The sequence below is a fragment of the Lytechinus pictus genome, chromosome 3, assembly GCF_037042905.1.
Source record: "Lytechinus pictus isolate F3 Inbred chromosome 3, Lp3.0, whole genome shotgun sequence".
Classification (NCBI taxonomy): Eukaryota; Metazoa; Echinodermata; class Echinoidea; order Temnopleuroida; family Toxopneustidae; genus Lytechinus; species Lytechinus pictus.
This window is the reverse complement of record NC_087247.1, coordinates 23,698,301-23,770,389: the sequence shown is the minus strand read 5'-3', so window position 1 is coordinate 23,770,389 and position 72,089 is coordinate 23,698,301. Positions and strand designations below refer to the sequence as shown.

The 72,089-nt window shown below is 35.8% G+C and overlaps 2 protein-coding genes across 4 annotated transcripts; both read left to right on the top strand.

Annotated features, from left to right (window-relative positions):
- The first annotated feature begins 9,422 nt into the window (after window positions 1-9,422).
- Window positions 9,423-18,664, top strand: LOC129255767 (contactin-associated protein-like 2). The gene is made up of 7 exons (XM_064096670.1): window positions 9,423-9,624; window positions 10,246-10,434; window positions 11,324-11,425; window positions 12,064-12,195; window positions 13,376-13,500; window positions 15,997-16,186; window positions 18,263-18,664. Exons 1-7 carry the CDS (start codon window positions 9,555-9,557, stop codon window positions 18,451-18,453), a joined length of 999 nt encoding a protein of 332 aa, XP_063952740.1. The 5' UTR covers window positions 9,423-9,554; the 3' UTR covers window positions 18,454-18,664.
- An 11,598-nt stretch (window positions 18,665-30,262) lies between these two features.
- LOC129257586 (cyclin-dependent kinase 20-like) lies at window positions 30,263-56,377 on the top strand. 3 transcript variants are annotated; one of them, XM_054895954.2, is made up of 12 exons: window positions 30,269-30,329; window positions 36,556-36,652; window positions 37,020-37,093; window positions 38,983-39,022; window positions 39,805-39,993; window positions 41,180-41,301; window positions 41,970-42,032; window positions 42,515-42,638; window positions 45,996-46,088; window positions 47,734-47,796; window positions 49,330-49,527; window positions 53,263-56,377. In XM_054895954.2, the coding sequence occupies exons 2-11, from the start codon at window positions 36,578-36,580 to the stop codon at window positions 49,501-49,503; spliced, it is 1,017 nt and encodes a 338-aa protein (XP_054751929.2). In that variant the 5' UTR covers window positions 30,269-30,329; window positions 36,556-36,577; the 3' UTR covers window positions 49,504-49,527; window positions 53,263-56,377. The 3 variants fall into 3 exon arrangements, with proteins under 3 accessions (XP_054751928.2, XP_054751929.2, XP_063952738.1); XM_054895953.2 differs by lacking the exon at window positions 53,263-56,377 and having other exon boundaries at window positions 30,263-30,329; window positions 49,330-52,661; XM_064096668.1 differs by lacking the exons at window positions 30,269-30,329; window positions 53,263-56,377 and adding an exon at window positions 34,877-34,895 and having other exon boundaries at window positions 49,330-51,825.
- The last annotated feature ends 15,712 nt before the right edge of the window (window positions 56,378-72,089 follow it).

The following is a 72,089-nucleotide window of genomic DNA, read 5'->3' as shown; positions in this document are numbered from 1 at the left end:
AATATAAAGTGTCCGGACACCCGATCCCCCATCCTACTATTGGGCACACAATCCGGATCGTGTTCCAACCCCGGCGGATTCAGTACCAATTTCTCCCGAAATTTTCCCTTCGGCAGATATCGTTCTTGTTTACGTATACGTCATGTGGCCGGTATACGTGGCCGCCGCGCGCGATACCTCAAACTACGGGCGCCCTCCCAGCCCCCTGAAGCTCCCCCATTTTATTTATCACCATGGAGCTTCTATGGAGTATCTGTACGTTATATGCAAATGTTATTCAAATGAGGCTTTTCCGCGGGTGCTACCTTTCCGTCTATATTTATACGTATTTATTTGTCTATGCGCCCCCCCCCCATATTGTCAGATCCGCGCATATGCGCTGCCGAGGGTGACGTTATAATGAATACACGTAGTCAATCTGAACCAAAACCGCCGAGGAACCAAAATCTGCAAACCAGGCGGAAATGGTTCCAAGCATGAACGATATCTGCCGGCGGATACGGTATCCGCCAGTGGAACCAAATCCGCCGCTACACCGGCATGGCAATATTTTCCCAGACGTCAAAATTGAAATCAGTAGCCATGGATCGCCCATTGCTCTGTTTTCGCGAATCTCTTTTCTTGACCGTGATTTTTTTTGGGGGGGTAGGGGCATGACCCCAAGTCCCCCCCCCCCCCCCCCCCCCATCAACGGTTGGGCATTTGCATATGGATTATAAAAAAAAATGTAGCACATTATTATGGAAGGTAGCCTTTAACTTGCCAATTATATTTTGAATGCATTGGCCTCAATGATATCGCTTGAGTTGACAAAATTCATTATCATAAACCCATAAACTTTTAATTGCAAGCTGAGGCGGGCCGGCTATTATCATCGCATCGTATTATAAATTACATCATTCGCGACGGTGTAAATTTACAGCCGTTCTAGTATGTAGAGCGAGAGGGAGAGAGTTTTTGTTAACTACCATTATGGGTTTATTTTTGTTATTTATTGGTTGGCACTAGATATGAAGCTTTGTCATTTATTTTTAGGCATGCGAAATTGAAATGCAATCAGCTTGCCCTAATAAAAATTATTGATTGTCATGTTACTACTATTGTCGGAGAACATCTCCTTGGGATAGTACGGCAAGGATAGGCCCCATAGAAAATGGACCAAACCTTGTTTTTCATAAAATATACAATATTTTTTATGGTTTCTTGTCAATTCAAGTGTGCTGATTCCGAATCTGAATGATGCCACTTTTGTAACCTTGAGCATTTTCCGCAAATTGGCAAAATCCAATATAGCCGCCAATATGCAAATTGCCCGCACATTTGATTTTAAAACAAGAGCACTATTATTGCATGTGTTTGTGATCTATGGGTGGAATACTGTCTGAAAAAATGATCATTAACAAAACATGTCATTTTTATTACTATGTAATGTGATAAATACTGTATTGTGATATTCAAAGTGGCTGTCATAGACCCCTTATATTGGGTACAATAATTATAAAGAAAGTGGACAAATGAGTTTGACAACATTTGGATTTTGCTTGACTATAAATAATTGCGAAATATTGGTGTAACAATGTCTGACAATATGATTTCTAACGAGACATAATCACATATCCTTTGCCATTTCGGTAATCAATGCTGTATTTTGAAATTCAAAGTGGCCGTGAAGAAACTGATTTTCACAAGAATAAGAACCATAAAATGCATTTAATTTTGATCTACGAGTAAAATATGGTCTGAAAACATGTGTTTTAGCGAAAAATAATTATTATATGAGTTTAATTAATACTGTATTGTGAAATTCGAAATTGCCCCTATAGGCCTTAACAATACAATATAAATGGGGACGATAATTTTGTAAGAACTTGGATTTGCATGCTTGATATGAAATCCATATAATTTTGTTTTATGAGTAAAATACCTATTTTAAATGAAATATAGCATTCCTTCTGCCATGATAAAAACTGTATTTTGACTTTCAAAATGGCCGCTATATACAAGCCTTAACTAAATTATCACATGCGTATAGAGAAACTACTTTTCACAAGAAATGAGAACCATAAAATGCGTGTAACTGTGATGTTTGAGTAAAATATTGTCTTGAACATGATTTCTTACTAAATACATCACATATTGGTCATGAAGGTGATGGTAAATGCTGTAATCTTGAAATACAAAATGGCTGCCGCCATGGCCCTAAAAGTATCATACTGGGACATAATTTTGACAGAATTTGGCTTCGTTAACTATAAATATTGCATGTACACTAATTGTGATGTAAGAGTGAAATTATTGTCTAAAACCATGGTTTCTAACGAAATATATCATACCTTGTATCTTTAAGGTGATAAATGCTGCATTTTGAAATTGAAAATGGCCGCCATTGGCCCTTATCGTATATGTAGGCCTACAATTTGAATGGGGAGAGATAATTTCCACAAAAGGGCATATTGCAGCCATTTTGAATTTTAGAATATTGTATTTGTCACCTAAAGAACACAAGAAATTATATATTTCGTAAGAAATAAGGTTGTCAGAAAGTATTTCACTCATGCAACACTATATAGTGCAAAGCCAACTTCTGTTGGTAATTTTGTTAAAATAATATGTCCCAAATCACATTGTGCATAATACCGTCATTGCCTGTAGCAGCCATTACTTTACAAATACAGTATTTATCATCTACCTGGCAGAAGAAAAGATATATTGTAAGAAATTATGTTTTCAGACAATATTTTACTCATAGATCACAATTATATGCATTATGGTGCTAACCCCTGTGAAAATTGGTTTCCCCGTTCGATTGTATATACAGTCAATGTCTATGGCGGCCATTTTGAAAGTCAAAATACAGTATTTAACACAAACATGAAATCTGAATGATATATTTCGTTAAAAATTGTATTTTAGGCAGTACACTGTTAAGGCTTTTGTCGGCCATTTTTAAGTATAAAAATACAGGATATATCTCATACATAGCATATTGAATAATAAATTTCGTTAACAATATATTTTAGTTAGTATTCCACTCGTTTATCTTAACATCTTTTTCAAGAGTATGTTCTAGCGTATAGCATGTCATCGTACTGTGTTTTATTTTCACTGAGGGAGCCACGGTCAAAGTGTTTAGATCTATAGAGATTATTAGTTTACACTGCAATATTCGAAAGAGTCATGAGCTGATCATGGAAAAAAAAAGAAGAATTGTAAACTAGAAATTGGAACTACAAATAATGTAAAAACTCATTTGTGGAAATCGATGTTTTATTGTTGGTCCGTTAATCGCAATTAATCTACCTATATGTACCGACAACAATGAGAGACGCCAGGAACTTTTGTTCACTGGAACTTAATTTATAGTTCTCGTCCAGGGTAGAAGAGGCATAACCTTGTTTTTTCATATACAATATTTTTTATCGTTTCTTGTCATTACGAGGGTGCTGATTCAAAATCTGAATGAGGCCACTCGTGTAACCTTGAGCATTTTCCGCAAATCGGCAAATTTCAATATGGCCGCCAAAATATGCAAATTACCTATGAAAACTACATTGGCTATAAAATACATGTAATTATGCTGCAGGAGTGAAATACTCTCTTCATTCAAAATGGCCACCATACCCTATTATGTACGAAATGAATGGGGAAAATTAATTTTCACAAAAGTGAGCACTCGCTAATATGCAAGTTAATGTGATCTATGCGTGAAGTAATGTCTGAGAACATGATCCCTTTCGAAATATATAATTTGTTATGTCATGAATGTGATGATGTATTTTGATATTCAAAGTGGCCTCCAAACGCCATAACACTATTATGTACAATGTGAATGGGGAAAAAATAACAAGAGCGAGCACTAAAATGTATTTTATTAATCGTCTGATCGTCAGCACATGATATAGGGCACGCATGGCAATGTTGCATTGTGTCTGGTGAAATGGCAATTACAAGAGCGATCGATTCTAGAGAGGTATATGAAAAATATATAGGGGGCTTTTTAGAGTCATGAAAGCTGTTAATTGCATTATGTGCAAGGAAGCGAGGCCATAATCATGATCATAATAGCTTTTTTCAGTTCCATACAATGCTGCAAACGAATTTGAAATCATTGGATTGTAACGTCGATATAATATGTATGAATAATTGATTACAAAATGACCACTTAATCTTAAACGTAACATCTCGATTTCGTAGATATTCAATTCACAAAATTAATAATCAATTTCATTATTTCAAAGCCTTCGGAAGTTACGTCGGTTGTAATTTATAACAAATCCAGATAAGATTTAAAAGTTCTCCAAAATTTTATTTGAGAATATAAAACTTTAAAAATTTATTATCTTAAATTAGCTAGCAAAAATTTCGACATTTTTATAACAAAAATCCAATTTTGTGATAGATTTTGACATAATATTCAGAAAATAATATATTTCACTCTTTTTTTTTTTTTTTTTTTTTTTTCTTTTCTTTTCTTTCCGTCCTTTTCTTTTATTTTCCTGTTCGTGAATTTTTTTTGGGCAAACGCCCTCAAGCCCCCATCTGTACGCCACTGATTTTGGTGGTTATTGTTTCAAAATGCAGTAGCAATTGTAGCGATAGACATTATAAGGAGGGGGTGGAAGTGGGATGGGTTAAAGTTAAATGGCAGTCAGTTAGCGTATAAGTCAAACGTGCGCTGAACGACAACAATAGCATGAGCAATTGGTGTGAAGCTTTCGAGCGCCTATTGGTGCAGAAAATAGGCAATATCTGCTGATGATTTCGAAACAAAGAAAAAAAAGGCTAATCTATCATCGAGCATTGCATTCCCTCAATTTCCCTCCGCCAACTGGCCATTTTACCCTTTCTCGCATTGGCCTTTATGATTGATTAGGAAAATTTACGAGAAAGTAATTTATTTAAAAAAAAATTAATTCACTGTAGAAAATGGGGATTAAAGCTCTCATTCCTTAAGGTGCTTTTCAAATGAATTATGTATATGTTGTATTCAAGGATCGACACGATAATTGGACGTCATTATACACAGAAACTCCGGGCAGAAACTTAACCATGGTGAGTGACAAGCCCAAAATTTATCATATAGCCATATACATGATAGAGGTAGCGATTCGGAGGGGGGGGGGGGGCGGTATGATTATTTTCTGGGGAATTTTAACCTGATACTGAAGACTAGTTGTTTTTGTTTTTCGTTTTGTTTGGCTAATGAATAATTGTGTGTATTTTGCAGCATCTACTTTATTTCACTTAATGGTAAATACTACTAATTATTTTGAAATTGCTTCCTCGCTCGTAACGCTCTTGTGTAGGAAGAATTCAAATTACTTAGGGTATTATCCTCAATATCCCCCACCACTTCCACCACCATTCTCTTATCGTTAAGAAATTGACACCGTACCTAATAACCGTTTGACTATTGTTCCATGCGAGTACCTTTAATTTATATAGTGTATGCTCATTACTATCCACTTATTGAGATAAACTGGGGATCTAACGTAGAAAAAAATCCCAACAACCGCAACTTCAAGGTCAAGTCCACCCCAGAAAAAAATTCATTTGAATCAATATAGAGAGAAATCAAACAAGCATAACGTTGAAAAATCTTCAAAATCCGATTTGAATTAAGTAAGGTCATGTTTAAGTTTCACTTATTTTTCACCAAACGGTTAAATGCACAACTCAGTGATATGCAAGTAAGAGAGTCGATGATGTCCTCTCCTCCTAGTGAATAGTGGCACTATTTATTTTGTATTTATTTAATTTTTTACAGATTTGACAATAATGATCATCTTGGCTGAACCACAAAATGTTTAAACAATGGTCATTCCGCACATTAAGGGAAGAATTAAGCTTTGTTTCACACGACAATGAGAAAATTAAAATATTTTATATTTCATGTAATGAGAAACAAAATAAATAGTGAGTGGGGATGTCATCAGTCACCTCGTTGACATACCGACCAGGATATATGACTGTTTTATGAAATTATGCGGAAAAAAATGTGTGTATTTGGCAGCATCTACTTTATTTCACTTAAGTAAATTTTAAATACTACTAAACATTTTGAAATTGCTTCCTCTCTCGTAACGCTCTTGTGTAGGAAGGATTCAAACTGTTTAGGGTAACATACTCAATTATCCCCTACCACTTTCACCACCATTATCTGATCGTAAAAAGAATTTGACACCATACCTAATTACCGTTTGACTATCGTCAAAAGTTGGGATGTCATCAGTCTCCTCATTTACATACCGACCAGGATGTATGACTATTTTATGAAATTATGCGGAAAAATGTAACAACTGTCTTATTTTACATCAGATTTGGATGAATATTTCATTGTCATGCTTGTTGGATCAACTTTTTGTTCGGGGTAGACTTGCCCTATAATTTTGAGTCATATATGGTACTAGATTAAACAAAATTAATAGATGCGGGGGGATTGTCCATACAATATCATACGACATGATATATTTTTGCCGGTTATATCTTCCAGAGTATAGTGATTTCGAAATCAGAGTGATTTAGATCTTACGAGTCAGCGCAGCGAGCAAGAAAATCATACAGGTTTTTTGTACCAAAAGTATTATTTCATAATCGAATTACGTAAAATAGTACACTTCAGTATCCAACTTACAGCACGTGTTTGTTTTAAAAAAGACATGTCTTAACCGTCATGCTAACATGATTTAGGACTGCCTTTGCCTATACAGTGCGTATTAAAAAAAAAGTTTACACTTTGAAAAAATCCTGTAAAATTATACATTTGTAATATCCTGAACACTTTTCCACATCTTAACATTGGTACAGGTCCATTTAATCATATGACGATATAACTGTCGAAAAATATTTCCGCTTGAGTGAGCACCACTTACTTTTGAAAAGTTAGTGAAAAATGATTTACGCAGAACTTTGAAATAGTTATGCGAATAAAAGTAGACCTTAATCATGAAGAACACGTAGAATTTAGCTATTAAAATTGATTTGAAGATATCTTTTACCTTTTTTGACTTGTTTCCTTGCCCAAAACACTTCGAAGAGAGCATTTCACCCCACCCCTCTCCCCCACACACCGAGGCCATCGTGACGATATTTGCTTTACACTGAGCTGTGATTTACATGGAATGGCTTAAGCTTGATTTTCATTTTGTTAATCATTGACAAGCTTGGGAAAAGTGTGGAGAAACAAGTATTAAATGAAAAATGAAATGTAAACCCACTTTCAATGATAAAAACTGAGTGAAATAATGCTGGAGATGTCTGATTTAAACTTTTGTTCAGATTCAGTTATGTCCTCAGATCCAGCTGGCACAAAAAGGGTAAAGGTTGTGCTTATTAAGTGCTGAAATTTCGATTTGGGTGGCAAAATTGTTACAAAATGCTTGAATGTATCCGTCTTATTTCAACTGACTAAAAGTGCAAAGGAAATGTATGAGAAATGTTTCGCAGGGTAAGTTTGATTTCGCCGTTTCCCCTTAACACAGCGTGAAAACGAGCATTTCTGCGCAAACAGATTTCTGCGAGCTTTACAAAAATGGACAGTGCTCACTCAAGTGTAACATTCTGACAAAACTTACTCTCATTGGATAGATGAGACCCAAACCCAAGATTATATGTGAAAAAATTACCCACATGTTGTATATTTTTTAATTCCCAGGGCTTTTTCAAAGTGTAAACTTTTTTTTTGATACGCACTGTAGAGCAGCTGCTATCAGTCTATACATTGTTCCACGTATTGGGGCTAATCTTACACACCTTTTTTCCTTTTTCTATTCTTTTTCGATGAACATAGTTACAAACAGATAAAAAAGGTGGGGGGGGGGGGCAAAAGGACAAGATGCTGTGCAAATCAAATGGGACTAGAATGTTAAAAAAAAAAAAAAAAAAAGGTGATTGTCATAGGAGCATAGAGCTATTAACAGATAGGAGCGAGATCGATGGGTTAATCAGTAAAATTAGGATGGAAATATAATACATATACGGTGCGTATAAAAAAAATGGGACAGTTTTGAAAAGTCTATTAAAAATTGTTTCAAATTATGATATCTATATTTTGATGTTAGTAAATGCTCTGAAATCTTATCTTTGAAATGCAATTTAAAAAAATAAATTTTGTTCATGCTTGAGCGAACACGGGACGTTTTTGTTGGGAGTTCAAAAAGAGGCTTGCGCCAGAATGGCAGAATATGAGTAATATGATGATCAGACTTCTTGCTAATCAGCAGACTTCCTCCCTTTTCATTATCTGTGCCATAATTTTCGAATTATGCTGTCAAATTTTATTTACAAATTTATTTATTTACTTGAATTATTTTGTTTTTTTCATTCAAACTTCTTTTACATTTGAATTTTCCTTCATATAAGAAAAGAAGACTTTTTGTCAACCCAAGCAAGAAGATTTGCATTATTGATTGGAAAATTTTGTAATTCAAATCCTTTTATTATGTGAAACAAATTATGTTATGGTACCTTTAAAATACATAAATCAATTTTCAAGGGTTATTGATTCCTTGACCAAGTTTAATTATATGCTTGACAGGACAAACAGGAAGGGATTCATGTCTTTCGATGGCAAAAAATGTAATGAGTCAATTTTGAAGGAGCTAGATATGGCAGATCGGGTAAAATGTATTCAAATGTTGTTAGCGAGCGAAGCGAGCACGCAAATATTCCAACTTTTTATTACAATATCAAATTTTGTGATATAGATTTTGACATAATATTCAGAAAATGATATATTTAACTTTCTATCTTTCCTTGTATTCCCTTTCAACTTTTTTTCTTGGTCATGATTTTTTTTAATTGAGGGGGGGGGAGCATCCCCGAGCCCCCGCCCATCTGTATGGCACTGTTCAAGTGGCACCATAACCATTGTAGCACACAATGAAAGGATTTGAAAAAAAATACACGCTCTCCCATACTTCGGTTGAAAAAAAAAATTGTTTTTGCTTGAAGGAATATTCAAAGCTAAAAGAGAACATATTAAAAAGAAACAACAACAGAACAATTCAATCGAATAGATTTTAAAATAAAATTTGACCGCATAATTTAAAAATCATGGCAAAATAATGAAAAGGTTAAGGGGAAGTCTGCTGATTAGCAAGAAGTCCGATCATCATATTTATCATTTTATGCCATTTTGGCGAAAGCCTCTTTTAACCCCAGACAAAAACATTCCGTGTTCGCTCAAGCATGAACGAAACTAATTTTTTATAATGGCATTTGAAAGATAAGACTTCAGAGCACCTACTTACACCAAAATATAGACATCATAATTTGAAACAAAAAAATTCTAGACTTTTCAAATCTGTGCCGTTTTTTGTATACGCACTGTAGAGAGAAAGAGAGAGAAGGAGGGGGTGGAGATGTTACGGCTTGTCGGTCGTGTTGCTTCATCGAATAGCTTTTATATCATATCGTATCCCAGTAACAGAGTAGATGCGCATCCATGCTCTGATGAGCGATGATCCCAAAGTCGCAGCTGACCAGAAAATTATTTTCAGGATCACAACTCAAAGATTGTCGGATCTAAAACTGTCAAGAATTATTGTCCGAGGATGCTTTCCAGCTGCTTTAGAATGTTGAAAGTGGTTTTGTTATCGTCATGGATTTGCCTACTATTGGGAGGTAAATGTATGTTTTTTTATGAATTATTTGTTAGTTTGATAATTACCTCCTTCTTGGTTTTTTGTTATTTGTTTAAACAAAATAACTTTTTAGCATTTCTCACAAGGCTCCTTTCTTTTCTTTTCTCTCCCTTTTTCCCCTGCGGTGTGCTGGGGCGTTATTCAACGATCTGTATTTAAATACTTATTTCATATCAAACCCCTAAATCCAGTTATGCACTCCTACGGAAAAAAAAATTCTTGATCAACCCTGCGAACGATATTTAACAATTTAAAATATGAAAAATATGATCAGTCATATCAATAACATAGTGAATTACATTATTACTTTAAACAATAATTTGATCGAAACTAACTTTATATTGGATAAATCTCCATCGTCAATGAGAAACAATAAGATTTGTTTAGAAAATAATAAACACATGCATGTCTTAGATCATCGTTACAGGTATATAAGCCAAACATTTTTTTAATCCTATAATTTCAAAAAAGCGCTTGGCGGGCGCTTGGTCTTCGTGTGTGAACTAAATGCCATTCATTTCATGATTTCTGTACTTTTTGTCTTGATCTATTTGTTTAAGTATTGGATGAATTTATTTTTCTTTATTTTCGTCTGATGAAGGCTTTGAACCCATCAAAGCCGAGACGAACGGCAATTGGTGCCCGATGCCAATTTCTGGAGTTCAGTGCAAGTCTATAGTAAAGAATGGAACGACTATCCAACTCGTCCATAAACTCGTCCCTCTTGAAGCCATCAAGAGGATGGCTTATCCAGGAGGTGTCAATGTGACTTGGAGGTGTACTGAACCCGGTAAGCTCTCCATCACCCAGTAGTTTCAAATTAATATACCATTAATGACAACAAAACTACTACTACTACTACTGCTACTACTACTACTACTACTACTACTACTACTACTACTACTACTACTACTACTACTACTACTACTATACTACTGCTACCACTACTACTACTACTACTACTACTACTACTACTACTACTACTACTACTACTATAATACTACTACATTAAATGAAATGTTACCAACATGAGAAGCAAGATATATAAATAAAAAAGACATTAGATGTGAAACAGAACCTAAATCAACGAAAAGATTGATTGATTGAAAGTATTCGTCAACGATATCACAAGATGCAAAATAGAATAATGGGAAAGAAAAATATTGTCAGGATAACCCATGAAAGCCGAAAGGCTTATTTCCAATGGGGTCCTATTATATACTATAAAAACATTATTGCAACAACAAAATGTATTAACAAGACAAGTACAAGAACGTCGTATAAAAAACGACATATCCATGAATTAAATTAATTTGTAGCAAACAACAATTATCTACTTTTTTTACCAAGGAAGATTATATTTCATTGTACCATTATATTATCTACAATACTGAACACTTACTGTACATAATGCATGCTTTTTACTGGTAATACTGTTCTCGAGCAGATTCCAGTTTTATGTAATTCTTTTCTGAACAGCTTTAACTTTATTAGAAAGAGAATTCCAAAACTGCATGAATACCATTGGATAGCCCTATTCCGCTAAATATGGGACAGTTTCATAAATACTAATTTTATGACTATCATGGTAACTTTGCCATTGTGACAACTACCATGGTAAAATGGCTCAGTCATTCACAGTCAAATTATCAATGTTCAATATTATGATCCTCTCTCAGCCTGCTTATCTACCCCATGCAAGTATGGAAATTGTACAGAGGTCGACGATGGCTTTGAATGTGAATGCCCGAAAGGATTTGGTGGGGCCCGATGTGAAATATGTAAGTGTGATGAAAGATGACAAGTCTGATAACATCTGACTTAAAAGGAAAATATTAATCTCTCAGATATACACTGAAAAAGGAACACATTCTCATCAGTTCTCTTACTGTAAGAACTTGTCCGATATTTTATCCGACAGATTATGTGTTTTTTTATCCGACAGTTACCTTGTCCATGTTTTATCCGACAGATTGTGTTTTCTTTATCTGACAGTTACCACGCATAGGAACTAAGTGCTTCTCAGCCAATCAAAATCAAGGAAAGTTGTCATATCTGACAACTTTTCAGAGAAAAGTCATGAAACGCTCTCCAGGTTGAAATTTTAAGGTGCGTTAAGTTGGTTATAGTGGTAAAATCGTGCACTGTGATCAGCACCGTATATAAAATACCTTATGCCATGCAAGAAAAAACCTTATATCGAAGTCGGTCAGTGTCCCGATCGATAAGAGAAGATCAATTCACATACTACATCCGTCATAGCGATTCCCCATATGCATTATCTATAGACGTCAATAGGCCTTCATCTTTTGGTTAGAGAGGGTGATTCGGGTGGGTTTTCTAATCAAATGTGTGTGTTCTAAACTTATATTTTCTTCCAGTTGAATCATCTGTTTATTCACTTTCATTTCAATGATAGATCCACCACGGAATTGTGCGGAACTAAAAGCTCGTGACGACATTACTGAAGATGGTATCTACGTCATTGACCCGGATGGAGAATTCCGTGACAGGTCGTTACCGGTTGAGATGGAGTGCCTCATGACAGAAGGTAATATATTGCAAATGCTCAGAGACACCATGTGGTGACACGACAGTTGCTCCTGCGACAATGGATCCGGTCTTAATATCTCAGAGGGCATAGGATAAGAGAGTTAGTATTGTAGTAAAGTTTTTGGTCCAGAATGATGCGAAGATATGGATTAGGCTTTATTTAGTTTCGGAGGTTAGGTTGATGTTTGGCTTAACGTGCAGATTTTCCATCGGAGCAATTGTCGCCGGAGCAAATGTCATGAAACCCATCATGCAGGTGGACATCCGAGGGATATCGGTTCAGATGTGTTTGTACCCCATGCTTGTCTGGATTGCACACCAATACGTTCAAGCTATATTTTGTGGTGATTGAGGGCTTATTTTGTAAGCAGGGGTAAGGTTTTCTCTTTCTTATAAGATTTGTTTTAGTAAACATGTAAATAAAAACCACGTTACCACTCTCATAAGAGGCTGAAAAGCTTAAAGTTTTACGTACTGTAAATGAGAGAAACCTTTACTTAGTTCAAACAGAATACACAGTAAAACGTGATTAGCAAGTTGTTTAAGCCCGTCACTCTAACAACAAGTTGTTTGAACTTTTTAAAATTGTTTAAACTTTTCTGAAAAACTTATTTAAAACTTTGACCAATAGTTGTCAGAAACTTTTAAACAGCATGTTTACAGTGTAAATAACCTTTGTCTCTTCCTTTCTTTTTCTATCAGTTTTGAATGAGTACAAAACATTTGACACGATCGCAGTTGTCAAAGAAAATAACACTTTTGACACAAGTTAAATTCGGCACAACAAAAATAATGATTATATTGCTGAATAAACCACCACTTTCGCAAAACAACACTAATGGTCACAGCAGTATATAGGTATCTTGCTGTAAACCTAGAAGTAGTGGTAAAAATGTTAGCAAATAAAAAAAAACAATAACAAAATATCATAATTATAACAATAATAATGATAAAGTCAAAAAATAATAAAGCATGATAATAAAAAAGGAAATAATGATAATTACATTAATCACAATTTTATAAAATAACAACAATGAAAATGATCTTAATTAAATTAACCTAGAGCTACCAATCATGCAAATACAACAAATTAGGTCTTGAACTTTATATTTTAATATGGAAACAATGAGACCTTTGAGGCGCAAAATGAATGTCTAAATTTATCTAATTCTGTGCAGGTGTGACATCAGTACCACATGACATCACTGCCCAAGAGTCCACGCCATACGAGATGGGAGTCGGGGAGTTTGTGCGCAATGTTACATACCCGTTCGACTCGGACACTATTCTTGCACTCATTCAGGTATCAATCTTCCTCATATTCTTGTCGATCTCATTCATGTCATAATGACCGCTATGGAAAGACGTCCTTCACCAGTGATGTGTCCAAGTGGGAGTGTGTGTGAGTTTCTTTGGGGGAGGGGTGTGCGTGTGTGTGTAGGGGTGGATATGTGTCAGGGTGCTGGTGAGTGTGATGGCGTGATATTATCGAAGGTGTGGGTGTGTGGGAGTGTGTATGGGTGTGTGTATGTCAAGTGGGTGTGAGGGTGTGTGTATGTCAAGTGTGTGTGGGTGTGTGTGTCCGTATATACGAGGATGTGCGTGTGTTATCGTTCATTTGTAATTAAAACACTATAAGGGTAACCCTCAAACACAATAATAAGCACATTCAATACCCCACATTCACTTATGCTAGTAATGCTCAGAAAGGCTAAACTGTCAGTCTTGACCATTACTAAAATCCCTTCCCCATAAATCTTGGCCATCGTGATGATAATCTGCTTTACACGGAGCTGTGATTCACATGAAATGGCTTATCAGGCTTGATTTTCGTTTTGTTAAGCCCCTTTCACAATTGACGTACGACCTGTTTACGACCGCCTGCAACAGTTTTTTCTTGTTGTTGCACGATCGATCTCTTGGTGTCTTGCGAGCACTCGCAGTGGTTGTAGACGAACGCACGAATTTGAGGTGGTCGGAGGTGGTCGTGACTGGTCGCATCTGAATTTGAACATGTTCAAAATCCAAACGCGATCAAATACGATTGATTTACTCGCATCAGGTCGTACCATCGGTCGGGCGATCATCGTGTGAGTGTTGTTCAACGTTGTACGACTTGGTGCGAGAGGTGACACAACTACGTATAGTCGCATTTAGTCGACTGGAGGTCGTACAACACTTGCACATGCGCTAGATACCTACAGAGACCAGTCTTGCGACTGGTTGCGATAATATAAGACTGTTGCAAGACCGATCGAAATTACGGCTTACAACATTCCACTACCGTTGCATTCGCATGTATGCGACCGTACAGCCCCTTTCACAATTGACATCCGACCAGTTTACGACCGCCTGCAACAGTTTTTTCCTGCTGTTGCACGAGCAATCTCTTGGTGACTTGCGAGCACTCGCAGTCGTTGTAGACGGTCGCACGAACTCAAGGTGGTCGTGACTGGTCACATCTGAACTTTGAACATGTTCAAAATCCGAACGCGATCAAATACGACCGATTCACTCGCATCAGCTCGTATCCGGGGTCGTACCACCGGTCGGGCGATCATCGTGGGAGCGTTGTTCAACGTTGCACGACTTGGTGCGACAGGTGGCACAACTAAGTAGTCGCATTTACTCAACTGGAGGTCGTACAACACTTGCACATGTGCTAGCGACCTACATGTACAGAGACCTGTCTTGCGACTGGGTGCGATAATACGATGGGCCATAAGACTGTTGCAAGACCGATCGCAACGGCTTACAACATTGCACTACCGTTGTGTGCGACCGTTCCCCTCGCAATCCCTCGTGCAACACTCGCATGTGATCGCACGAGCACAATAGGATCATAAGCGACTTACTCGTGCAACGGGTTTTACTGGTTGTTTTTGTTGTACGACAGCTGTTGCAACTGTGAAAGCCTCTGTGCGATATTATGAGATGACTGGCGATTGATGCCTGTTGCAGCCTGTCGCACGACCAAAAGGTCGCAAGTGGTCGTACGTCAATTGTGAAAGGGGCTTAAATCAATGTAAAGCTTGGGGAAAGTGTGGAGAAACAAGTATTAAATGAAATGTGACATGTAAACCCACTTTAAATGATAAAAACTTTGCTGCAGATGTCTGATTGTTAAACATTCAGTTGTGTCCTCAGATCCAGCTGGCACAAGAAAGGTAAAGATTGCATGTGCCTATACCTAGGGTTGAAATGTTAATTTGGGTGGCAAAGTTGTTACAAAATGTTTAAATGTATCTTTTTTATTTCAATTGCCTAAACATGGAAGAGAAATGTATGAGAAATGTTCCGCACATGTCAGTTTGTTTTTGCCTTTTTTTCCTTGACACAGCGTGAAAATGGGTATATAAAGCGTAGTAGAATTTGATGCTAATATTGAGACTTGGAATATCTTACTGTGTAATGTTCGAAATCATCTTACAAATACCTATGTTCAAATCTGTGACTATGCTATCATCCTTCTTAGAATAAAAGCAAATTTAACATCTAGTCGTAATGACGTCATAACACTCGTACGATTGTCTACGATTTGAAACTAATTTGGCCTTTACTCCAAAATAAAGGCTCGCAATATTTCAAAATGGTTATATTAGTATTCTTTCAATTAATTTTAACCTCAAATAAAATGATATGTTCCATTCACATTTTCAGAAAATGAGTAAAATGCGATTTGTTCCAAAATCGGATCGCGAAAAGTCGTAAGGTGTGCGATGGCCTTTACACTGCGACATTACAGTGCTCATAACTCCTTTCTAGATCAGATTTTAAGTTTGGTTTATTCATTTCATAGAGTTCAAAGAGCTGCAAGCAGATGATCTACGCCAGGGGATATAGATCCTACATCTACGCTCCAGATCGGATCACACAGAATGTTTGGTGGGTGTCGAGACATGGAAGAAAAATGCCAAACTGGGCCGATACACCAAGCGATCACCAAGGATGTAGCTGCAGTTACGAAACCCCATCCAGACCCTATAACGGTAAGATGGCATGAATCTCTTTGAATTATTTTCATAGTTGCAGTTTTGGGAGTCTTCTCTGCACCGATAAACTATAAGTTGGCATCGCACGTTCTAAAGACTACATATATTTTTGTTCAATCGAATATACGGGTATAATAGTTCCACGTGGGCCTATAAGCCTCTCCTTTTTATATTCCCTTCTTCCTCCTTTCTCCCCTTTACCATAGGCGGCGGAAGCGGGGGGGGGGACGTGTCCCCCCTAAATTTGAGGTGGGGGCGGTCCCCCTAATTTTTTTGTTGAGAACCTTTTTTTTTTTGCTTGTCAAATTTGTTTCCTGTGTCCCCCTAAAATCAGGTGGACCCCCCTAAAATTTAGGTTGATAACCTTTTTTTTCCTTTTTTTTTGCTTGTCAAAACATTTTTGTGGTCCCTCCCAAAATTTTGCTTGACCCCTTTTTTTTTTGCATGTCAAATTTTGTACCTGTGTCCATCCCAAAATTTTAGGTGGACCCCCCCTAAATTGATTGCCTTCCGCCGCCAATGCCCTTTACACCCTACTTCCTTTTGTTTCCTCTTATCCCACTCATTTTACTAAACCCTCGGGGGCCGGAGGATCTCCCCTTTCCCGATCACTCATGTTTCATTACAATGAGATCTGTGATGTTATCTTTAATAAATTCCTGTCATCCCATTCCCAGCGCATTCTCTTTTTGAAGTGCATTGAACTCTGGTTTTTTATCCATTATAAAAGGATAAGTCCACCCCAATATGAATAATAAGATAAAAATCCAACAAGCATAACATTGAATTTCATCAAAATCGGATCTAAAATAAGAGAGTTATGACATTCTTAAGTCTCGCTTAATTTCACAAAGCAATTATTCGGTCTCGTAACACAAAGGTTAGCGATTAATCGTACCCTTGCTCACGGGCATAGGTGCCGCGGCCGGGGATAGAACCCCGGACTTTACATGTATAGCCAGGCGCCTTAGACCACTCGGACACGGCACCTCCACTTGATTTTCACGATCGATTGTACAGCCAATGCAAACACTTGTATAGTCAATGCAATCAATAATGTAGAAAATGCTCTATGATCATTGCTATAAGCTTTGTGTTACGGGCCTAAGGTCGGAATGCAAATGAGGAGACTGATGACATCACTCACTCACTATTTCCTTTGTATTTTATTGTATGAAATATTCTAATTTTCTCCCTGTTGTCCTGTGAAACAAAGTTTTATTCCTCCCTGAACATGTGGTATTACCATTGTTTTAACATTTTATGGTTCGGTCAAGTTAGTCCTTATTGTCAGATCTGTAAAAATTGAAATATTGTATAATTCAAACAATAAAAATCAAAAGAAATAGTAAGTGAGGGGCATCATCGACTCTCTCATTTGCATGTCACTGAGTTGTGCATATAACTGTTTTGTGGAAAAATAAGCGAAACTTTAAATTGTAACTTTTTTATTTTACATCCGATTTTGATGAAATTTTCAGCGTTATGCATGTTTGATTTTTCTATATTGATTAAATAACATTTTTCTGGGGTGGACTTGACCTCTAAGGGGGTTTGGCACTATGACGCAGGGGCCGCGGAACGGTTTTCAGAGTTGGGGGCTGAGCCAAAAGTGGGGGGGGGGGGGCTGACCATGCAAACAATCACAATCCTATGGTCATTTTTACGTTTTTGTACACGGTTTTGGAAAAGAAAAGTGGGGGGGGGGGACTAAAGCCCCCCCCCCCCCGCTTCCGCGGCCCCTGTGACGACGGTTCCACTTTGAAATTGCATTTTCGGAAATGGAGTCAGTGGGAGTCATTTTATCAATTGGTATTGTGCTTTTCGAGACCCCATGGTATCCACTCGTCAACGGAAGTCGCCCCCCCCCCCCCCGGGGTCAACTGCCAACTAGTCCAGTCAACTTAAGTCAGTTCAAGTCGATTCTCAGATGGCGCCGATCCGCAATGCCTGATATCCATGCAAAACCAATGACTTGGTAATTATGATTCGCAGCTGACATCATTCCGAGTCAAAATGAAAATGCAAAAAAATAAAATTGACCAATGTTAATTTCCTGTTATTCTTACTCAGCTTGCCCTGCAGGAGGACGGTGTAATACGGACTACTCGTATTACGGTTTATGGCAGGAAGATTCTGGCTACCTGACTGATGTGAGAAGACTACCAGTTATAAGGTTACATACGGGATTCCCATTTCAATCTGGAACCAGATATCTCTTCTATAATCTTGGTCCTCTCCTCTGCGAAGGACACTGGTCTTAGGGATACCAAGAGAAATCTGGCTGAACTTCACCCACCACCGGGAGAAAAAAAAATTATTAATTTTAACAATAACTTATTAGGGTGCCCTCCTTTCAGTAATATGCTGGACAGGTATCGATAGGGGGCCCTGTACAAAGAAAAATAAAAAAACAAAAATGGTATATACACATGCATGATACAATTATACAAAAATGAATGCATATACATTTCGAAATACAAAAAGCAAGGAAAAAATCGGTTGAAATAGGCTGAAAGGGAGGCCAGGGCGGCAGAATTCGGTCGAACCCGAAATTTGGAAATCGTTTATGAATAGAAACTAGGGGCCTGTTTCATAAAGTTTTACAACTATGGTAACTTTGCCATTATTGGAACCTCCATTGCAAGCTTGATTGTGATTGGCTGCTGAGCCCTGTTAACATAGGAGTAAGCCATAACAAAGTTACAACAGTTAGTCCTTTATGGAAATGGCCACAGGGGTAGATTCAGGATTTCATAATGGATTAGGGGGTCAAAAAAAACTATTAAATTTTATTGTTTGAGAACAATTTTCTGAAGCAAAAAAAAAGTAAAGGACCGAATTTGCCCCCTCACAAAATCTATATTTTCATTCTCATTAAAAAAACGTAGGGGCACTACTCATAGCAGAGAATAGCATAGACATGCAATAGTCTGTGCAATTTTGGGGCAACATAAAAGAGAGACCATGCCCCTGTACTCCCTTACCACACCTCTTTCTGCTTGTAACTCTTTAGAGCACAAAACGACCCAGACAAAATTAATGATCATGTTGTCCATGCTTACTGAGATGTAAAACACAAATATTGTTCATGTCCTGTTTACCGCGAACAAATTTGAGACCTTTTTGTTTTTTTACTTCACAAGTTTCTAGTTTCTACGGTTTTCTGTACACACTAAAAAATCCCGGTGCAAATGGGGTGTACGATACGTGCGTAAACCCCTTGATACCATCGAGGTGAAAGTCAGCTCTTACGCGAGAGTACGTGTCTGGTGTACACCCCTGTACTCTTTGCGCGCACCCCACCAGTCTCGCTGATAGACGTATTAGTCCAGGATAGGAGAGGCATAACCTTGTTTTTTTATACATACAATATTTTTTGATCGTTTCTTGTCAATTCGAGGGTGCTGATTACGAATCTGGATGATGCCACTCGTGTAACCTTGAGCATTTTCCGCAAATTGGCAAAATCCAATATGGCCGCCAAAATATGCAAATTACCCATGAAAATCCTAAAATTGTCCGCACATTGGCTATGAAATCGTGTGGTAGGAGTGAAATACTCTCTGAAAAAATAATTTTTGACAAAATATTTATTTTCCTGATATTCAAAATGGCCGCCAAAGGCCATTGTATACTCTATTGTGTACAATATGAATAGGGAAAACTAATTTTCACAAAAATGAGCACTTAAATGAGCACTAAAATGCAAAAAATCGCGATGTATGAACGAAGTGATATATGCAAATCATCATAACTAACGAGATATATCATTTATGATGTCATATATGGGAACATTGCTGTATTTTGATATCTGAAATAGCCGCCACTGGCCCAAACAAACATTGCGTACAATGGCAATGGGGGCCAAAAAATTCACACAAGAGTCATCACTAAAATGCATATTATTAAGATTAAACGAGTGGAATACTGACTAAAAACATAATTGTTAACGAAATATATTATTAATATGCCATGTATATGATGAATGTTGTATTTTGATATTCAAAATGGCTGCCAAAGGCCATAAAAGTATTAGGCACAATGAAAAAGAGGAGCAAAGAGATCACAAGAGTGAGCACTAAAATGCATATATATGTGATACATTAATGGGATACTGTCTATAAACGTATTTTCTAACGAAATATATCATTCAGGTTTCAAGTTTGTATTGAATACTGTATTTTTACTTTCAAAATGGCCGCCATAGACATTAACAGTATTACTGTACAATGCAAAGTGGGAAACCAATATTCACAGGAGTGACCACCATAAATGCACGTAATAGTGATCTATGAGTAAAATATTGTCTGAAAGCATAATTTCTATGGAGATATATCATTTATTCTGTCAGTTAGGTGATAAATACTGTTATTGGAAAGTCAAAATGGCCACTACAGGCCCTTACAGTATCATGCACAATGTGAATGGAAACAAATTATTTCAACAGAATTTGGCTTTGCTTGGCCAAATGGTGATGTGTGAGTGAAATATTGTCTGAAAACATCATTTATAACAAAATATATCATATCTTATGTAATTTAGGTGATAAATACTGTATTTCAACATTCAAAATGGCTGTCATATGCCCTTATTGTGAACATTATTTGTCCCCACTCAAATTGTATATTATACGATAACGGCCTATGGTGGCCATGTTCAATTTAAAAATGCAGAATTTATCACGAGTAAAACTATTGTTTTAAACATGATTTCTAACTAAACACATCACATATTGGTCGTGGAGGTAATAAATGCTGTACTTTGAAATCCAAAATGGTTGCCATAAGTCCTAAAAGTATTGTGTACATTGTAACATGGGACATATAATTTTGACAGAATTTGGCTTTGCTTGACTCTAAATATTGCATATAATTGTGAATTGTGATGTAAGGGTGAAATATTGTCTAAAACCATGGTTTCTAACGAGATATATCATAATGTTGTGTAATTAAGGTGATAAATTCTGCATTTTTAAATTGAACATGGCCACCATAGGCCGTTTTCGTATAATATACAATTTGAGTGGGGACAAATAATGTTCACAATAAGGGCATATGACAGCCATTTTGAATGTTGAAATACAGTATTTATCACCTTAATTACACAACATTATATATCTCGTTAGAAACCATGGTTTTAGACAATATTTCACCCTTACATCACAATTCACAATTATATGCAATATTTAGAGTTAAGCAAAGCCAAATTCTGTCAAAATTATATGTCCAATGTTACAATGTACACAATACTTTTAGGACTTACGGCAACCATTTTGGATTTCAAAGTACAGCATTTATTACCTCCACGACCAATATGTGATGTGTTTAGTTAGAAATCATGTTTAAAACAATAGTTTTACTCGTACATCACAGTTATTTGCATTTTATGATTCTCAAATTAGTTTCCCTATTCGCATGTTACATAATTTAGTTAGGGCTTGTAGAGTTTATTTTGAATGTCAAAATACAGTATTTAACACCTATATGGCAGAAGAAATGCTATAATTAAAAAAAAATGTTTTCAAATAACATTTTACTCATACAACAGGATTATATGGATGTCATAGTCAAGCAAATCCAAATTCTTACAAAAGTATGTGTCCCCATTCACATTGTAGATAATACTGTTAGGACCTATAGGGACCATTTTGAATTTCATAATACAGCATTTATCTCATGCATGACAAAAAAATGATATGTCTTGCTATAAATCATGTTGTCAGAAAATATTTTACTCGTAGATTACAATTACATGCATTTTATGATTCTTACTCGTGTGAAAATTAGTTTCTCCATTTGCATTGTACATGATAAATATAGGGTCTATGGCGGCCATTTTGAATTTCGGCATTTATCACATAAATGGCATATTAACAATAATGTTTTAGTCAGTATTCCACTTGTTTATGTGAATAACATGCATTTTAGTGCTCACTCTTGTCATTTTTTGGCCCCGGCCATTGCCATTGTACATAATACTCTTTGGGCCAGTGGCGGCTATTTAGATATCAAAATACAGCAATGTTCCCATACATGACATCATAAATGATATATCTCGTTAGTAATGATGATTTGCATATATTACTTCGTTTATACATCGCGATTTTTTGCGGTTTAGTGCTCATTTTTGTGAAAATTAGTTTTCCCTATTCATATTGTACATAATAGAGTATACAATGGCCTATGGCGGCCAATTTGAATATCAGGAAAGTAAATATTTTGTCAAAAAATATTTTTTCAGAGAGTATTTCTCTCCTGCCACACGATTTCATGCATTTCATAGCCAATGTGCGGACAATTTTAGGATTTTCATGGGTAATTTGCATATTTTGGCGGCCATATTGGATTTTGCCAATTTGCGGAAAATGCTCAAGGTTACACGAGTGGCATCATCCAGATTCGTAATCAGCACCCTCGAATTGACAAGAAACCATAAAAAAATATTGTATATATAAAAAAACAAGGTTTGGTCAAGTTTCTATGGGGCCTATCCTGGACTATATGGTAGAGATAAAGTTGATTTGTGATCGAAGATTACCCGAAATAACAATGCACTAACGCCACACTTTACCGAAGTGAAATAATTTGTTAAATATTTAATATTTATGTGATAATAAATTGTTTCAAAAAACACTTTTGATTACGTATTCATTTGGAGAAACAGTAAATAGATCTACTTGAATCACAACTATCAGCACAAGTAAAAAAAGAATCAGATCATATCGCTAGGGACCTCATCCAATCCCAGCGCTTCTCGCTGGCATAGCGGGAAGAATCTTGACTACAGATAGAACGAGGTAACTAGCTCAAGTCCCAAATAAAGTAACTAAAAATCGATACAGAAATTGAATGGACCGGAAGTCTCGACAATCTTTTTGTTATTTTATGTGGGGTACATTGTGCACCCTAAGGGGGTAGACGTGTACACCCTCTAAGGATAGACATCCAAAATAGGGGTGCACACTGTATACAGTCCTATTTAGAGTGTATGTGTGCACCCCTAGGGGTACTCGTATAGGGACAAGCCTGTGCACCCCTAGGGGTGTAAAATTGAACCCGAATTTCTTAGTGTGTATCCGGGCACAATGCCGCTATTATATACATACTGTAGGGAAGGCAGGGTAAGTTGTGACACGTTTTGCATGTTGCATGTTAGAATTGATATGACTAATAATATTATAGCCTAGCCTTTAGATTTGATTCTTGGGAAATATTTTTCACCTATATACAGTGCGTCCCAGAAAAAACGAAACCGAGATTTAGCGATGATTTATCATAACTTAATCATAAATAAAATAGACAAATGACCTACCAATGTAAAGCTTAGAATCTCCTCTTTCATCTATATTCCTTAGATTATTCCTCATTCACGCATGATTGAGCAAAAACAATTCGAAGAAAGGATGCCAAAAACTAATTTGGCGGGGGGTATCTGAATTTCAAAAAGGAAATCACATGACTAAAAAGTTCAATATCTTCTCTTTTATTTGATACCTTAATCACAAAAAATGGTTGAGAAGTAAAAAGTTATGTTCCCTCGAAACAAACTGGTTTCCCACAGAAGCTATCGCACAGTTAACAAAAGACTTAATGCATGGCTGATCGTCAACAAAACGGAGTGTCGAGTGAGTTTGAACGCTAGCCTGTAAAACCTCTTCATTTTATGAAATTATTGAAATTCAAGCTTTATTTCAAATAACCAGAACTTTGTTATTTCTTGACCATTTTTTGTAATTGAGGTATCAAATTAAAGAGCAGATATTGAACTTTTAAAAATGTGGTTTTCTTTTTAAAACCCAGATACGGCCCGCCAAGTGACGTTTTGGTATCCCCTTTTCAAATTGTTTTTGCTCACTCATGCGTGAATGAGAAATAATCTAAGTAATTTCGGATGAAAGAAGAGATTCTAAGCTTTAAAATGGTAGGTCATTTGTCTATTGTATTTGCGATTAAGTTATGATAAATCATCGATAAATCTCGGTTTCGTTTTTTGTGGGACGCACTGTATAACTTTCTACCCCGGCCCACACTGAAAGTCATTGTGACCTTTGAAAAAAACGATGTCAAATGGCTCAATTTGCCCCATCTTTGGGGTAAATTGTGCCACCTTTTGGGGTAAGTTGAGCTACAAAAACTATGTACAAAATGTATGCGGGAAGAACCAGCATTTTTTATTTAAATTTTTTCACTTGCTAATTCTCTATGAATACTAACATCCTCTAAAAGTAAAAGAACTGTCATGTGAATTTGCTGCTATCTGCCTGCGTAGCAATGGCTTTTTAAGGTTTGTTTGTTTTTTATTATATACCGTAATAATGAATATGGCTCAACTTGCCCCATGTTGGCTGGCTCAAATTACCCCAGTCCGAACTTAATGCGATATTTTCACATCCACACATGTCTTATGCATATGTCATGTAAAAGACTATGACAAGAATGAGAATCCATACCTGGACTAACAATATTGTTCTTATTTCTTACTCAAATTTAAAGACATGTGCGGGTAAAAAGCACTTATCTATTTCACACCCTTTTTTACTTTTTTGGCTTAAATTTGTATTTTCCCTCTAAAAATGTATTTTTGTCTAAATTTTTATTTAAAATCACATTTTCTTTCATGAAGACATAGACTAATAATTATATGCTACATGTTTCATATTTTGAGGACTGTTTCAAGGGAATTAACATAATGATAACACAGCGCATATAGTGAGATATTTTTGTATTATGCGCTTTATAATAAATTAATCTTTATTTAATTTCATTTCGTTTATTCCCCTTCCAACACTTATAATCTATTTCAGACATTTGATATACAAATTAAAGCAGGAAACATAATAGCGGATTTCTATGTACAATAATTTTAATCAAAATTATAAACAGGTTGGGTTGACGTGGCTGAGAAAGTAGAGCTTGTAGGGTGCAGCCTCCTAATAAAAAATATTCTTGTAGATAGTATAGAAAAACAAAATAAAATGACATCTTGAGCATAACGCCATTTAAAAAAAAAAAAAGGGAAATGAAATGAAAATAGCGAGATCCGTTATCATTATTATAACTATGAGAAAATCACGTGCAGCCTAAGTTGTCCCTCTCACTTGTTTTATAATTCATTTACCAAATTGCCAATTTGAAATTTACATAGTCTTAGTGACCTCATTTTGAATCTTTTAATCTACCTTTAACTTTTTTTTACATTTCTCACTATTACCTTTCAGGATTGAAAGTTAGGCCTACAGGAGTGAAGATTAAAAAAGATCACGAACTATTCCTTGACAAAATATAAAATTTATGGGCCGTAAATGCAAACACCTTCAGTTCAATAGTTTAATACCTCGGTCACATTTACTCTATGGCGGCCCTAACGGCGAGTCGAAAACAGCAGTTTTGACATTTTTAGTACCAGCTATATAGTGGTTTCCATAAAAATTAATAAAACGGCTGTTTTCGACTCGCCGTATGGCCGCCGTAGAGCAAATGTCAGGGGCCGCTGAACGGTTTTCAAAGTGGGGGGGCTGAGCCAAAAGTGGGGGGCTGACCATGTACAAAATCACAATCGTATGGTCATTTTTGTGTTTTTGTACACGATTTTGGAAAAAAGTGGGGGGGCTGAAGCCCCCCCCCCCCCCCCCCCCGCTTCCGCGGCCCCTGAATGTGACCGAGGTATAACATGCAGAGTTCAGAATAATGGTCATTATTTTCAAACTTATGTATATCGAATTGAATTCCAAATTTTTGGAAACAATCAATTTCATTTTCTGGCTCTAAACTTTATAAAATTATCTATCATGTGATATGAAAACATCCCCACTCGCAAAATATTTAGCACTTTATCAACAAATAATGTAAGAATATAGTTCATTAGATATATATAGATAGGCCTACTGCCAAAACAAACAATTTCTGCATAAAGATTTTGTAAATAATGAAGATGCATTTTCTGTAAATAGGGTGAATACGTTCGTTGAAGATGACTGCAATTGTCTGTATCAGAAATAAGTAGAATGTGATGTACAAATATTGTGATTCACTTTAAATTATTGTTTATGCTATGATAAGGAATTTGCTGTTCCTTAGCATATAACTTACCAATCTGATTATAATAACGCATATTTAAATCTGTCATTGAACCCAACATACCATCATGTTCGTATACAAGTTACGGTAGTATTGTTCCATTTTCTACCTCCCCTCACTTCTACCATGTCTACCCAAACTCAGTCTCTCTCTCTCTCTCTCTCTCTCTCTATATATATGTATATATCTTCTATCTCTCTTTCTACCCTACTGCTCGATATTGCTCGTTTTGACTATTCCATATAGCATATTATTGTATAATGTATTTTTCCAATTCTCTCTTCCTCGATCCTATCTATCTAATTCTTTTTCGTTTATTTTACTCTTCCCCTCTCTCACTTCTTCTTTCCCTCTATCTCTCATTATCTCTCTCTATCTTACTGTGTACCATGTGAATGCATCCATCGTAATTGTTTGAATTTATTTGTAATATATTTTAGATATTTAAGGTTATAATCATTATATTACTGTATCGAATAGTAATATAATAATGTATTATGATTATAATGTATAATGTACTCTGATTTATGTATCATGTAATAATGTAAATTTAACATGCCGACCAACCTAATAGGTTGCCGGGCCTGGTTCTTGTTATTCTTGATCTTTAATAAGGACATGATGTACTACTATATTGGGCTACCCTCCATTAGCATTTTACATTTATTTTAGATACAATTACCAAATGTTTATAGTTCATAATAATGTTTTATATAAGTGTACGTGAGAGTAAGCATTGGTATTATATTCAATTCAGTATAATCATGAACGGAATATACACTCAAAATTTTTGTTCGACGTAGTGTTTGATGAAAGGACAAATCCCATTTCATCCGACAGTTGCCATAGCAACAGTGCTTCTCAATTTCTCAGCCAATCAAAATCAAGAAATTTGTCAGATCTGAAAACTTATGAAACATCAAAATGCCGATGAAAATGCTTTCTTGGAATCAACAGGAGTTAATATACTAAATATTCAGATTTGTTTGAATGAGAAATCCATGATCGATTTTTATTTGTTTGAGGTTTAAAATGTAATAGAAATAAATGAACGAATGAATAGATTATTGAATAAATAACTGAATAGACAGATAAATAAATAAATACATGAATAATTAAATGAAAAACAAACATACAAACATAAAAGATGAATAAAGCAGTAATAATGTTTGTATGTGAAGCTTTTCATTAATAAGATAAATCAATAAAAAATACGTCGATGATGTGGTAACCATTGTTCTGTGTTTAATTCTAACTTAATTCTTTACCAAAAAAAATTATGTTGCATCATGTGCAATAGAGTACTTGTGAAGAGAACGTGCAACTTGGCGATATGTTGGTTTTATAAGAGCAGGAAAATTAAAGAAAAACAAGTATATCTTCGAAAAACATCCATTAGGAATAAGAGAGGAATGAATTTTTTTGAATTTTTATTTCGTGACGTCATATGTGAGCAGCTCATCCGTATATCATGTTATGTAAATTATTTTTTAATGGAAAATGATGGGTTAAAAATATTTTTTCCAATAGAAGGGGGTATAAACTAATGTTTGATTTGATTTATTTATACACGGTAAAAAGCCCTCGATCATCCAATGGCTGGTTTTCAGAGAGGCCGTGCAATATACAAACAATACAAAGAATAAGAAATCATAACAAAGTAAACTAAGTAAAACAAAAATCTATATACAAAACCAAAGAGGGGGATGAAACGAACAAAAACAAAATCAAAACAGAAAAACAGAAACCCAAAAACACAATTGTAACAAATTAAAAAAAAGTTTGGTAAAAAAAAAGGATAATCAAGATTTCAGGACTTTTTCAATTTCAGAAATAATGAAGCGAGAGGACATTTTCCTTGAATTTTTTGTTCAAGTTAAAAATGTCACGCTTTATTCAAACTATTTAAGCATAATGTTTCGGATGATGTATCCACCCCCTTAATTAATTTTTTTTCTCTCTTTTTTTTTAAATGGCATTTTTGGAATTTGGATCACACGAAAGGTGCTCAGTCTATGACGTCATAAACTCAGAACTTTAAATATTCATTCTTTTTTCTTTATTTTTTTTCTGCTTTATTAAAGGGATGCTCCAGGCTGAAAATAATATGATTTAAACAGATAAAGAAAAATCAGACAAACAAAACACAAAAAAATTGATTGAAATCGGTCAAGGAATAACAAAGTTCTGGCATTTTAAAGGGATGGTCCAGGCTGGAGATATTTATATCTCAATCAATATAGTAAAATTCACATAGCAAAATGCTGAAAATTTGATCAAAATCGGATTACAGATAACAAAGTTATTGAAATTTAAAGACTTTGCATTATTCCGGTGAGACAGTTCTCAGCACATCTTTATGAATATTCATTAGGTGGGATGATGATGTCATATCCCCACTTGTTCTTTTGTATTTTATTATATGAAAATAGGTTTATTGACAACTGATTATGTGCATTATTTATTTATTGCCGCAACTTATTTTCTCATACTGGAAACACATCATTTACACGATTTTGATACAATTTTCAGCATTTTGCTTTGTGAATTTTACTTTTTTTTTATCTAGATATAAACATTTCAGCCTGGACCATCCCTTTAAAGATTGGCATTATTCCGGTGAAACAATTCTAGACATGTCTTCATGAATATTCAATGAGCAAATTGATGATGTCATGTCCCCCACTTGTTCTTTTGTATCTTATTATATGAAATTTAGTTTATTCAATTTTTTTCTATAATACCAAGAACTGATAAATATGGATTGACAACTGATTTAGTGCATTAAATTCATTGCTGCAACTTATTATTCAATTATAGAGGAGACACATTATTTACACATGTTTGACAAAATTAAACAATTATGATTTCATGTAATAAAATAAGAAAAGGGAAAGTGGGGATGTGACATCATCAGTCCACCTAATGAATATTCATGATGACGTGCATCCAACTATTTTCACAAAATAATGCTTAATTTTAAAATTAAATAACTTCGTTATCTGTTATCCGACTTATTGATGAAATTTTCAACATTTTGCTTTGTGAATTTTACTCTATTTTTTATATAAATATTTTCAGCCCTGAGTACCCCTTTAAAAGCAACTTTTACTAAGGGGGGGGGGGGCACTTGGAAGGTGAGACCGCATGCCCGTTTACAAATACACATAAAGGCCATGGAAAGAGTTGTTTTCCACTGTTTTGGCGATGCATCGTGTGTACAGTGAAAATAGTATCATAATCAGCCGAAAAGGTGCATCATTTTATAGTTAGGATATAGGCCGGGATATTCTATCAATAAAAAGATTTACGGTAAAGATATTCTGAGATCCCGTGCTCGGCTAGGAGTAGGAGAAGGCCAAGAGTGTGTGTGAGAGAGGGAGAGAGAGCGTTAGAATGAGTGGGAAATCATCGTAAAAAGAATGAATGTATAAGACTAAAAATAAACCCAATTGGTAGGAAATCGGTCCCTTATTCGACTGGTTTTTTTTTCTTTGACATACATTGACAGGGATCGGAAGTCGGAGACCCCCCCCCCCCCCCGGCCCGTGATTTTCTCCGTCAGTACGGTATGTGCACCTGACATGAAAAAGGGCATGCAGTGTGAATGGAATGTAGATATGAGGCTTTTAATCTGATTACATCTTGGACTTGTATTTTTTTTCAGAGTCTTTCCTCAATTTTCAATTTGAAGAAAATTTATATGAAAAATCGTTCGCGAACCTGCGTCCGTGAATTCAACTACAAATAATAAATTGAATCGAACTGATCAATGGGTCGGAAATTACGATAATCCTAACGGTTCGTATTCATGAATATTCACGAGGAGTAGTCTGAGTAAAAAAAAAACCCACGTAGTTATCGTTATTCCATGGACTGCCCTCTCGCAAAGGGTGCACAAGTACTGACAAAAAAAGAAAGAAAGAAAGAAAAAAGAAGAAAAAAAAATCCCCCGGCCACATCAGTGATCCCACCCCGAGAAATTGATGATGCCATAAGCCCTCTACGTTCGCTGAATTAGAGAACTGATGCTTGGCGTCGCGTAATTCGTAAACAAAAATGTAAGTCAGATGTTTTGTCGTCGTTTCTTCACTTATAGTTTAATTTGATCTCCCGAATATTCTCTCTATCTTTACTCATAAAGAGGCATATACAGCACAGGGTAGTCATTCTGACATTATGATTATGCTGCATGCTGGGGATTTGTATATCGGTTGTTAGTGTTACAAGTTAAACGTGTTCCCACATACAAGTTTAATCTGTGTAGTCATTTGTATGCCCTTTAAAAATTTATGTAGTCTCAATGTAGAGTAACGTTACGTGCCCAATATTCGACATGTTAAGCTTTTCTGCAATATTTTTCATTCTAAAATTTCTTTTCACAAAATGATATTTGGACCAAGGTTTGTTAAATATAGACCCTATTATTTGTCTTATGTTAATAAATAATATGCAATGCCAATGGCAATGACAATGTTCATTTTCAATTTCAAATTCCAAAAATCTTGAAATGTAGGCCGATCGCCATTTTTGCATGCTTCATGGCCCAAGATTCGACATCCCCTGCCAATCAAGAGTTCATTACATGCCGCCGCGCACAAAAAAATCAAGTTATAGAAGTCTGCTGTTGTGGATGCCAGAATTAAGGAGCTTTCGATTGACTGCAACGTAGTCCTAGTTCACCGGAAGTGGTGACACCGCTCGTTCAGTATAACGTTCGTACATTGTAGTATTGATGAAAACAGTAGGGTGTCTGGAGAAAAAAATTATTTTTCTTATTTCTAGAAAATATCACATTTTCTTTGTGAATTTGAAGAGAAATTACCTTCAGACTGACAGAAATGTAACATTTTTGAAAAAAATCAAATTATTGGCTGCAAAAAAGAAGAATGAAATTAGGTCAATTTTCAGCATTTCTCTGCCATAGACTGTGTAGTTAAGAAATGGACACACACAAATCCAAATTTTTAGCTTCCGAGAGCTGTTATAAATTTATTACTAATGCCAAAAACTTGTCCATAAAGAGTCCAATAGGATTTTTTATGCTCTATCTGATGGTATGATTTTTATAAAGATTTGGAAACCAGATCACAATGAAAAATTGCGACAAAGTGAAAAAAATTGTGCAAAACAGAAATTTCATTTTCCCATAGAAAACGCATGGAGAAATGGCAATCTCAACACACACAAAAATAAGGGTTTGCAATTTATCTCTAAATCCTTATTTAAAATAATCATATAAACTTGTCCTTACTGTCAAAAGAAGCCCCTGAATTTTCTCTTCCCATACATGCCAAACACAAGTTAATAATCAATTCAGATCACATTTTTCTAGTAGCCTGAACTTCCCCGAAAAAATGTGCCATATTTTCCCCTAAATCAGCCTGTTTTATGCTGACACTTTTCAGTGTGGCTTCAGACACCCTAAAAACAGTTTCGATTTTAAGTCGACATACCCGTACCAGGCCACAGCATATACCAGCGTGATAGCGAGCGGGCCGTGGGCCGATGCTCGGCCGGAGAATCAGGCGTAGCATCACGCTACGAACCAGTGGGGCGACTGTGGGTGCAACATTTGTACTCGTGCGCAAAAAGCCGAAAAAACACAGTTGTTTGGAAACAGAACATCAATTACCTATCGTCGGATATGTAGTGTCTGAAAACAGGACACACTAAATGTAATGGAAAAGCTGGTAACAAGCAGTAATTTGCAGTTTACCAGCCCTGCTGAATCAACGAAACTTGAATGTTGATGCGGCTTCATTCATTTTTGCTAAGCCTGGATGACGTCATCATGTACGAACTAGCACTCGTTCGAGCACTATGACACTGAACGTCAAAACCCTCAAATACGAGTCACAGATTTGGGCAGTGAACGAGGAGGCTCGTCACAGATTACTTCGCGCATACGCAGCGCTCCCAAAATTCCTTAATCTTGTACGTCCACATGGCTCGTCACAGAAAACGAAAGGTCTCCAGTGGCGTTGCAGCACGCGCGACCCACTAGTTAGAAATCCACTCACCACTGCCAAACACGGTTCTTGCCCCGAATTCTGCCTGGCCCTGCCATTCGCTCGACATAGCACATCACGCGTTCAATAATCAATACATGTGAGAGCCGCTGAATTGCGCTGCACCGCATGCGATGGGCAACCTAAAAGTTGCAGCGGTCATTCGCTCCTGCATTGCAATCGGGGCCCGCGCCCCTGTCGAATGAAGGCGACCTGCAAGCATGCCATGACTTGATTTCTGTGCAATTTTGATACCGTTGAATTTTCTTCTTACTTTCTTTTTTGATTGGAAATTTTGAAGATACGATCCTAAATTTGCGAGAAAGTTATCGTACTCGGAACAGAACCAAGGATTTCTTCACATTTTTGGCGCAGTTTTCTGCGACCCTGTTTCTTAAATCTGAGCTAAGCCGCCGCTTAATATTCAACATTTGTACCACAGAAATACACATAATTTTTATTTGATCCAATTATTGTATTTTTGTTTTGGTCTTTAAGTATCTGATATTTGGGCACTTTATTGCATTACAGGTAAAATTTTTGAATAAATATCTATGTATTTGTATTTACATTGGTGGTTGAAAGTCTGACTACTCTGGCAGCTGAGCTTTCTTCAACCTTATTGAGATTCCAACGACCCTAGAGTGAAGCCCGGGGGGGGGGGCACTCGACCAAAAAAGTAGTGGGTATGTGCTGCGGGCGATACAAAAAACGGGGGCCTTGGAGCGGGCTTATTGTAAAAAGGAGGGTCCTGGGAACGGGCTTCGGAACGACAAATGTTTGTGAAAACGGGGGTCCTTGAAACGGGTCGCCTGCGTGTGATTGCGTATTAATCCCTATGGACGTGCATGCAGCTAGCCCGGCGGCACTGGCGCCGGGTGCGCTAGCGCAGATGCGATGGTTGGACAGCGCTCTGCGGCCGCTTTTCACCCAAATTGCGGCTCATTGTAGCAGATCAATACGGCTGGAACGTCGTAACGGAAAATATGCGAAGCTGTGGAGCGGATTTCTTCTTTTTTCTCGATAAGAAGAAAATGCTATACTTTGGAGCGGCTTTCTTTGTTCTTTTTCTCAATAAGACAAAAATGCTATGCCTTGGAACGGAAATTTGAGTGTAAAAATGGGGGTCCCCTCCGCGGCATATACCCACTATGCATCATATACTGAGTGCCCCCCCCCCCCCCCCCCCCGGAGTGAAGTGTCTGTCTGGCACTGTCTGCACTGCAGCTACCCATTCTGTGTTTGAAATATCACTTATTTAACAAAAAATAATCAATAAAATTCATTTATGAACTGTTTATTTCTTTCATTATTATGAGAATATTTCTAATTTACCACAGACTGAAAATGAAAGAGTCGGAGTGTTTGAATTAAAATTTTGAGCTTATTTGTGGGGCACTGTGTTGATGAAAGTGTTGTGGGAATAAAAAAAACATGGCCCATAAACTCTCTTTGTAATAAAAAAAAACTAAAGAATTAAATTTGACAAGCCACCTTATCCAGTGTTTATGGTTGATCTTGTCCTCAGTAACTTGTGTGTGGTGAAATAATAAGGTGGTTCAGTTCTTGAGGATGATATGCATGTATTAAGAGTGAGCCTGAAAGGAGGTTTTTTTTGTTGTCTCGTGTGCATAGCAGAGCGAGACTATAGGCGCCGCTTTTCCAATGGCGGTGGCGGCATCAACATCAAATCTTAACCTAAGGTAAGGTTAAGTTTTTGAAATGACACAACTTAGAAAGTATATGGACCTAGTTCATGAAACTCGGACATAAGGGTAATCAAGTATTACTGAACATCCTGTCCTGTTTTCAGGTCACATGACCAAGGTCAAAAGTCATTCAGGGTCAATGAACTTTTGGGGAATCAATATCAAAATCTTAACCTAAGGTTAAGTTTTTGAAATGTCATCATAACTTAGAAAGTATATGGACCTAGTGCATGAAATAGAGGTAGTGAAGTATTACTTAACATCATGCCCAAGTTTCAGGTCACATGACCAAGGTCAAAGGTAATTTAGCTGAACATCCTTTGCAATTTTCAGGTCACATGACCAAGGTCAAAGGTCATTTAGGGTCAATGAACATTGGCCATGTTGGGGGTATTTGTTGAATTGGCATCAAAACTTACAAAGTTTATGAATCTAATTCATGAAACATAGACATACATGTAAGGGTAATCAAGTATAAATGATTGTTTTGCACACATCTTAGATCACATGATCATGGTCAAAGGTAATTTTGGGTCAATGGTCATAATATTTTATTATCATATGAATGTTTATTTTTGTGAATAATTATTCAATAGCCGTTTCCAAAGTCACCATTGCTTGTATATCAAATCGCGTAATGCAGGCGAGACTGCCAGAGGCATTCCACTTGTTTAAATTCTTTGTCTGCGAATCCATTCATATCCCCTCGACCCTTCTTGTTTTGGGAATTTTGTTGCTATTTCCTTGTCAATAAGATGGTGTCATTCCTGATTGAGGATTTTGATGGGATTTTTTCAGCATCCAAAAGGGTATTTTGAAGTTGATTTTTTAGTGTCCCTGCATACTCTGGTCCCACACACTGGACTTAGTAGTTGTGGGACATGACTACATGGCACATACATGGACAGTAAGTTTGCAATCTTGTTTTTGCAGTTTACCTGTGATTTATAGCCATTTAGAAATATATTTACTTCAAGTGACACGGTATTATATCTCTGTGAAAGTAAGAGAGCAAGAATAAATCTTATTTGTGAGTGATTAGCATCTGGAGGTGCCATCATGGCCAAGTATTCTAAGGTGCCTGACTCTACATGGAAAGTCTAGGTTCGATCCTTGGCCACGGCACCTATGCCCGTGAGCAAGGCATTTAATCAAGAATGCTCTTTTATCTTGCATTCAAATAACGAAAATGCTATATGCATTCTTGGTAATGTAGGTGTGCACTTTTTTTTTTTTTTTAATCTGCCTATTTTCTGTAGAAAAGATTTTTCACATGATGCATTGACTGTCAAATCCTTCCTGCTACTTTTCTCAAGACATTGACATTAAAAATCAAACTTTAATTGGCATATTATGAATGTGCTAGTGTAAAATTCAAACAGCATATGAACCTGGTTAGTAGAATTCAAGACATTTTCTGTTTGAATGTTATTTAAAAATGTTACTGTTTCTCTATAATGCTTTTTTTTATGCCCCCACAGACGAAGTCCGGATGGGTCATTAAGTGTTGCCCCTGTCCGTCCGTCCCCCCACTCGGTTTCCGCGCAATAACTCGAAATATATTTAATGGATTAAAAAAAAATTTGGTGTGTAGGTAGATGACACCAAAATACAGGCTAAGTTCGAATTCGGAGTCTGCAGGTCAAAGCTCATTAAATATGCGAGTTGTTTCCGCATGATAACATATGAAATATTCAACTGACTTACAAAATTTTTGGTGTATAGGTAGATGACACCAAAATACAGGCTAAGTTCGAATTCGGAGTCCGCAGGTCAAAGGTCACAGCTCATTAAATATGCGAGTTGGTTTCCGCATGATAACTTTGGAAATATTCACCAGATTTTAAAAATGTTTGGTGTCTGGGTAGATGACACCAAAATACAGTCAGGTCACATCAAATGACCTGGCTGTCATATCTTCTGTCAGAGATTATTACGGAAAGGGTGTGTCTTTAGGTCAAAGGTCTAAATTTGTTCATTATATATATATGCATATTGGTTTCTGCACGATATTAGGTTCAATCATATTGAATTAATTTCTGATTGCGTTAAGTTGGGGCATCTGTGTCCTTTGGACACGTCAAATTTCCAGTTTTACATAGTATAATGGATGGTTGTACAAGAAGACTGTTTCTGTGCAGTCTCTTATTTCAGTGTGGTGTGGTGTAGTAAGCATATCTGCTTGAATTTAATAAAAGAAAACATGATGCAACAGCTAATGCAATACATAGACAGATACAGTGTTGCCAAAAAGTTAGTGAACCCCACCAGAAAATGCACTCTTCATGCTGAGTGTTGAATGGAGACAAAACACTACAATGTTTGGCGAGCCCAGAGAAATAACCTTTATTGAATGTAATATTTTATCACCTGACTTCACAATTAAATCTCTTGACACTTGAAATATGTTCATTTTCTGGTGGGACCATTGTATATCTGAGTCAAAAGTTAAATAATATTGAATTTCAGAATTTAATGTACAAACCTCCAAATTTTATTTTCTCATCCATTATGGAAAATTGGTGTTCTTTACATCACAAATTTCATATATTGTATTTTTCATACAGATATGTGTGAGTGGTGAACAGAATGAATCAATATTCAATACTTGATCGGATTGGCGAAGGTGCGCATGGCATTGTTTTCAAGGCAAAGCATATTGAGGTAAGAAACCCCCCTCCCCAAAATCTCTCAAAAATACCAAGTGGGATATTTTATTACAAAGTAAGTGTATACCGGTAGTTCAAAATATTCTTCCAATATTATTATTTGTTTTATAAATATAATGGACCTAAAATTATTTGGTAATTTAAATGATAATTTAATTTTCCTAATTCGAATGTTGTGATTTTCCTGGCAGTGAGGTACTTTGCAATCCAAGTCTGAAAAATGTACATCAGCAGTGTCACATTTCATATTTATTTGTTGCAGTTTTTTAATTTATTCATAATGTTTTCATTTCAGATATGATTCTCCATTTACATTCGCTTCTAGACCATAATCACTGTTTCTTTCTTTTATTTATACCCAGACTGGTGAAATAGTTGCCCTGAAGAAGGTTCCACTTAGGAAATTGGATGATGGAATCCCAAACACAGCTCTAAGGTGGGATTTGATTTTGTTATAATAAAAATGTATACTGTATGTAGGCCTACACGCTAGTGCCCAAATTCAGGGATACAATGTTAGGCATTTGTTCCCTCTGATTTTGGCATGCATACTAGTAAACTAGTGCTGGGCCATATTTCAATTATATCAAAATTATGGTTTTATGATTATGTTGATACATGTATATCGCGGTAACACGATTTCATCAAAATATTGTCGATTATTAAAAGTTTGCCACTAATTATTGAACAAAATACTGTTCTGTATTGCACAGAACTTCGTAAATTGGTATCCAAATACCCCCTTTTCATGGACAACCACTGGTGAAAGCCTTACTTTCATTTCCCCTTCCCTTCTCATGGAATTGCAGCTCATAATGAAATTTCAGACTTGTGATATATCTTGTTATCGGCACTATTGAGCTGGTAATAATACACTAACATTGAACTCAAATATTGACCAGCCCTATAGTAAACCTATAGATGTGTCATCCATCAACAGGCTATGATTAATGTCACAATGACATAGCACCATAGGTCCAGTGGTCGACATTGCTATTCAAACATTATTTTAATAACTCAATTATGCCGTGAAAGAAACGAAACAGGTTGGTCACTTTGTAACGTGATTATTAGCTTGTGATTATTCATGATAATGCAAGTTACGCACAACCTTGATATTTCAAATACATGCCACAAAAGATAGGCATCTCACAGGTTTAGCTTCCTCTATTATTTTGAGCAAAAAAAAAAACTTGTTTGGTGAGGATTTCAATGAGCACTATTATTATGATTGAACCAAATCTACGTGATTTAAATTCTGTTCAAATTTTTAATGTAGTTGATTTTTCATTTCATGTGAAGTCCTTTATTTCTTTGATACTCGTTGCTGTTTGCCCCATGTATATTGAACTTCTGTTATGATTTTTTTTTAACATAAGGGGCAGTTCCACAGTTACGGAGTGACATTCAGAAACAGGTTTTTAGCATTCAAACAAAGATATAACACATATTTAAATAGTTATTTGCAAAGAAATGGTACCTGACAGTAGTTGCTGAAACCCAATTTTCAAAATAATAACATTTGTTATTTTAATCATCTGAATTAATGAGATATGAATATTCATAAACATGGTTACGGAGTGACGTAAAATGGACATGCATATTTGAGGAGAAAACATATCGCTCAAACTCTGTGAACTTTAAATGGCTATCACAATGTTGAGTTATTGATTGGATTGTATGTTGTTCTAGTTTAATATGCTGCATTACATTAAAAAATTTGTGTATTTTTTCATTAATTACAACTTAAAACATAAACCCATACCCGGTTACGGAGTGACATCTGAAATATTCACACACAGGCAACGTAAAATGAACTTATATTTTAAAATTTTTCTTTTGATATGATGTAAAATGATGACATTCAGATTATCCAAAAGAAAATTTTACAAAACAAGCAATATTTTTCTGTTTAATTGAAATAAAGTAAAAACAATATATGTAGTCCCATGTATAGAATTTTTTGTATGGTTTGGATTCTCCTATAAGTAGATGCATAAGAAAAAAAAAATGGGCAAACTGTGTTTCCCTTTTGTATTTATGAAATCCCATATGAGTTTTGATAGAAAAATTAGATCCAGATTTGAAATAGAGACAATGTAATTATTTTGGAAAATGTCCACTTTTGCTTGGAATTGCCCTAAGGTGAAAGGGGGACATCCTATTCGTTAAAGACTAATTAATGTTGCTCTTTCACTGAATGTGAAATCTATACCACTGCACTCCTGCCCAGATTTATGCTTTATTCAAACTGAATGATCAATTGATAATATGGTTTCATTTTTCTCTGTTGTCTATTTTACATTCCTATAAAAAAATATTCAGGGAAATAAAAGCATTGCAGGAAATAGAGGAGAACCAATTTGTGAGTATAAACAACAATGTCGGTCGCTACATGTATAAATTTTATTGAGTAGTGTGTTGATATTATTCATCAGTGAGAGCAAGGAATGTTGAATGACAATGATGTGTAAATCGTACACCCTCTCTATTATCATGTACAGTAGAATCATCTTAAGACAACAGTTAAAGCAACCAAATTAGAAGAAAAGAAATCAAATTCAGAAAATTTATTTTTGCCATACTAATAATATAACATAATAATAATGGATATTTAGAGGCGCTAAAAACAAAAAGTACCTTTGCGTGTACAATGTATGAATAATAATTTAACATGAATAATGATTTAACTGTGTTACTTTTTCATTGAAATTTTGAATGGGATTGACATGCAAATGGTTGCAAAGAAGAAGAGATAGCAAGATCAAGTTAAAACATTTGCAGGTCATCCAAAAGAATGGGAGAATTTCTCATATGTTCAAATGCTTTATTAATTTCATATATCACTTGGGAATAATGTTTTGAAAATTTGACTGAGATCATTTAGAATGACATTCAAAGAATTTGCACAAATGTCACCTTTTTTGTAAAAAGAAATTCCATTTTGTAAAGCTGTTTACTTTGAAGCCGAATTTGTCACGGAAGTAATAATTTTTATACATGTATCTGAAGATGTAAAATAATTTTTTTTTTGTTGATGTGAACATTTTTTTGGAATTTACGAATGTATATATGTACTATAAACACAGCCACCTATTAGACATCATGGAAATTCTGAATAATGTTATTAATCAATCTGATCTACAGGTTGTAAACTTGAAGGACGTGTTTCCCCATGGCACCGGCTTTGTACTTGTATTTGAGTTCATGCTGTCGGATCTCTCTGAAGTGATACGGAATTCAGATCAACCTCTCACAGAAGCCCAGGTCAAGAGCTACATGTTGATGCTTCTTAAAGGCATAACCCACTGCCATGAGAACTCTATCATGCACAGGGTAAGTCCACAATGTATCCTATGGTTCCCAGAAAACATTTATGCTACAGTCAAACCTACTCCTGGGGGACTCCTGGTGGATGTTTCATAAAGCTGTTCGTAAAGTTACGCAAGACTTTACGCACGACTGGAACATGTTCTTAGTTCATAAATCAATTGCATAGGGATATCACATAGCACAAGAAAGGATCACCAGTCGTGCGTAAAGTCATTCATAACTTACGAACCGCTTTATGAAACACCCACCAGGGGGTGTTTCACAAAGATTTAGTGAAACATTTCAGTGTGACTTAGAGTTGCGTACGGTATAAAAGGCGTCACCACATTGGTCAATTCATGCTAAGAGGGGCGCACTACTGCGTATTAATCAATTAGATTGTGTTCTACATATTGGCATTTAAGCGTGAGCTCTAAGTCACACCGAAACATTCCCAGACTGATTTAAAGTTATATGTTTTGAATGGCATATCATTGGTCATTTTGCAGTCGGTTCTGTCGGTGTGACTTACTCGTTAGGATTTGGGGAAGTTCCCTGTAAGAAGCTCACCTCCAGGGGAATTGCTCTGATATATGCATAGATATATTGGACTGGGATGAAAACTTTCAGAAATCACATTGGAATGGTCTACTTGAAATCAGAGTTTTGTTAATGAAATCTCATCTACATGCCAATTGCTTTGTCATTGACCGTCAGCCATGTCTCAAATTAAAATAGGCAGGCTCTGTGGAAATGCAACACAGTGGCTATGTCTGTCTACCATATTGCTCTTACTTGGCCAGGGGAGCATTTCATGAAACGAAAGGACTTGTCAGACATTTTATCAGACAAGTCCCATTTTATCCAACAGTTACCATAATAACAGCGCCTCTCAGCCAATCAAAATTAAGGGAAAATATCAGATCTGACTTGTTGGACAAAAATGTTGATGAATTGCTCCCCTGAAAGTAGTTTCATTCTCAGGAATGAAATTGAGCCTAATGGATATTGATTGAGTGAATAACCACCGGATGATATGATAAACTTAACAGCGTTAGTCCAAACTCTTGTCATTTTTCTTCCTCTATTAGTTGAACCAATAAGTTATACCATGGTTAACTCAGAACATCTCATTCACTACAGGGTAGAGGGGAAAAAGGTATTGACATCCCCTCTGTATTTTTGTTTTTTAACTTTCTCTAAATTTCAGGATCTGAAGCCAGCCAATCTTTTAATCAGTGAGACAGGGCACTTAAAGATAGCTGACTTTGGTTTGGCTAGGGTGTTCAGCAATGATGAAGGAAGGCAGTATAGTCATCAAGTAGCTACAAGGTCAATTGGAATCTTGTAAAATATACCCCCCTCCCTCAAAAAAAGTTAGAAGTGGATAATGGAATGAATGAATAAAACAAAATAAACATGTGGATAGGTGAATATGTAATTGAATAAATGACTTGATTGATTAAATTACCAATTCAAAAGTTAAATCTGATGAAATAAAGTTCAAATAAATCATGAAGAAAATAATCTGATTATTTAATAAACATAACAGAATAAGTGATAGAATAGGTGTGTAGATAAATAACAGCAGTTTAGTTTATTAGTTGACACTACATGTACGGTGTGTTAATGGCTTTAATGCGCTGTTGTAATATGTACTTGAAAGGAATAATGATAAATTCTTTGACATTTCAAGATATTTCCTGGAAAACTGAATGTACTTCAGCATTTTGAGACAAATGTTTTCAGGATCCATGACCATACATCATCAACAATTAATCTTCTTTATATTTTATTGTCTATGTGAAGAAATACTACCTTAGGTTAAGTGTTTGCTTATAAGCAATTGATCATCATTACACAGTCATGATGGGTTACATACATGTCATAGGGGAAAGATGAGTAGAATCAAATTCTAAAATACCAAATTGATATTTGCATTAGAAAAGAGTTGACCTTCACAAAGATTATTAAAATAAACCTTGTGATCGGTCTTATAGGTGGTACCGTGCTCCGGAGCTTCTATATGGAGCCAGAAAATATGATGAAGGTGCAGATCTTTGGTATGTATTGCAATTATTCTCAAAGCACAAGTAGAATGATAGCATCAATGATGAAGAAAGATTTGATACATTGTATTGATAAACACACTTAAAAAATCCAATACAAGTCCCAGAAGGGTGCTCCTGAGTTGTGTTTAAATTTTTCTGTTACACTTTATACAAGGACCCCCTTTATCTCTATAGATATTATATGTAGTTTTGCTGTAATATGCAACTCTGGATTTATGAATCTTGTGATGAATTAATCCATTCTTGTGTTGTAAATTTCAATAATCATTCCAAAATCAGATAATTTTCAATGTCAGGAAAGCAATTGTGATATTCATAATTACCTTGTAAATACATCTTTAAATTGTCCTGGTGTTAATACAGTACACTCATCAAAAGTTAGAATTAGCAATTTTCAAATTTTCAGGTCTTTTGTGATTCTTTCAAATTAAATTGTTCATATAGGCCTACATATATGTATTTTTATTGCACAGGGCTGTTGGATGTATTTTTGGAGAGCTTTTAAACAATTCGCCTATCTTCCCTGGAGAAAATGACATTGAACAGCTTTGCTGTGTGCTCAGAGTCTTAGGAACACCCACAGAGAAAACATGGCCGGTAAGTTTGGCAGTGAGTCTGCATTCGACATTCTTGAAAACTATTGTCTGGTCCGTGTCACATTGTCGGGTTTAACGTAAACTCAGGTTTAAGGTTGTGGTTTAAGTATGGAAAGCCAATTGTTACATAAATCACTAATGGTAGAGATATCATATTTCAGCTCATTTGGCTCTCAAATCATTCATAATTGTCTCGGAAGTATAAATAGATGATTGTCTTCACCATCGATGAATCAGGAAAGAGCACAGCAAACATAAGAAACATACAACTTAATAAAAATTTTGATACTTTTGGCTTCCCATGTGTTTATGTTGATGTGAAGATGGATATAGCTGCTGTGTGATTATGGAGTTATGTATGTTGGTGTCACATTTGATGTGATGTGTTGTGTTTGATGCTACTTGATGTTGATCATCTACCAGTCAAAAGTTTGTGTATAGCTGTATTTATTGGACTGATCTCTCACAGTCGTGTGTAGTTTAATCACTATTGGCCCTCTAACTAGTTTATTACATTATCTTGGTTTCAAAACCAAGAAGTAGACATTATTAGTCTACAAGCTAACACTTTTTAAAACACACCTTGTGTGTTTAAGGAGGTAGTCGTGCATCAGAAATGCATGCTACCTCCCAAAGTGAGATTTCAGTGGTTTTGGGGGTCATGCAAAAGACCCTAGATCATAACAAGACATCCCAGTTCAGCATATGCTGTAAACCTTATAACCAATGGTTCAAAGAGTATTAAATGAAAAGAAATGCCATATAGAAAAGACAACTACTAGGGATTTCAAACTTCAATTAGCTCCTGACATCATTACCTTGTGCCTCATCATGATGATGTGTGCATGGCTAGATTACTCATGCATGCCATCTACACAAATATCATTGCAAAGCATGGTCTTGACACACACAAAAATGGAATAAATGGGGCATATATTTGTGGGTAGTTGGGACATTTTTGTAAATCAAGTTTTTCTTGGCTCACATATTTTGGATCTAAATTTATTCACCAAGTTTTGGATCAACAGCAAATGAAAATGAGGTGTTAGATTTATTCGTATGTGTTAACCTTTGAAAAATCTTGGTTTTATTTTTACAAGCCTTTAAGGACCCTTTTTCTGTTGGATTCTATAGACCATCTATTCAATTTTGTTATTTGATATGGGGACAATCTGAAAATTGTATTTGTTCATCCTACAGAAATGGAGATTTTTTGCTTGCATGCTTCAAACTACCAATATGCCTGCAAAGTTGGGAATTTTTACAGTTTCAATATGCTAGATGTTGATATCTCCAAATGTGATAGGTATCACCTTCCAATAAGATTGAGGCTATGATACAACACTTGATATGTCTTTTTTATCAAAGAAGAAGTACCTGAATTGATACATGAAGTGATAACAAATCATCTCAGAAGAAATAACTATGTGATATTTAGTCTTGCTACTTAAATGACAAAAAAAAATTAAAGGTATTTAACAAATAGGCTGGATTTTGATTAAGGAAAACAGAAAATATCATATTACATTTAAAATATTTCCATCTATCTTCGATGGGAACCCATTTAAGTTTGTTTGAATTAATTTGGGTAGAAGTTCTTAGATTGGCTCCCAAAATTGAGCAGAGCAATGTTCTTATAATCCTGATGGGAGTGACCATTGGAATTGTGTTCCAGGTGGGTGTTTCATAAAGCTCTTCGTAAGTTAAGAGCGACTTTAAGAACGACTGGTGATTCTTTCTTGTGGTAAACAGTATTCATTGCGAGGTTAAACGCGTATAAAAAAGGATCACCTATCGTTCTTAACTTACGAACAGCTTTATGAAACGGCCCCCTGGATTGTTGTCGAGCCTAGCAGGAAGTTTCTGTGGCCTGTGGTCCTTCCTAAATACTTTCCCTGGATCAATGTCATACTTGTTTACAAATATGCATACTGCATCTACATGTATTTCTGCATTAATCCCTTTGTCATTGGATTGTATTTTTCTCAACACTTGATTTGTTGCCCTTGTAGCTTTGAGTGTGTCCGGGATTTTTAGATCATCTCTTTGGAGAAGCCGAACAAGGATTGTCTTGGACATGACATTCTTCATGAACACGATATCTACAATGAAATCTAAACAAACAACTTTCTTCGGAGTACCAGAAGGCTTGGCCTGAATGTTTGTGTGAATAATTAAGGAGATTGCTTCCTTCAGGGCGTCAATTGCCATCACGTAGGATGACTAAAATGCTTTTATTGATTCAGCTCTCGCTTTCCAACATGTTTTTGAGAGATTCATTAGTTGTATTGCACTGGTGATCCCAAACTCTGCCTCAACACAGCACGCCTGTTTGCGTTGCTTGTAAAGAAGGCCATAGAGTTCCTCTATGATGAATGAAGTTCCTCTACATGAATAATAATACAATGAAAATATAAATAGACATTTAAATTTTCCAGAACATAATACACTATCATTAAGATGGGCTTCTAAAGAATTGGACTATTTATATTCTGCATAGATACATTATGTCCCAAATATTGAATATTAATCCAAATCGATAGGGATCAGCCCTTGAAGAACAGTAAAAATTGCAAACAAGCCATCACAGCTCCTCAAACCCTCAAAATCTGAATTGTACTTGAAGTGAAAAGTACATGCAGGTTGCCCTTCCAATGCTTGACTGCCTCCTAGAACACATTACATTTGTTTAATATAGTATCAGATTGTAGGCCAATGCCTCTTCTCTAGTTCAGTAACAAATTGATGCCGTATAAAACAGAAGGATTGAATTTTGGATGATTGTGAGGAATCAGTTTGTATTGCGGGTGTACTCAAACTTTTGACTGGTATTGTATGTTTGATGCTGATGTCATGTTTGCTCTTGATGTCATTTTTAATGTAATACTTAATGTTGATGTTAGATACTGTATATATGTCAGCATGAATACTCTCTCATTCGTGTAAAGTTAATGGCCAAAACAAACAGTTTTACTTTCTTCATAAAATTAGATGAGGTCTGAACACTTATATATCTCATTTATCATATCAATATCAGTATTGAAAAACTGACAATAAATCCTTTTTCCTAAAAATTGCTGTCAAGTTGATATTGTTGTAAGCTACTGAAATCATGTCAAGGTATTTGGTTGGGAGCAAAAGAAATCTGTCATTTAACGACAAAAAAATAAAGAAAGGAAGCTTTGTGAAATATGGCCTTGGACCTGTTCTCACAAATCAGCTGTCGAAACAAAGATACATAATGTACATATGTACGCATGCAGGTAATCAAAATGATCGGGGAAGTATACCTTGATATTTATATCATTGCTAAATTATATTTTTTAATATATGAAAACATTGCTTTTGTGTCCTTTAGGGTATGAAAGACCTTCCGGATTACAACAAGATCACCTTTCCAGAGAATCCACCCATACCCTTGGAGCAGATTGTTCCCGATGCATCTCCTGAGGTAAGAGAAACTGTAGAATATTCACTGGGCCCTGAAGATGTCATCAAACATGACACACCAATACTAAGACCCTGCTAGAGAGATGTTCATTTGAAGATGCTGGAACACTATGGCATGTAAAGCTGTATTTTGAAGCCCAATTTAACGGAGAACATGGTGAAGAAATTATGGAAAGCTGAAAATTTCAACATTTTGTAAACATGCTACAGTATATATGGTTCATAATTTACCTTGCTCTCTCATTCTTAATTGATGAGGAAAACTATTTCAGTTATCATTGCGAGACAACTTGATTTGGGTGTCATGTGAGCTGATGAATAGAACTTGTTCTGTTATAGATTTGTCAACACTGGCTTTCCATAGTTAAACCATAATTTTAGACAGAGTGTAAATAAAACCAGAGTTCTGATAAGATAACTTTAAAATCTGAAATCAAATCAAGATTTGTCTATTACTGTTTTGAGTAATATGTATCACCATGATATCTTTTATAATGTGAACAGCTTTTGTTTCTTCAACAACCTAAAGTTTCAGTTTTTGTCTCACCTGCATAGCAGAGTGAGACTATAGGCGCCGCTTTTCCGACGGCGACGGCGGCGGCGGCGTCAACACCAAATCTTAACCTGAGGTTAAGTTTTTGAAATGACAGCATAACTTAGAAAGTATATGGACCTAGTTCATGAAACTTGGCCATAAGGTTAATCAAGTATTACTGAACATCCTGCCTGAGTTTCATGTCACATGACCAAGGTCAAAGGTCATTTAGGGTCAATGAACTTAGACCATGTTGGGGGAATCAACATCAAAATCTTAACCTAAGGTTAAGTTTTTGAAATGTCATCATAACTTAGAAAATATATGGACCTAGTTCATGAAACTTATACATAAGGTTAATCAAGTATCACTGAACATCCTGCATGAGTTTCACATCACATGACCAAGGTCAAAGGTCATTTAGGGTCAATGAACTTTGGCCGAATTGGGGGTATCTGTTGAATTACCATCATAACTTTGAAAGTTTATGGATCTGATTCATGAAACTTGGACATAATAGTAATCAAGTATTACTAAACATCCTGTGCAAGTTTCAGGTCATATGATCAAGGTCAAAGGCCATTTAGGGTCAATGAACTTTGGCCAAATTGGGGTATTTGTTGAATTACAGCCATAAATTTGAAAGTGTGTTGGTCTAGTTCATAAAACTTGGACATAATAGTAATCAAGTATCACTGAACATCCTGTGCGAGTTTCAGGTCACATGATCAAGGTCAAAGGTCATGTAAGGTCAAAGAACTTTGGCCACGTTGGGGGTATTTGTTGAATTGCCATCATATCTCTATAAGTGTATTGGTCTAGTTCATAAAACGTGGAAATAAGAGTAACCAAGTATCACTGAACATCTTGTGCGAGTTATAGTAGTTTTCAAAATCAGCACTGCTGCTATATTGAATCGCGTGATGCAGGTGAGACGGCCAGAGGCATTCCACTTGTTACTTGTATGAATTGGACACGATCACACATGATAAATCAAGTAGGAATCTTTTCTTTGTAGTTGATTTCCAATTCTTAATCCTAGTTGTAAGCCATAACTTTACTGTTTTTTCTCATTTTATTATTATTTGCTCATTTTCTGTTTTGTTCACAGGCCTTAGATTTGTTGAAGAAATTCTTGGTGTATCCTTCAAGGCAAAGGATATCTGCCTCCGAGGTAATGATGATAAGAGACTGAGTGCTCATTTTTATTTGTGTAGCAGGATAGGCCTTTATAGCCACCTCTTGCAAAAGTGACTTATGTTACATGAATCTCAAAACAGCAATTGTGAAAACCAATGCACATTCACAATTAACATCTGTTTTTATGAATGATTAATTTTCATTGTTTCCTTTTTTATATTATTGTTAAAAAATAATTTTGTAATATTAAGATTAGTGATAATATTTCAAGGTAGTGTTTGATGCAAATTTAGGGACTAATTATATTACCTACTATTCATTTGAAAAATGCTGACATATGTATTGACTATGACAGGGATAGTTTGTGAGGGGGTTGTCAAATTGGTTCTCTTTGTCATGTATGCAAACAAGGAATGGTTAAAGAAAGCACGGGCGTAAATCCGGGGGGGGGGGATGGAGGGGATACATCCCCCACTTTTCGGAGAGGAGGATGGCATGTACAATCATCCCCCCCCCACTTTTCAAGATAGAACAAATATTTTTTTAAATCATCAAATGGTTAATACTACTGTTAATAAGTGGATTCATCTTTAAATGCAGTCAAAGTGCTTAAATTGGCCTAATTTTGCATTCTAAAAATGCAGAATTTCGCTCGCATGTGGATACTAACTGTATTCCAGTATACGTCACAACAAATTCATTACAATATAACCATCATTGTTATTTATGATAGTCCTTCAAGTGAAAGATGGTAGTATTATACACGCAGTTATGTACCCCTGTACCTAAAGCCCGTGATGTGATAATTACACACCACTTGAAATAGGTTTTGGGGCAATATTCTTTCTTCCACCTACTGAAAATTTGCTCGCTCGCTATGCTCATTCGCCACATTCTCCAATAATCACACCTCATGAAAAACGATTTTAGTCATCATGTCTTCCAACTACTGAAAATTTGCTCGCTCGCTTCTCTCACTCAAATTTGGATATTAACTGTAGGCTCAGTAGTTTATGACACAACAAATTCATTATTATAGCCATTTTTTAAAAATACCTAGAGGCCTGAAAGATGAAAGGATTATGTACACGGTTATATAGGGTTATACATATACATAGCCTTAGGTGTGGGGGTGTCCCCCAAACTTTTAATTTTCAGGTCAATATATTGCTTTCATCCCCCCTCCCCCCCCCCCCCCACTGCTCGGAACGGTTTACACCAGTAAAAGAAAGTGATGTTTAAATCTTGTTTTCTTCTATATCCACGGTTTCAATACAAACTTATTTTGTTATGTAATCCAATATTAATCCCAAAATTTTTAGCACTGATGGCAATTTTATACTATTTTGCCTTGTGTGACATCTCTCTCAGTAGGATAGGTAAACAATATAAATATTGATTACATATATTCGCTTTATGTCACTTGCTCTATTTTGTTGTAGTTAAGCAGTTTAATGATCGACCTATGTGCTTTGTCACACCATGTTAAACTTCATGTAAGCCTGATTATTCCTAACTTAGTTCATGAGATTAATTGTAATCCCTTATTCCTCTATTGCTCTTCCAGGCATTGCTGCATCCATATTTCTTCACAGAGCCACTCCCAGCTCATCATTCCGAGCTCCCTATTCCGCAGCGGAGCAGACGGGGTCGAAGGTCACAGCATGCCAAGGATTACGACATTGATGTACCGCTGGAACAGACCCTGATTGACCCACAAGAAATAGCTCCGTTTGTCTGAAGGGGGACCATGTTTTGTCAGGAGGTAATAGCAGTCCTGTTCAGACTGATCTTCCTATTCCATGTAGCAGAAAACGCAGTTGAATGTCGCAGCATGCACAGATTTATGACACTCTTGTACTGCTTGAACAGACCTTGAGTTATCCATTGCTAACTGCTCTATTTGTCTAAAGGGACCCATTCTTGGTAGGTGGTCCTGTTCAGACTTTTGGAGATCATGTGTTGTAACAATCTTTACCTTAGGAAGATGTCAGGATACTATTCTGGACAACTTGGTTCATTTGGATGAGATTTACACCTTGACATGGAAGAATTCTTGTCTCCTCCCCCTTGGTGTTTGTTGTTGATACATTACATATGGTTTCTATGTGCTCAAACAACATAGAATTTATAATGTAGGGTGAGATTGTTGGGGCAATGCTGCACACTCATGGGTGTTTAAAATTTCCAATAAGCACAATGCGCTTGTACCGAATGCTTTCGTATATTCTCCACATGCCTGCATTATCACTACTCTCAATGTGCAATATATTTTGCATAATAATATTCTCACCCTACTGTGAAACACCTTTCTTGTTTTCGCACATGGAAACCATATTTAATGCAAAAATAACAAGCACAAAAGGGGGAGAATAGAATTCATCCATCACAAATTTACAAATGTGCAATATTTGTTTTATAGAACGAGTCAACAGTATGAATTTGTAGAGGGAAGGTTGGTCGAATCCCACCAAATTTTCACAGATCGCAAAGAGGTCACATCTGCTTTCTATAATGAAATCCCAAGCATATCAAGTATGCATTGCGATGAATTAAGTGCATCAAAATCCCTGCCATAAGAATGCGTATTGAGATGTTGTCTCAGCTTTTGAGCACTATTGGGAAGAGTGATACACGGCTTAAAGGTTGCGTAGATATCAAGCACATGATTCGCATACCCACTCCCTATTGGCTTCATTCTTTATTAAACCCGTTTTATAAATGTGTTTTTCCTACAGTTGTACTAAATGATTCAGAAAAAAATTTACACCTAAAAAAAATCACCAGTTTAATGTAAGAAAAACATCGTGAACAAAAGTTCTTTTATACATTTCCTTAAACACTATCTCTTCCCAAAAAGTTTGATGCCATATGCTGTATGTTAAAGCTTGGCCAATCAGAAGGTACTCTTTGTTGTTATGTAAAATTTGTTTTGTTTAAGACATGAATGCCATGACTGAATACAGGTATCCGTGAGGTCATAATCCAACATGAGTCGCAATAAACCTCATTGCACGATATATTGTCAATTGAATTATATGCAAATTGATGCCCAAAAATTGTTCATAAAACAATTGTGTAGAAAAAAGTATTGCAAGGAACATTACCATGTTTACTGCATGTCATGTAGTATTACGGTTTCATTGAAATTTGGATTCTTTCATTAAATTCGTGCCTTGCTTTGGCGCAAATCAACCATTACATCACAGCAAAGAATACTTACTGATTATCTAGGCTGAAACATATGTCATTTGAAAAATGGTATCAGATTATTTGGGAGAAGATATTCTTTCAGGACATATATGATGATTATGTGTTAATGATGAGGACTGTAAATGAATTTGTAATTTATAAGGTGTTTTTCTGACTCGCTTGGTATAATGGAAATATTTTTTCATTTAAAACTAAATAGTTCCCTATTTAATTTCACTGACCTAACCACAGTGGAACATTTCCCCTTTTTATTTTGAAATTAGAATAATACCCTAGGCCCTAGGGTTTCAGGGGGAATCAATTTTTATCTCACAGGTCTGCATAGCAGAAGCGGGACATAGGGCACTGCTTTTCCTACGGTTGCAGTGACTACTGTGTCATCAACATGAAGTCTTAAACAAGGTCATTTTGTTTGTCATACTTTGAAAGAAGAACTTATAATGAAATTTGGATGTAAGGATATCAGTGATCATTTAGTAGAAGTTTTTAGCTCTTATCACCAAGGTCAAAGGTCAATGAACTCTGACCATGTTGTGGTATCAACATCAAAAACTCACCAAATGTTGTGATCAATTAATAACTAAAGATTAAGAGATTTTCATAAGTCATTATTATCATAGAATTCAATATTATGTTCATTATGTGTCATAATTTACACAAGTATAATGTAAGATCACTAGGTCAAGGTCAAAGGTCATATTAATTAATTAAAATCAATGTTACAAAGTCCACACTCCTGCTATATTGTATTGCATAATGCATGCATGACTGCCAGGGTGTTCCACTACAAGAAATTTCTTTATTTTAAATGAAATTGAATGGAACCAAATGTTAAAATGTTAATTTATCCAAAAACATATTTATTATCAAATATATGACCTTATGTGCAAGGGTCACGGTATTGGAAGGGTCTACTTTTTTCCAAAACTGTATAAAATTGTAAAATTACTATCTGATTGTGAATTTTTTGCATGGTTAGCCTCCCACTTTCAAAACTGTGCTTTATGATTGCTATTTTGTAGCTACTAGCTCCAAGGGCAGGTCCAAGCTATTATCTCTTTGCTTACAGTTCAATGTATATCTGAATTATCTGTTGTTTCATTAATGATGGTATATTACTAGTATGGTCAAGGTTACTAGAGTAAAAAAATAATAATTTGTTGAAAGGTTGGAAGTGATTTGCAAGTTTTGAGAAGGTTAGAATTAAGATGGTTTGGGAATTAGGCCATGTAGATATTTGTGAAGTGAACTTTATTGTATCTTTCTCCTAATGAAGTTAGTATTTTATCTTATCTATTTTGTGTTGATTATTCTACAAAAGTGGATCCAAAGGTTTTCCAGAGTTTTTGCCTTTTATCTCTGTTATTTTTTTACCCTGGATCTACTTGTCATTTTTTAAAACCCCCCATGAATTTTTTTCTCAATACCTTTATACAAACTTATTTTTCCATGAATATTACTATTACGTTCTTTCCGATTTCATCAGTTATTACACAAAGAAAATTTATAATATGAATTTTTTCTATTTCAGTTGCTAAATTAGAAGTAAAGGGTATATCAAATATATAATATAATATATAATTTTAATCTTAAACAAATTTGTTGAAGCCTGTCAGCAACAAGCAAAGTCTTAATTAATTAAATCAATTTGAGTTCATTTTCATGTGATAAAATAATTTTAGTAAGGGTTCAACTTCAAACCTAAAAATAACCCACATGAAAGTGCTTTCATATTATCCCATTATTTTTAATTTTTGCATAGTTAATGACAGTAGCGTTTTTTCACGAGCTATATCCATCTTAAAGACAATGCTTGAATGTTAAAGCATGCATGATATTTAATGCGCAGTCTCATTGATTCGTATGCAGTAGAGTGCGTCCTCTGAGTGTAATCCAATCAATATGACGATCAGTTATTTTCCACACTTAGTCATATTTAGATTTTGTGAATCAACCTTGAAATTTGTCTCTTATGTCACATGTAATGTCAGTTAGCTTGGACCTGCCATCCTGCTCTATAGGGACAATGATATTCTGTTTACCAGTAAATTGAAACATAAAATCTCTTTGTTCTTTACTTTTCTTGTGAAAATATATTATTTCAAAACAGAATTTTGAATGTGTACTTTTTCTATGACAAAAAGAATTTTATATCAAGTTTAAAACTGGATTACAGGTTATGGAAAACCGAAACAGAAAATCACTGTCCCTATAAAGTGTACAATTGTCTGTACTATATGCTTGATTTGTATTTATATATTTTTTTCTTTCATGAAAAATTTGTAAGACCAGCAGCTGAGAAGATTCATTCAAGTTGCAAGACCGTAGCAGTTGACCTCATTGATTGATGGTGGTAGGCCCTAGACTTCACAAATACGGCTTGCTGTCTGGTTTGAGCTGGGATCTTCTTGCCAGAATCACACAATTACTGATGTCAATACCAAGAGATCTATTTTTCAGTGTGCAGAGAAGGGCACTGGACACTGTTGAGCGTGGTATACAACTTCCCTAATGTGAGTGCTTTATTCATGATTTTAATGGTATTCTGTGTAGCCTAGAGTATGTGAGACAATGCAATCAGTTTTCCCCTCTCCTTTTCGATAGTACTTGCATTATATGTTGATTCATTGATTGCCGTCTCGCTTGTACCTTCCTGTACTATCTGCTCTAGCTGTTACTCAAAGTTCATCTTTGTTTTACACCGTTGCAACATGTTATTTGCTATGACTGATATAATAATGTTCTAAGAGGTCGCAAAATTTTTTTGTACAAGACAAATTTTAAATACTTATATCCTTCAATCTCATTTTAACATTAATTGCAGAGCTATATGATAAAATCCTATCAATTTTGCAATATAATTATTCCTGTTTTCTGTACATACTTATTTACTATTACCATTTCCCCATTCACCATAGACCTTATGTTTATGGGAATGCAAAGTGCACAACCATACACCTAATGTTTGTGGGAATGCCGAATGCACCACCATATACTAAATTGTTTGTGCAAGTGCTGAGTGCACAACCATGGACACGTTTATGGGAATGCAGAGACTGTATCCATCATGTAATCGCAGAACGTATAGAGATTTAAGATGCCCGCGTTGGAATGACATGATACTGTGATGAAGGTAGATTCTGAATATCGGTTCGTCTGCCCCAAAATTAGTATTCACATAATGACATTTAAAAAGTGTGTAATGTTTTCACACATTTTTATGAGGATTGTGTGCTTCAATGGTTTCTCAACAATATGTATAAAAAAGAGGCTTCATCAATCACAGCAATACATGTTAGTATTGAGTCTAGTCTCAGAAGTGCAATGTCAAATTGTCAGTTACTTTTTAAGCCAATGTTTCTAGGTTCAGCTGTTTGCTTGTTTGTCATATTTTATCAGTGGAGTGGTTTAGCCAAGTTAGCTCATTTACCAAGATTGGTCAAGGTCTGGTTCGCACTTTGGTTTGACCCAGGTCTAGTGATAACCATTTGTATTTGCACAAAGAAGGAAAGAGAGGAATTGTTGATCAATATTTGAAAAGAGCATTGCTGACTTCTGGAAATTAGTTTCAATTGCATATTGAATATTTGGTGTATGGAAATCTGATAAATCCCAGAGTACTGTCTGTCTAAGAGGAATGGTGTTCTTTTCAGCTAACACATGATATCTGATCTCTTCAAACCATCATGCACTTCACACATTTTCAATGCTTGGGAAGTTGAAGTTTCTCAACCATGCTCTGCAGTTTAACACGAGTCGGTCTCGGGCTATTCATTCACCTTCTGACTGTGGGTAGGGCAGTGATCCACTTGATCTTCAGAATTCTCCAATTTATGTTTTGGCATGATTTTCTGTTGGATAATTTGGTATGTTTCTTGGGGAACATTGGAAGTCATATCCCGCTTGAACTAGAATTGCATGTATTTCACTTGGCTGGATTTATGTGAGAGGGTTGCTTTATTTTGGAATACATTTGATGGAATTGGCATATCTGATTTTGTTTTATATCCAGTTATCTTTCATATTTGTATAAGCTCTCAACTGATCTTTAAAAAAGTTTTTTTCGGTCCAACCAGAGCTGTTTCATGGACAAATCTCGAAATTGCTTCGAGTCTGGGGTTTACCCTCTGTGTTAACAAAGGATGGTGACATGTCCTACAAGAAGGGATGATTCTTGGAGAGCTTAGAGTCTCCTGACCATGGTGATCAATGAAAGAGGCTTGTCATACCATGAATAGTCTCAACAGCATACCTACATAGATTGATATGTGTGGCAGGTACGTTTTGGTTTTCTTACTTATTAGTTAACCAGTTTGGACTTTCTGTTTGCAGATAATGTGTATGATTGGATGACCTCTTCTGTTAGATTATTCTAGCTGGAATTTGTGTGTGTGTGCTGTCTTTTTCTTGTTTGTTGTCCCTGTGGCTGAAGAAATGGTTTCCTACATCTCATCTAGAATCAGTTTGGGAAATTTTATTGGCTGCTATCTCCTAAATTTGACATTGCCTCTTCTTGTAGATTGTTCCAACTGTCAGTGTCCCTTTGACGAAAGAGGTGGCTTCTTACATCTCATCTGGAATCAGTTTGTGAAATTTTATTGGGTGCTGTCTCTGAAATTTGATTTTGCTTTTTCTGGATTGTTTCTACTTGTAAATGTGATGTCCCTTTGGCTAAAGAAATGGTTTCCTACATCCAGTCTGGTACCAGATTGTGAAATTTCATCGGGTGCTGTCACTGAAATTTGTCATTGCTTCTTCTTGTCGATTGTTCCAACTGTCTACATCTCAATCCGGAACTAGTTTTTGATATTTTATTGGGCGTCGTCTCTGAAATTTGACATTGCACTTCAAGATTAGGATATATGTATTGTATTTCAATGATTGAGGGCCATTATTAAAACCATTGTGAGATATTAAGTGCACTCCCTCAGGACAAACCTATGTTCAGGGTTTAACCTCTTTATTCACATATCGTCATTCTGGCTGCCCTTGCCTTGTCTCTCAGAGTTGTGTGGAAAGAAGTGATGGGTACAGTATGCAGACCGAAACATTTGGTTAGATTGTAATGGTGAATGAATGATGGGGAAAACAAAGAAAAGAAACAAAGAAAACAAAATATACTTTTTTTCCCATTTGGTTTATTTCTAAATATTGACCAAAATACAGTGTTCATTGAATTTCATAGAATTACCATTGCATCATGGACAGAAAAGGAAATGTTTGTTTGCAAAATTGTTGTAATATTTCTCATTTGCCCTTTGGAAAAAAAGTCCCCCCCCCCCTCCTGGAAAGAAGTCAAACAGAAGAAAGATATCAAATAAGATACATATACATAAATAAATAAAATGTAAAAGATTAGGTTTGTAATATTTTTGAAAAAGGCATAAATAGCTGTTTATTACTAAAAAGAAAAGTTATAATTAGAACATTGTTATATCAGTCATGGATGATAAATATTGAAAGGTTGTAAAATGAAGAAAGATTGACAGATATGGGGAGCATTTCATGAACAGTTGATATCAGTGATTATCACTAACAAAATTGCTCTCAGCCAATCAGATGCAAGGATTTACAGTAGTTTGTGAAAATCACTGACAGAAATATTCATGAACTGCTCCCTTTGATAGTATAGGTAGGTATGGAGAGAGAATGCAATGAGTGGATTAACTGGTAAACCTGTAGAAAGAGGGGGAATAAAGGGGAGGAGGGGATGGTAGTGGGAAAAGAAGCAGATTAAGGGAAATAAGGCATGGAAATGGAAATATTGTTTGCAAAATTGTAATATTTCTCATTTGCCCTTTGGAAGAGAAAAAGTGTCCCCCCCCCCCTCCTGGACACTGAATGAATAAAAGACTACAACGGAGGTTAACAGACTGATTCGTATAGTGAGGGGGGGGGGGGGTGATGGGGTAAGATAAAAAAGAGGGGATTCTGGACATTATCGATTTTGAGGTAAAAACATAGATAAATGCAGTGTGGGTAAAGTTGCTCCCAACTCGCTAGGAAAATCAATGCATTGTCATGGCTACACAAAGTATCATTAAAAGTGAAAATAAAGCACCTCCATTAAATTGTCAGGCAGCATATGTCATGATTTACCGGCTACTTCGACAAATTGGCTAAGTCTGATTTTTCACTTTTATGTGATTGGTGACATCACAAGGAACAACTTCCAACTTGGTGACAAATTTCTAATGGTCATCTTGACCATGCTAGGGGTCAAAATAAGGTCAATAGGGGTCAATTTTTTAAATTGCCCCGATTCTGTCAAATGACACATCAAATTGTTTGTCTTGTTATACTGAACAAAAAAGTGTACACAATCATATACTCTTGACCTCCCGTTAAAAAGTTATGACCGGAAATGTCAAAGGTCAACGAACTTTCGTTAAATGGCAAATTACACTGAAGGTGTTAAGTAAGCAAATTTTTCCGTGTTTTTATGCATGTGTGAACTTTTTCATTTTCGATTTTGATAATTCCATCGTCAGAAGTCCTTATCCAGGAGATATAAAAGGTCAAGACAAGGTCAGGGAAAGGTCAAAATGTCAACAAACTTTCAGTGGAAGCCAAAATATACGTCTAATAGCGGTTAGAAGTTTAGAAGTCTTATTTTTCGTGGGTTCTTTATTTTGAGTCTATATCTAAGAAGACATTTTATATATAAAGGGGTCAAACGTGCTTATTTAGGAATATAGATAAACAGAGATAGACATCGAATGCATTCAGTGTGGTATTGCGGGAATACCTTGAAAAGACTTGACAAACCCTTACGCCCTTAAAATTTTATCATCTTCAAGATGTGATAAGTGCAACCAGGGAGTTTTTTTATTTTATTTAGGAATTCAATTCAAGTTCAGTTCATTTTCAATTTACTCATCTTTGATATATAAAGAAGTATTTCCTTCATTTGCTTTGTACAGAATATCTTAATTAACAGAAATTATTGTAATGTATTGGGGTATAAGTATAATACTATGTTAACAGAATAAACACATCGATTGATCAGTGCTCCCAGCTCCTAAGAAAGATGTCTAACATTTCATTTGGATTATCTTGCAAATAAGATAATGAGGTTAAGATTGAGGATAATAAGTTGGGCTCCAATTGCTCCTCATTATTTCTAATGTATGACGGTTATATTATTTCTGACAAAGAAGCAACATCGTGCATGCATGCTCATTGTAGTCATGGATGTCCATTTGTTGATGTATATATTCTGACCATTACTCGATCTCTGGAGTCAAGAAGGACTACACATTTATGGTTCATGTGCTGTTCTAAGCTTATCATTGGATCATTGGGCCCTTTTGCATTTTGTAAAGTGAAAATTTATAAGGATTTCTTGCATACTTTTGGTCAATTATATTAATTTTTTAGTAAAAATGCAAGTCTTCACAATTTCTGGGGGCAGCTCCCCCCCCCCCTTTCCCGCTGCGGTATAGCCGTGGTTTACTTCAATTATATTCTTTCTAGTAACTTCCAGGTAATTCAGCAAGTAGGAAAAAAACAAGAACGACAAAATAACAAAAACAAAATCTGCATCTGGTATTAAGTTTAGTTTCACGTTGTATGCTCTGGAAAAATACACTTGATAAAATAGTACAAGCCGTGTTAATGTCAGCACATAATCAGGAATGTGTAATCCTTGGCTCCAGAGATCGAGTAATGGTCAGAACATATCACATCAGCATGATGGACACCCATGACTGACTACAATGAGCATGCTTGCACGATGTTGCCTCTGTCAGAAATAATAGTCACACATTAGAATTATAGCAATTTGAGTCCAACTTATCATATCATCCTCATTCCTTACCTCATTATCTTATTCGTAAGTTAATCCAAATAAGATGTTAGGCATCTTTCTTAGGAGCTGGGAGCACTGATCAATCGATGTGTGTGTAAACATAGTGCACATAATTATATACCCCAATACATTACAATACTCTCTGTTTATTAAAATATTATGTACAAAGCAAACGGATTAAATGTATCTTTACATATCAAAGACTAGTAAATTGAAAATGAATTGAACTTGAATTGAATTCCTAAATCAAGAAAATCAAGAAACTCGGGAAGAGCTGGTTGCACTATTATAACATCATGAAGATGATACGACTTTTAAGGGCATTAGGGTTTGTCAAGTCGTTTCAAAGTATTCCTGCAATACCATACCACACTGAATGTATTCGAAGTCTATCTCTGTTTATCTATTTTGTTCCTAAATAAGCATATTTGACCCCTTTGTATATAAAATATCTTCTTAGATATAGACTCAAAATAAAGAACCCACGAAAAATAAGACTTCTAACCGCTATTAAACGTGTATTTTGGTCTCCAATGAAAGTTTGTTGACCTTTTGACCTTTCCCTGACATTGTCTTGACCCTTTATATCTTCTGGATAAGGACTTCTGACGATGGACTTATCAAAATCGAAAATAAAAAAAGTACACACATGCAAAACACGGAAAAAATGAGCTTTCTTAACACCTTCAATGTAATTTGCCATTTAACGAAAGTTCGTTGACCTTTGACATTTCCGGTCATAAATTTTAAAAGGGAGGTCAAGAGAATATGATTGTGTACACTTTTTTGTTCAGTATAACAAGACAAACAATTTGATGTGTCATTTGACAGAATTGGTGCAATTTAAAAAATTGACCCCTATTGACCTTATTTTGACCCCTAACATGGTCAAGATGACCATTAGAAATTTGTCACCAAGTTGGAAGTTGTTCCTAGTGATGTCACCAATCACATAAAAGTGAAAAATCAGACTTAGCCAATTTGTCGAAGTAAATGACATATGCTGCCTGACTAAAAGGAGGGGTATGTCATGCTTGACAATGTCCAGTGACCCACTCTGTACTCCTGAAAACAAGACTATCGGTATTCATGTCATGCATTGTGTGATTTTGTCAAGAAGACCCCAGCTCAGATCAGGCTGCTGGTCATTTTGCGAGGGTTAGGGTATACCCCATCAATTCAAGAGGTCAGCAGCTATGGTATCTTGCATATTTTGAATGAATCTCTCGGCTGCTTGTCATTTTTTTTGGTGTATATTTATTGAGAAAATAAACCCTTTATAAAATAATTGTAGCTTTTCAGTAGTGCTATTTGTGTACTGGTAGAATGTGACTTGCCCTCCCTTTTTTCTATTCATAGTGATCTCCCTTTTTCTATCCTTTGATGTCCGTCCCCCCCCCCCCCCTCTTCTTCCTCTGTTGTGACTCCCCTATTTAAATGTGACCCCCCCCCCTCTTATTGCAGTAATGTGACATTTACTTATGCAACAATTGCTCTTCCCGTAATAGGGTTAGTGTTGCACAGGGCTTTTGGTTCTTCATAAAAGGGCGATTAGGTTTAGGTTTAAGGAAATTAAGGTTAGGATTTATATTTGGCTTCACAAGTGAATTTCCTATAAGAGCAATTGTTGCAGGAACAAATATCACATTACTGCAATAATGGATTTTTTTCTTTGCAAACCAAATATGACATTGCTCTTAAACCCCCAGCTCTTAGTTTTGTAGTGGGTACTTATTTGCAGGAATACAAATTTAGGCCGATGTGTGAAATTTCTTATTTTTCAGGTACTTTTGCGAGGCCAAGAAGAAACTTTGAATAATGCCTCGAGCTGTCACTGAATGTATTCTATATCAATTAAATCTATTTAGTCATGCAAATTGAGATCAAAAGAAACTAAGGATTACATTTTCATCATCAACCTTTTGTGTGGATTATACCTCTTTTTATACTGTAAAGGCTGAATATTCAAGTATGCATTTATTTTAAGAAGCAAGTTTGCTTTGGTTATCAACTTGCAAGTTTAGTGAAACATGAACACAGTGGTAATTGATTTTAGCTTATAGAGTACTTTAAAGAACAATGTCACATTTTGGTTTGCAGCGGGTTAGATCTAGATTTTTTTCGGGGGGGGGGTGAAATGTTGCAAAATGGACTGAAATTGATGGTAGAATCTTTCATTAAAAAAAAAAAAAAAAAAAAAATGATAGTTAATAATCCCATAGCAGCCATGCTGGGTTATCATCTTATTTTGAGATGAAGTATTTCCATATCTATCAAAATAAAAGTAAGCTTGTTTGTCCCCCCCCCCCTTCTTTTTTACCCATAATTCATATTCATAGTCAACTTGATAACAATGCATTTTGCAACATTCCATGTATAAATTAATCTAAAATATAGGGATACTTCATACTATATTAGTTTACAAAGGTGAACTTCATAAAATGAAAATAATTCGGTTGAATGGAATTTGATGGAATTTTTAAGACTCGTCATATAACACAAGAAAAAAAATACTACTTCAAGTTGGCAATGTGAAATTTATTTGTCAACGTTGGATAAAGTCAAGTTTTCAGATGTTTCTCACCTCAATTACAAGTTTTAGATCCGAGGACAATAGGAAGTTTGTTCCATTCTTTTGCTGCAGTGATTGTTGAATCAGATGCATTATTTTGAAGAAAAAAAACACAAAAAACATGCATTTCATGAAGTTCACCGGATGTATATTAAGGGGCTTTCACAGTTAGTTGTTCGATTGATTGCGTGTAATGCTACCTAATGCAAGATATACGGCAATGGTCTTACAGCCAATTGTAAAAACCCCTCTAAATGGTGATCACCTTCTTTGATCTTACGCAAAGAAGAACCGCAGAGAAGCGGCTGGGAGAAGAGAGGAAGAGAGAGAAAGAGAGAGTGAGAGAAAAGAGGGAGAGAGAGTGAGGTGGACAAAAAAAAGAGAGCGCGAGTGAAAAGGAAGTGTGTGAGGCGGGGTGTGCGGGTTAGGTGGGAGGGGGAGAGAGAAAAAAAAAAGAGGTGAAGGGAAATGGGGAGGGTTAATTGTCACAGACTAAAGTTGAATGGGATGATGAGATCGTTTGACAAGGGAAAATGGCAGAGCAATGGATGCTAATGACGTTGGATGTGATGGAAATTAAGTTAGCTGATGACAATGAGAATAGGTGAAAGATTACTGAAGTTTAAAATCCATATTGAACGAGAAAGTAGAGATGCAAGCAGGCGCTCAAGATAACCCGGATGTGAAAAGAAGTAGAGATGAGATTGACAAATAATTGTTCATTTTTTTGTATATAAACGATTAGTTTGATTTAGAAATTCAAGACACATAGTAATGAGGGAAAATATTTGCCATCAACACTTTTCTGAGAGAAAAGATCAACTTAGGGGGTGTTGCAAGAAAACATTTGCGATCAATTGCAAATATTCTGTTCCAACTTTACAACTGATAGATCAACGTTAGCTGTAGCAAATCAGATAAAACTTCTTGTTTCAAGGAGAAGATTAGCAATCAATTACTTATTTGCAATCAACTACAAGACATATGATTGATTTAGGGACAAAAATAGATTTGCAATTGATCGCAAGTTTCTTGCAACACCCCATTAGAGAGAAAGAGACAGAGTTGGAGAGGTGGAGGTGTCATGCAGTTGCATGGTATTGGTCGGGGAAAAACAAGTTTGGAAGGAAAGTGTTAAAATGTTGAATGCAAATTAACAGACAGAAGAAAGATAAATAGATGCATTGTTTGGTTAATGATGGGATATGACTTGAGAAATCGAGCAATAACGAAATGATAATGTATTGCATAGTTTGAATGAGAAAATGTAACAAAGTGAAGGGGGCGGGTGGGAAGAGATCATTTTGTATGAAACCGGTACGAGAATAAATAGAAGTAGCAAAAATGAGGTGTAACCATTGGCGGCGATCTCGTGCATGGGGGGGGGGGGCGCTCAATTTTCAAATTTTGTACAGGAGCCTATGAGAAGGGTCGGCTTAACTCACGAAATCGCCGCCTACGGATTTAAAACAAACTTTTAATGAATAATCGTCCATGCAAAATAGTGAATTCCAAAATTTCTATTCTAAATCCTATCTATCTGTCTGCCTATCTATCTATCTATTCAATTACTTATTCAGTTATTTATTAATCTATCCCTATATACATTCGTTCTTATCTGAAAGGTATATAACAGACACACTATAATCATGAGCTAAGCAATGTAGTAACAAACGAAACGGAAAAGAAAATCGCTACATAGTCACGTACAATTGTAAATAACAGAGAAAAAATCAGAGGTATGACAATAAAATGTTGCCATGTACAACTTGCCATCCAAAATAGAGATATATTTTCAAAACGTAGTGTAATAAGTATAAACTCGATCAAAATCATGCATCTTTCGCGAGATACAGCTAGGTGAATGTCCCCAAACTCTGGATTTAATGACAGGCATGACATGTCATGAGTTGTTGTGCAATCAGGGTGTATCAAACTGTCTCATTAATTTTTTGACAAAAAAGGTTTTGTTTTTCTTTAAATTTTGTGCGCGATGAAAACATGTAAAACGGAATTCCTTCTAAATTTTGTGGTCTAAGGTCACTCACTTATTTATTCATTCTTTTGATTACATGATGTTCTGTAAATAATTGCATAATATTTTGGAGAGGGCACTTTTGGACAGAAATGGACTTGACAAAAATGTATATCGCGTGAATTTTGTGGTTTTGGGGTTTTCAATCGCAATTCAGTAACTTATATTCTGACAGGCAAAAACAATTCAAAATGACTATTAATCATTCAAAATGTAAGACTCGAAGTCGAAAAGAGACAGTACTTGACCACATGGTCAATTTTGAGAAGTAAACGTATTTCAATCTTTTTTTTTCCTCTTTGCATGTTGCTGCAGCCCCGGGGGGGGGGGGGCACTCAGTATATAATACATAGTGGGTATGTGCCGCGGAGGGGACCCTCATTTTTACACTCAAATTTCCGTTCCAAGGCATATCATTTTTGTCTTTTTGAGATAAAGAACAAAAAAAGCCGCTCCAAAGCATAGCATTTTCTTCTTATCAAGAAAAAAAGAAGAAAGAAATCCGCTCCAAAGCTTCGCATATTTTCCGTTACGCCGTTCCGGTCGCAATTTTGGTGAAAAGCGGCCGCAGCTCCCTGTCCGACCATCGCCTCTGCGCTAGCGCGCCCGGCAGTCGTGCCGCCGGGCTAGCTGCATGCACGTTCCATAGGGTTGCATACACACTCGCACGCAGGCGACCCGTTCCAATGACCCCCGTTTTCACAAACATTTGTAGTTCCGAAGCCCGTTCCGAGGACCCTCCTTTTTACAATAAGCCCGCTCCAAGGCCCCCGTTTTTTGTCTCGCCGCGGCACACACCTCCTACTTTTTTGGTCGAGTGCCCCCCCCCCCCCGGGGCTGCAGCAGTGCCAAAAAGGTTACAATCCTATATTTCAGATTGCAGTACACACATTTCATTTTTACAGTTTTTTTTCATGATTACTGAGTGTAAAACTTTTTTTTTCACTGATACTGACTTGATTACTAATTCGGTGATACAAAACAAACCCATAAGCCGAAACAGTTTTAGGCATTTAGAACAGTTTAGAACTAAACAGTTCTAGCATTTCTTCATGAATATTCATTTGGTGGGCTGATGTCATATCCCCACTTGTTCTTTTGTATTTTATTATATGAAAATAGCTTTATTCAAAAATTTTCTCCCAAAAACTAAAACAATTGGATTGACAACTGATTAAGTGCATTAGTTGCTGCAACTTATTTCATCATAAAGGCGAAACATCATTTTACATATTCATGAAAAAAATGAAACATGATTTCATGTAATAACACAAGAAAAAGGAAAGTGGGGATGTGACATCATCAGCCCACCTCATGAATATTCATTAAGACATGCTTAGAACTGTTTCATCGAAACAATGCAAATATTTAAAAATTCAATAACTTCGTTATTTGTTATCCGATTTTGATGAAATGTTCAGCATTTTGCTTTGTGAATTTTAATCAATTTATTTATATTATGTTTCGGACTTGAAAAGAGTTCGGTCATCCAACAGCATAAATGAAATGAAAAAGGGGTAGGACCTACATAAAAGATAAAAAGGTTTAAACTATCTTTTAAAATGTCATACAATAATATATCGTTTAAAAGTTTAAACAACTCGTAGAGTGACGGGCTTAAAAGAGGCTTAACCAACGTGCTTAAATTTTAAACAGAGTTTTACAATTTATATTGGCTGGACGCGGAGGACCAACTTGCTACCCTTCACTATATGAGACCATATCGGCAAAATCGGGACACGTCCGCTCTCATACTCCTTCCCTTGGTGAAAGTGGGTCCTCTCAAATTGGAAATCGAACTGGCTGTCAATAATGACATCAGACCTCATCTCCAAGACATGCAAATGCAGAATCCAAGCAACATTCTCCTGTCCACCTGACCCGCTATCACCTCCTGACGAATGAAGCCGCATGGACTGTGATGTATAACTCAAGATGTGGTTCATCCAGTGGTTCATGATATTAAGCGGTAATTGTTGTTTGTCTTGAAGTCTTTGGTTGAATCCAGGTTAATTCTTGCGCTGATGGAAAAAATAAATAAAAAGAAAACGTGTGAAACAATCTTTTATACACGTACCATTTCTCTCTGGAATCATTCAACAAAAAAAAGTTGATCTCTATTGATGCACAGTGCTGAATACCCCCCCCCCCCCAAAAAAAAAAAGTTCCAGTAATTATTTCCAAATCCATAAAAAGAACACAATGATGACAATTTATAATATAGACAAAGAAAATGTAAATAAACAAAAACAAAGTTTCGTATCAACAGAGCATCAACAATTCAAACAGTGGTACTAGTAAAATAATGATTGGGACATACTTATGACAAATGTAAACATTGTTATTTATGTATTAAAATATGTTTCGTAGATTTGTGAAAGAATACTTCCTTTTCAACTTGCTAAACTCCAACCTTTTAAAAAGCCCTGGATCCAACGACTGCAGCAGTAAACTTATCTGTTTATTAGAGGAAGCCTAATTAATTCCCTAAAATAAATGGCAAGTAATTTCTCGAAGAATTCTTCGTTATGTTTCCAGAAAATATATTGCCTTGTCTTTTACTGGCGATGTGACCTTTTATGTTAAGCCTGTTAAAAGTGGTAAGCTCTGGCAAAGGTATACCATTCAGTTTATAGGAATATCAAAAATTTTAGCTTGAGCTTCGCGCACACATTGTTTGGTTAGATACTCATCTTGTTTATGATTACATTAAGTGCTCAAAATGCTCGATTGTTAGTTAAGAATAATGAAATATCTTATTTGTAAAAATAAAGCATTTAGATTTATCGGTTGATTTTTTTTACAATACATGTACTGTATAAGACCCTAGCTACACCAACGTAATGCTTGCAGACCAATCGAATACAAAGCATTATACCAACTGGATGTCAGATAAAAAATTCTCTTAAACAAAATGAGTATTAGACTAATTAACTTTTTGTAAGGCAAAATAATTCTTAGACCAAATTATCTTTCTCCTTTTCTTCCCCCTTCTCTTCTTCCCTTCTCTCCTCTCCCCTCTTTTTTCTTTCTCTATTTAGTGCCGCGTCGCCAAACCAGGACGACCCTCTGGGTCAAGTCCAACCCAGAGCAATGTGGATTTGAATCAAAAGAGAAAAATCCAACAAACATAATGATGAAAGTTTCATAAAAATCGGAAGTAAAATAAGTTATGCCATTTTAAAGTTTCGCTTATTTCACAAAATTATAAAGTCCCTCACTCATGTCTTTTGTTTTGTATTGTTTGAATTTCACAATATTTCAATTTTTACAAATTTAATAATAAGGACCAACTTGACTGAACCATAACATATTAAAACAATGGTAATTCCACATAATTTATTCAGGGAAAAGTGAAACTTCTTTCACATTACCATGAGAAAATTAGAATATTTCATATTTCATGTAATAAAATACAAAAGAAATAGTGAGTGGGTGACGTCATCAGTCCCCTCATTTGCATACAAACCTGGGGAGTGTTATCATCAACAATTTCGTCTGACATTCTGACAACTTTCCTTGATTCTGATTGGCTAAAAAAACCTCAGTTCTATGGTACCTGTCGGATAAAACAGGACTTGATAAGTTCTTTCATGAAACGCCCCCAGGATGTGTATATAACGTTTTTGTAAAATAAGCGGAACTTAAAAATGACATAACTTTTTTTATTTCGCATCCAATTTTGATGAAATTTCAAGTGTTGTGCTTGTTGGATTTTTTTTTTTTCAATTTTGGACTTGTCCTTTAACTTATGGGCATTTTCACGGTCGGTAACTGACGTTACACGGCACAATTTTACACACTTTTCATTGTGTGTATGATTATCTCTAAAACAGTTTGCTTTTAAGCAAACTCTCATTTTAGAGATAATCATGCACACAATGAAGTGTGTAAAATTGTGCCGTGTAACGTCAGTTACCGTGAATGCCCTTATGATGGAGCCAGAGTAGTTTGATGGGGAGGTAGTGGGAGCAGACGACCGCAAGGTCGTTTTATGTTATTTTATTTTTTGCCTTCCCCAAATTGAATAGCGTTGGACATGAAATAAAGTGAGACCTCTCTTTTGCATCGAGGTAAAAAGAATGGAGAGACAACGATATGCAAATAGCTTCAAATTTCTAAAGAAGTACAAAAGGATACACATGCAGGTGCACTGAAAGCCTTTGGTGGCGACCTATGATACCACCAGATTGGCATGTAAAAACTAAAGTGATTTGTGTTGAAAATAGATAACTGGGATATATTCATTTTTATTTGAGCACAAAAACATATATATTGAACACATTGCGAAATATAAATCAAAGACTTATTGCGTCCTGAAATTGGGCGAAATATTGAATGATAACAGTTTAAAAATGTAATAAAACCTAATGATTGACAGTTTTATCAACAAAATCCCCTCTCTCACAAGCATTCGTGTTTAATCATTGGTACACGGCTTCTCTTTTAAGTATGATTGGTTTACGGAGAAATATCCCTCATTCTAATTGTATTCTCCTGATACCCTGATGCAATTGCTGTGACATTTTGTCATATAGCTTCATTTTCAAGCTAATATCCCAGTTTCACAATGAAAACCTGTCTGTAACTTATTAAGTCCACTTTCGTGTCCAGCACAAAAAATGGATTTAAATAAACAAAGAAATCTCCAATAAGTTTAATGATGAAAATTCATTGATGTGAATTTAAAAATGTAACGTACAAACTATTTTTATCATTTTTTTTAAAGAATTTAATAAATTGAGCTTGAACCTACCCATATGACCATGAGACTATTAGTATATGCAAGTGCCAACATTGAATATGTCCACTATAAGCCAAATAACCGACCTTATTTCAGCACATAGGGCAATGGAATCCAGATGGTGGCATAGAGCCCACGCCCCCTCCCCCACAAAAATAGAATATGCCCCCAAATTACAATTTTCGCGTTTTGTAGAACATGAAAACAATCACCAAGATAAGAAAGATTATAAATGAATGATGCACGTTGATCATTTGTTTACAATGACGTTTAAAAATTGAGTGTTCATGTGTTATATAGACTCAACACAGTTAATGTAGTCACAGTTCTGAACTGTATATTACATTATTATTATTATTATTCCACTTACCTGGTTATCAAATTAATCTTTGGAATCATTTTCAGAAGTACATATCAATTTCTCTTTCTCATACGCAGTGACATCAGAAAAAGAAGATCTGTCGGAAGAATTACCGCCTTTACCGATGGTTCAAAACCTCGTGGCGCCGTGGTCGGACATTATTTCCTTCTCTAAGCATTGAGCATAATGCTGCATTCGAACTGTTGTTGCCTTCGTCATGGCCTGCATTCCTGTCGGAAAAGGTCATTTTACTCCTGCCTGTGTTATCAGCCTTTCGAAATTTCCCGCCTTTTGTTCACTCGGGTTTTTTCTTCGCCCCAGTGCATATATCTTGGTGCATATCACCAAGGATCTATTATTGGACAGGTGGACATTCGGCATTTTCAAAGAATTCATTGTTATTTCCTCCGTCAATATCGTTTCAAGAAGACTCCAGACCTGTTTGTTTCTCTTTAGTTTCATCGGGAAGTTTTCTTCCACAGATTGTTCAATGTTATTATACATGCGCATAAATCACTGAAATCATATAGACAATCGAGGTGCAGTTGAGGTATACTGTCCGGTTATTATATAGTTTCAGTCTTCAAAAAAAAATGGTGAGGGTAGGCCCGGCTACATACACGTAAGTAATATGACGGAGACTAGCTTCATTTGCATAATTTACATGAAAAGCTTATGAACAAACCCAAAAATGTTTCTTGAGGGAATTACTCAACCTTACGTAATTAAACACAGTTATCCAGTGGTGTACAGATGGGGGAGGGCTTGGGGACGCTTGCCCCCCCCCAAAAAAAAAAAAAAAAAAAATGGATAGAGAGAAGGATGAAAGATGACATTTTCTGAATATTATGTCAATATCTATCACAAAATTTAATATTTTTAATAAAAAAATAATCTTTGCTCTATCAGCTCTCACGCTTGCAACTTATATATAGATTTTGCCTCACACGCCATATCTACCCCCTCAATTTTTTGGCTCATTACGCCACTGTATTGTTGTTTGCTATGTACAGATAATATGACACTGAGGATAAAGGAAATTTTGCTGTTCAAAATCTTATGTTCGAATTCGTTATTTTTTTTAATGTGTGATACTACAATATCATGGTATCGAATACTGTTTTAGTTGTAATAGGTCCATGGGTTTAGCTAACACTAAGAAAATATCAGAATTTAGACAAGAAAAACAAATCTTTGACATAAAACGCCATTTTCATAAATTTTGAGCAGAAGTTATTATATCTGTAATAGATTAATTGACTTTTGAGTACAGCATCACCACGGGATATTTTATTACCAAACAGATGTAAACGGTAAACTATTATAAAGCGATATGATTGAACACTGATTGTCATTTACTCCTTCTTCAAGCATTGCACTTCCCATGCATGGCCGTCACCGGGGGTGGGGGGGGGGGGGTTGTGGAGGGTTCGAACTCATCCCCCTCCAGACCACTTTTTTTTTGGGGGGGGTTTGGGGGATCGTCGCCGAGTGGGAGGAGGGTATGTCTTTTATAGAGAAGCACCAGCAGCACTGCCTGACATCGGAATTTGTAATTTTTGTCTTTCTCCCCCAAAATCACCCCTTAAAAAAAAAAGCTGGTGACGGCACTGCCATGCCCCCTTTTTTTTTTGTGCCTTGTGAACTCTGTAGAGGGGGTTTGCATGCCGCTTATAAAATTCTATTATTCTTTATTATCATTAAGAAGCAATCAATCTGAATTATTTGTCACTGTTTTATCTCAATTGATAGAGGGCGACCGTGCCACTGGGTGCAGCTAGAGGATGGTCGCCCCTCCGATTTTTTTATCAACTTGCCGGGCACAATAATGTGACGTTATTTGCATGGCACATACCTACAGGTATTTTCCAAGCTTTGTCAGGATGTTTTATGATTTATTTATACATCATCATCATCATCATTATCACCACCATCATCACCATCATCATAATCATCACCATCATCATCACCACCACCACCACCACCATCACCAACGTCATCATCATCATCATCAATCAATCAATCACACAACATTACAAAAAGGGGTGGGGAGAGAAAGAGATAAACAGGGATGAGAGAAGAGACAGAGGTAAGAGAGGAGAGATAAGAGAGGGAGAAAGAGAGAGTTCGTATGAAAAACAGAGGGAGAGGGGGGGGAGGGGAATAAATATGGAGAAAAAAGCAGAGAAGAGAATGAAAGATTTGTTTTCTTACAGAATAGTGAACTGAAAAAGTAAGTGAAACAGGAAATTTCATTTATTTTTCCTGGCCTGACATGCTGAACACAAAATAAACAAGATAGGTAGGGCAGTCATTTATAGTACTAACAATGCATTGTTTTTGAATAGCACTAAATTCCACACCACAGAATATTCCTCCAGTTACAGTTCTAGAAATCAATATTAGAGTAATCTTTTGACATGTAAATCAAACACAAAAAACACAAGAAAATTTAATCTCATATTCATAGGCAGCCTCATGATTTCTTTTATTTCACTACCAATATATAAAGGTAAATTTAGAAATACAAAATACACAGCTTTAACAATAATATCAGATAAATTTATCTAAATTTGCCATGACTGGCTGAAAGCAAAAAATACAATATGTACAGACTTTTGGTAGGCTTGGGGGGGGGGGGGCTTCATAGTATATGCCACACAAATAATATCACACACACTGTCAGAGCAATGTTCCCACCTCACAATTGCATGATCCATCAATAATTCTTTCCCTTCTATTTTGGAAGCCACCTGCAATGAGTTCATTCTGTCTACAGCAAGTTTACGAACATAGAATCAAGGTAAAGGCTTTCATAAATGCGTTCGATGTACAATAAGATGTTATGTATTTACAGAATATAAACAAAATATAAATGGAAAAGATGAAAAAAAATATATAATTCATTAATGCTGATGTATACTTGATGGTTCATGTAAAAACATGATTACATAAGAAAAATAAGCCCACAACCTGTCTTTCTCTTTTGAAGCTGTAACAAACAAGGTAATCAATTATAATGTAACTTTCACTTTTAATGCTGTAAAAACAAGATAGTATAAAATTGTGTGACATATGCAATTATGCATTTAACAAAACATAAGCAATTATAATGAAAATAAAAGTCTGTCAACCCTTTGGTATAGGTTCAATAATGTGAATTACAATTTGAGTGTCTGATCTTATAGCCTTTCCATCTTTAGGGGGAAAAATATTTAAACATTTTGTGCTTGTATATATATATATATATATACAGTGCGTATCAAAAAAAGTTTACACTTAGAAAAAACCCTGGGAATTAAAAAATATACAACATGTGGGTAATTTTTTCACATATAATCTTGGGTTTGGGTCTCATCTATCAAATGAAAGTAAAAGTTTTGACAGAATGTTACACTTGAGTGAGCACTGTCCATTTTTGTAAAGCTCGCAGAAATCTGTTTGCGCAGAAATGCTTTTTTTTACGCTGTGTCAAGGGGAAAGGGCGAAATCAAACTTACCCTGCGAAACATTTCTCATACATTTCCCTTGCACTTTTAGTCAATTGAAAGAAGACGGATACATTCAAGCATTTTGTAACAATTTTGCCACC

Coding starts and splice junctions, on each gene's coding strand:
- LOC129255767 (XM_064096670.1), top strand. CDS start 9,555: ATGCTTTCCAGCTGCTTTAGAATGTTGAAAGTGGTTTTGTTATCGTCA. Junction 10,435..11,323: donor TTGGAGGTGTACTGAACCCG/GTAAGCTCTCCA, acceptor ATCCTCTCTCAG/CCTGCTTATCTACCCCATGC. Junction 12,196..13,375: donor GGAGTGCCTCATGACAGAAG/GTAATATATTGC, acceptor AATTCTGTGCAG/GTGTGACATCAGTACCACAT.
- LOC129257586 (XM_054895954.2), top strand. CDS start 36,578: ATGAATCAATATTCAATACTTGATCGGATTGGCGAAGGTGCGCATGGC. Junction 41,302..41,969: donor AGTCATCAAGTAGCTACAAG/GTCAATTGGAAT, acceptor TCGGTCTTATAG/GTGGTACCGTGCTCCGGAGC. Junction 47,797..49,329: donor AAAGGATATCTGCCTCCGAG/GTAATGATGATA, acceptor TTGCTCTTCCAG/GCATTGCTGCATCCATATTT.